The following is a 72,089-nucleotide window of genomic DNA, read 5'->3' as shown; positions in this document are numbered from 1 at the left end:
TTCGCAACACTAAAAAGCCACTCTCGATAGGAAAGGTACGCAAAAGAGGCTAGGGCTACAAGTTAGGAGCAAGTTATACCACTTGATGATGGTGGCCGACGATCATGAACTTGCTATGGTGGAGGTGTCAAATGAACCGCTTGAATCCTCGGGGTGCCGTCGTCGTTGTCGATGTTGCGGAAGCTTTGTGGTAGCTGAAATGGCACTCAAACCGAAGTCCAAACACAAGGGGGTTAGTACCAAAACGAAAAACGAAGGTTGCTGTCAAAATTTCGGCCAGGCGGAACTTCCGGTCCTGAGGGGCGGAACTTCCGGTCCGGGGGCGGAACTTCCGGTCCTTCCGGGCGGAACTTCCGGTCGCAATCAGATCTGCGGGCAGTTCGCCGATTTGGGCGGAAATCCGGGCCGAAATCCTTCGAATTCGAGGAAAATTTGGCACCAAAAGCTGTGGGAAGGTGGGGGAATTGCAGATCAACACCAAAGGCAAGTTTCCCTAAAAAATAGCCCCAAATTGGCCTTGGATCGATCTCTCGATTTGTTGAGTTATTTGTGGTTTTGATCCAATAGAAACTTGCCTTTGGTGTTGATCTGCAATTCCCCCACCTTCCCACAGCTTCTAGTGCCAAATTTTCCTCGAATTCGAAGGATTTCGGCCCGGATTTCCGCCCAAATCGACGAACAGCCCGCAGATCTGATTGCGACCGGAAGTTCCGCCCGAAGGACCGGAAGTTCCGCCGGGACCGGAAGTTCCGCCTCAGGACCGGAAGTTCCGCCTGGCCGAAATTTTGACAGCAACCTTCGTTTTTCGTTTTGGTACTCACCACCTTGTGTTTGGACTTCGGTTTGAGTGCCATTTCAGCTACCACAAAGCTTCCGCAACATCGACAACGACGACGGCACCCCGAGGATCCAAACGGTTCACTTGACACCTCCACCATAGCAAGTTCAAGATCGTCGGCCACCATCATCAAGTGGTATAACTTGCTCCCAACTTGTAACCCTAGCCTCTTTTGCGTACCTTTCCTATCGAGAGTGGTTTTCTAGTGTTGCGAAGCATTGCGCAAGCGTCCCGACGGTGAGGGTGTGCGTGTGTTGAGCAAAGCTTTGAAGCAAGCTCGTGTGAAAAGATAAGCAAAAGAAGTGTGACATACTTACATAGATAGTAGTATCCTTACATAGTGAGAAAAAGAAAAAGAAAAATACAAAAAGAAAAAGAAAAAGTGTGTGAGTGACACCTATACACAAAAGAGTCCAAAGCTTTTAAGCAAAAGAGAGAAAAGAGAAGAGAGGCGTCTTGCGCAAATCTTGTTGCTTCTCAATTTTGCAACCAAGCCACGGTCTCTCTTGTGTTGGCGTGACACCGAGCTAGTAGTCTTCGTTAGGACCATTTTGTTCTTGCTCATTTTCCAAGTCGCGCTAACCCCATTTTGTCCCACGCGTGTGTTCCTCATTGTGTATGCCTTTTGTGATCACCGCCTTTGACTTGTGACTTTTGGATCTTACCCACTTTTGACAATAGACTTTTCGTTTGGTTCTTCCATTTGGCTTTCCACATCCATACCTAACACCATATAGAGTTTTGTTTTGTGTGTGTGCATACATATCGGTTTCCCTCCGCTTTGAGACACCTTTTCGATTTTGGTTTGCAAGTTTTGACATTCTTGGTAGTCTTTCCTAACCACCCACCACATAGTTCTTGTTTTAGTTGTAACCATGTCTAGTGGAGAAGGGAACCAACTACCGATGACGCGGCACCAACATTGGATAGCTACTCAAGCCGTCCACGCCAAGCTAAATCAATTTGAAGCCATGCTCAAGGATACCAATGTCCGCTATGAAGAAAGAGCTCAAGTGCAAAGGAATGACCTCAACAATCAAGTGCAAGACCTCAATGAGAAGATTGAAACTCAAGGCAATGAGTTGAAGGCCACACTTGCCATACAAGGTCAAGAGACAAGGGAAATGAAGACGGCGTTGGACAATATACTCCACACACTCAACCGTCAAGAAGAAAGAAGACACCACTCAAGGTCTTCACGCTCTCATAGCTCAAGGTCAAGAGCTCCTACACCATCTCGCCATGATTCTAATGAAGACCCACGCCACCATAATGTGGATGTTCAAGTGCTTCACCAACAAGCTCAAGAAGCGGAACAAGCTCGCCTTCGACTTGTCCATGAACGTCAACGCCTTGAAGAAGAGCGCCTTCACCAAGAGGACCTCAATGCTCAATTCCAACAAGAGCAAGAACGCCTTCGCCATGATCAAGAGCTAGTTCGAGCAAGGGAACAAGAGCGCCTCCGCAATGAACAACAAGCACTTGAAGAACAAGAGCGACAATAACAAGCACAAGAAGCTCAAGCTAGAAGACAATGCCTTATTGAAGAGGAACAAAGGCAAGCGCACCAAGAGCGCCAAATCATCAATGTTGTTCGTCCTCAACGCCCTCAAGGTCAAGAAAATCGCCGCCATCATGATGATCGCCCTCATGCTAGAAGACCTCCTCCAAGGGCAAGAGATGAAGAATCAAGTCATCACCAAGCATCAAGTGAAGAAAGTGTGATGCCTCGACGACGCCACAACAATGATGATCAAGATGAAGGTCATGGAAGACCACCTCCTCGTCAACAACATAGCAACAACAATAGAGATGCTCAAGGTCCACAACATCCACCTCAACAACGTCAAGATATTGGTGAAGAAAGACCACCTCCTAGACGCAATGACCGCAATGAAGAGGAAATCTTTGGGAAGCTCAAGTTCACCATGCCCAAATTCCACGGAGAAGAAGACCCCGATGCATACCTCTCTTGGGTTCTCAAGGTTGACAAGATATTCCGCATACACAACTTCTCCGAAGCAAAGAAAGTGGCCATGGCATCACTAGAGTTTGAAGGGTATGCAAATGTTTGGTGGGAAGAAGTGAACAAGAAGCGTGACAAGGAAGATCTAGACCCCATTGCCACATGGGAAGAGATGCAAGAAGTCATGCACAAACGCTTTGTGCCCAACCATCACAAACGCGACCTCTTCAACAAGCTTACCCAACTCAAGCAAAGCTACAAGTCCGTTGAGGAATACTACAAGGAGATGCACATGACAATGATGAGTGCAAATGTGGACGAGCGAGAAGAGCAAACAATGGCAAGATTCTTGAATGGATTGAACATTCCCGTCAAGAGGATAGTGGAATTCTTGCCTTACACCAACATGGTTGAATTGCTTCATCAAGCTACAAGAGCCGAGCGCCAAGTGCGAGAAGACATAGCAAGTGCAAAAACAAAGTCCTTCTTCGCCGCGCAATGCAACAAATACCTCCTCAAGCATCAAGAACACAAGTGCTATTGCTCCCAAGGATCCTCCTAAGCAAATGAAGAGTGCCTTCAAGACAACAAGCTTCAAGCCGGATCAATCAACTATGTCCTCCAAAGCTTCCACGGGATCTAGTAACATCACTTGCTTCAAGTGTGGAGCTCAAGGACATAAATCCTTTGAATGCAAGAACACAAGAGTTATGATAACTCGAGATGATGGAGATGTGGAGTACTTGAGTGAAGGCGAATATGAAGCCTTGGTACAAGCCGCAACCAATCATGAAGATGATGACTTGGAAGACCAAGAGCAAGTCCTATGTGTGCATGATGCAAGCCCGTCCCTTGTGGTGACCAAAGTGTTGACAACCCATGCACTTCCCAATGAAGATCAAAGGTGCAACATCTTCCAAACAAGAGCCGGAATCAATGGCAAGTCAATAAAGGTCATCATCGATGGAGGGAGTTGCCACAATCTTGCAAGCACCGAACTATGCTCCAAGCTCAACCTCACACTCCGGAAACACCCCCATCCTTACCATGTGCAATGGCTAAGTGAAAATGGAAATGTCAAGATACAACACACCGTCTCCATATCCTTCAAGATTGGCGCCTATGAAGACACCGTTGATTGTGATGTAGTGCCCATGACGGTGTGCCACATGCTACTTGGTCGCCCTTGGCAATATGACAAAAGAGCAAGCTATGATGGCTACACAAATGCCTATAGCTTCAAGGTCGGCGACAAGACATACATCCTACGCCCAATGACTCCTAGCCAAGTGATTGCGGACAATGCAAAGGCTTTAGCGAGGGCTAAGGAAGCTACCATCACTAGTGAGATGAGTGGTGAGAGAGTGACCCACCAAAAGGAAAGTGAGCGCCACAAGCCATATATGAGTGAGATGAAGAGTGTCCTCATAGCTACCAAGAGTGAGATGAGAGAATTGCACCACAACCCATCCACCATATTGCACTACGTGCTCATTTGCAAGGGGCCATCCTCGGAGACTAACAACTTAACAAATCTTCCTTCGTCTTTGTTGTCTCTTTTGAAGGAGTTCCAAGATGTCTTCCCCGACGAGCTTCCTCATGGACTACCACCGCTTCGAGGGATTGAGCACCGCATCGACCTCATACCCGGCGCTCCTCTACCAAACCGCGCCGCCTACCGCACCAACCCCGAAGACACAAAGGAGATCCAACGACAAATACAAGACCTCCTCGAAAAAGGGTATGTTCGTGAAAGCTTATGCCCTTGTGCGGTTCCCGTGATCCTTGTGCCTAAACCGGATGAGACGCAACGGATGTGTATGGATTGTCGCCCCATCAATGCCATTACCGTCCGTTACCGCCATCCCATTCCGCGTTTAGATGACATGCTTGATGAACTTAGTGGTGCCACGATTTTCTCTAAGATTGATTTGCGTAGTGGTTACCATCAAATCCGCATCGCTATTGGTGATGAATGGAAAACGGCATTCAAGACCAAACTCGGTCTCTATGAATGGCTCGTTATGCCTTTCGGTCTTTCCAATGCTCCATCTACTTTCATGCGCCTCATGAATCACATCTTGCGTCCTCTCATTGGCAAGAGCGTGGTTGTCTACTTCGATGATATTCTTATTTATAGCAAAAACCTCGAGGACCATGTGCAACATGTGAGAGAAGTTTTGTGCATCTTGCGACATGAAAAGCTTTATGCTAACCTCCCTAAATGCACATTTGCTCAAAACAAATTGGTTTTTCTTGGCTTTGTGGTTTCCGCTAATGGTATTGAAGTTGATTCTTCTAAGGTTGAGGCCATCCACAATTGGCCCACTCCTACCAATGTTGCTCAAGTCCGAAGTTTCCATGGACTCGCCGGTTTTTACCGCCGCTTTGTGAAAGGCTTTAGCACCATTGCTTGCCCTTTGAATGAGCTTACCAAAAAGAATGTTCCGTTTGTTTGGGGCAAGGCCCAACAAAATGCTTTTGATAAGTTGAAGAAACGCCTTACCGAGGCACCACTCCTGGTTCTTCCAAACTTTTCCAAAACTTTTGAGATTGAGTGCGATGCAAGTGGACTCGGTATTGGTGGAGTGCTTATGCAAGATGGAAAACCCGTGGCATACTATAGCGAGAAGTTAGATGGCGCACGCCTCAACTATCCTATATATGACAAGGAACTTTACGCTTTGGTTCGTGTTCTTGAAGTTTGGCAACACTATCTTTGGCCAAAAGAGTTTATTATCCACTCCGACCATGAGTCTTTGAAATATTTGAAAAGTCAACACAATTTGAACAAAAGACATGCAAAGTGGGTTGAGTTCATTGAGTCCTTTCCATATGTGATCAAATACAAGAAGGGCAAGGACAATGTTGTGGCGGATGCTCTTTCCCGCAAACTCACCCTCTTACTCACTCGCTTGGATATTAGTGTTTTGGGTCTTGATGAAATCAAAGATTCATATGCTTCTGATGCTTTCTTTGGCCCAATCTTTGCAAAGTGTTCTAGTGAAAAGGGCATCGATGATTTCTATTTGCACCAAGGATTCTTGTTCAAGGGCAACAAACTTTGTATTCCTATGTCTTCGCTTCGCCTCTTGCTCTTACAAGAATCGCATGGTGGTGGTCTTATGGGACACTTTGGAAGAGACAAGACATATGCCATGCTCTCCACTCACTATTATTGGCCAAGAATGGAGCGCGATGTGGAGCGCCTTTGCCGACGATGTACAACATGCTTACAAGCTAAGTCTACCTCCAACCCTTATGGTCTTTACACCCCATTGCCTATTCCATATGCACCATGGACCGATATTAGCATGGCTTTCGTTCTAGGCTTGCCTCGCACTAAGCATGGTCATGACTCTATATTTGTGGTAGTGGATAGATTCTCTAAGATGGCTCATTTCATACCTTGCCATAAGAGCGATGATGCTTCACACATTGCTTCATTGTTTTTCAGGGAAATTGTTCGCCTACATGGAGTACCGCAAAGCATTGTGTCGGATCGAGACGTCAAGTTCATGAGTTATCTTTGGAAGTCGCTCATGGCAAAATTTGGAGTGAAGCTCTTATTCTCATCATCCTCGCACCCGCAAACGGACGGCCAAATGGAAGTGGTCAATAGAAGCCTATCCTCTCTTCTACGCATCCTCGTGAAGAAAAACTTGAAGTCATGGGAAGAGTGTCTTCCACACGCGGAGTTCGCCTACAACCGCGCCAAGCACTCGACAACATCAAGGAGCCCCTTCATGGTCGTCTACGGGTTTGAGCCGCTCACGGCACTCGACATACTACCACTTCCACTTCATGAGCGGACAAACATGGACTTCGACAAGCGCACCGCCGCCGTGAAGAAGCTACATGAAGATACAAGGGCAACAATCGAGCGACAAGTTCTTCGTCAAGCAACACGCCTCAACATGAACAAAAAGGCAAGGATCTTCAATGAAGGAGACCTAGTGTGGTTACATCTTCGCAAGGACCGTTTCCCTCAAGAAAGAAACTCCAAGCTCAAGCCCCGAGGCGATGGTCCCTTCAAGGTTCTCAAGCGAATCAACGACAACGCCTACGTCATCGACATACCAACATCCAAGTACTTGGTGAGCAACACATTCAATGTGTCCGACCTCTCGCCATACTATGAAGATGAAGAGACGTTAGAGTCGAGGACGACTCTTTCCCAAGGGGGGGGGAGATGATGTAGCCCTACCCAAGGTCGATACTACATCAAGACCGACAAGCCCTCCTCGTGGTCCAATGACACGAGCTCGAGCCCAAGCCCTACGCCAAGAGGTGAATTCGCTCCTCTCCATGTATGCTTTTGACACCCCTTTGGATGGCTTGCTACTTCATGCCAATACCCTATGTTCAATCAGGTACATCGACCAAGAAGCGAGCCATGAAGACCAAGCCAAGGGAGAGAGAGCTGGAAATGACGAAGATGGAGCTACAGCTGCCAGGCCGGAACTTCCGCCCTCCAGGACCGGAACTTCCGCCCAGATGCCCTCCAGATTCCCTCCAGATGCCTTCCAGCGCCCAGAAGACAGGATCAGGCCGGAACTTCCGCCCCGAGGGACCGGAACTTCCGCCCACCGGAACTTCCGCCCAAGTTCCGCCCAAGTTCCGAAAGTCGGCGAAAACTCCCCTGGATGTTACTGCGGGACAATGGCGCAATTCCGGAACAAGGCCGGAACTTGGCCGGAACTTCCGCCCCGATCGGAACTTCCGCCCCTCCAGACCGGAACTTCCGCCCCTGGCCGGAACTTCCGCCCAAGTTGACCGGAACTTCCGCCCCATCGAACTTCAGCACGACAGCACTTTCCAGCTTGTAACTTACCCCTTCGCCCCCACCTATAAATAGGCTGGTTGCCTCAGATCTGAGATTAGACTTGATGTGAAATTAAACCTGAGCTTAGCTCACCCTTGTGGGAACCCTACCTAGATCTATGATCTTGTACCCACCCGGGCTCCTATCGACTTGTCAAGATCTCTTTGGTGACTTCTACCGTTTGTTTGATCTTTTGCTTGCACTCCTACCTATTTGGTCTTTTGCTTGCACTTCTATCAACCTTCCGGTCTTTTCACCCTTCTAGATCTTGCGAGTTTCGATTTGTCGATCTCTTTGCGGGACTTCTACCGGAAGGTCTTTTCTCGCAACCTCTATCGAGTAGGTGTATCGGGCCTACGAGGGAAAACCGGTTTGTGTGCGTGTGTGTGTTGTATCCCCACGATTCTCCCTCGCGTTCTTCGTGTTCATCGCGTTCATCCACCTACCCCCACGAATTCCACCCAAATCCGTGAAGATCGGGCACATCCTTGGACTTAGTCCACATCAGATAGTGTTGCCAAACTTCAAGAACACGAACCAAAGCGTAGAGCTCCTTGTCATATATTGGATAGTTGAGGCGTGCGCCATCTAACTTCTCACTATAATATGCCACGGGTTTGCCCTCTTGCATAAGAACACCACCAATACCAAGCCCACTTGCATCACACTCAATCTCAAAAGTTTTGGCAAAATTTGGAAGAACAAGAAGGGGAGCTTCGGTAAGGCGTTTCTTTAACTCATCAAAAGCATTTTGTTGGGCCTTGCCCCAAACAAACGGAACATTCTTCTTGGTAAGCTCATTCAAAGGGCAAGCAATGGTGCTAAAATCTTTCACAAAGCGGCGATAGAAACCGGCAAGTCCATGGAAACTTCGGACTTGACCAACATTTGTAGGAGTAGGCCAATTATGGATGGCCTCCACCTTGGAAGAATCAACTTCAATCCCATTAGCGGAAACCACAAAGCCAAGGAAAACCAATTTGTTTTGAGCAAAGGTGCACTTGGGGAGGTTAGCATAAAGCTTTTCATGACGCAAGATGCACAAGACCTCTCTCACATGTTGCACATGGTCCTCGAGGTTTTTGCTATAAATGAGAATATCATCGAAATAGACAACCACACTCTTGCCAATGAGAGGACGCAAGATGTGATTCATGAGGCGCATGCAAGTAGATGGAGCATTGGAAAGACCGAAAGGCATAACGAGCCATTCATAGAGACCGAGTTTGGTCTTGAATGTCGTTTTCCATTCATCACCAATGGCCATGCGGATTTGGTGGTAGCCACTGCGCAAATCGACTTTAGAGAAAATCGTGGCACCGCTTAACTCATCAAGCATGTCATCTAAACGCGGAATGGGATGGCGGTAACGGACGGTAATGGCATTGATGGGGCGACAATCCATACACATCCGTTGCGTCTCATCCGGTTTAGGCACAAGAATCACGGGAACCGCACAAGGGCTAAGGCTTTCGCGGACATACCCTTTGGCGAGAAGATCTTGAATTTGGCGTTGGATCTCCTTTGTCTCTTCGGGGTTGGTGCGGTAGGCGGCACGGTTTGGAAGCGGAGCGCCGGGTATGAGGTCGATGCGGTGTTCTATGCCTCGAAGTGGTGGTAGTCCATGAGGGAGCTCGTCAGGGAAGACGTCTTGAAACTCCTTCAAAAGAGACAACAAAGACAAAGGAATGTTGGTTAAGTCGTTAGTCGCCGATGATGGTCCTTTGCATATGAGCACATAGTGCAATATGGTGGATGGGTTCTCTTGGAGCTCTCTCCACTCACTCTTGGTGGCTAGAAGGACACTCTTTGACTCACTCATATATGGCTTGTGGCGCTCACTATCTTTGTGGTGGGTCGCTCCCTCTCCTCTCATCTCACTATGGTGGGTGCGGAGTTGAGCCCTCGCTAAAGCCTTCGCATTATCCGCGATGATTTGGCTAGGAGTCATCGGGCGCAACTCGAACTTCTTGTCGTTGACCTTGAAGGTGTATGTGTTGGAGAGTCCATCATGTATAGCCTTCTTGTCAAATTGCCAAGGACGGCCAAGTAACATGTGGCACACCGTCATGGGTACCACGTCACACTCAATAGTATCCTCATAAGGTCCAATCTTGAAAGTGACGGTGACGGTATGTTGTTTCTTGACGTTGCCCTTGTCACTCAACCATTGGATATGGTAAGGGTGAGGATGCTTGCGGAGAGTGAGGTTGAGCTTCTCACACAACTCGGTGCTTGCAAGGTTATGGCAACTTCCACCGTCGATGATGACCTTGATCGATTTGCCACCAATTCCGGCACGGGTTTGGAAGATGTTGCACCGTTGGTCTTCCATAGCTTGCGGTTGAGTTGTTAGCACCCTTGTGACCACAAGTGAGGGACTTGGGTCATGCCCACATAAGAGAGGATCTTCTCCACTTTCTTGCTCATAAGCTTCTTCACTTTCCACGGCGGCTTGCACAAGGGCCTCGTATTCATCCTCATCTAGTGTCTCAATGTCACCATTCTCCATAGTGATCATGACCTTGGTGTTCTTGCACTCAAACGATTTGTGACCTTGGGTGCCACACTTGAAGCAAGTGACACTAGAGGGTCCCGTGGATGCCTTAGAGGAGGCGGTAGAGGAGACCGTTTGCTTCATGCGACTTTGGATAGTCGGTTTCTTGGATGGTGTAGAGGACTCGGCGGGCTTGACACTTGTAGTAGGAGGAGTTGATGTAGCAAGCTTGGAGGTGAAGTAAGTCTTGGACTTGGAGTACTTGTGATGAGGTCTAAGACCCAATTTGTGGCCCAATCTTGCGAAATCGACCCGAAATCAAAAGGGGAAAAGTGGAGGAACGAAGAACGAGACGAACACGATGAACACACACGCACACAAACCCGATACAATCGATTTACACTCCCATGGCTCGACAAACCACGCCGGTAGAATCACACTAGGAGAGACCAAGAGGTTGAATCCCGGTGTGAGAGATCGGTGTTGTAGACGAACACTTGTGCGGGAGAGAGAGTGGTTAAACTAGAATCTCACACACAACTATTAATCTCAACAAGAGTAGCCTTGATGAAACACAGGAGATAATCCCCAAGATGAGCTAAGCTCTAAGAATTATCCAAGTCTATGTCTAACCCTAGCAAATGAGGAGTACGGGGATACAAATAGCTCAGATCTGAGTCAAGGGTAATTTGGGCAAAGGCTAAATAAGTTACAACTGCTAGATAGCGAATGGACGGTTCAGATTTGAAGACATTCGCGCACGGGCGGTACCACGGGCGGAGGTACCGGTCGAGGTACCGGAAAAACGTCCATTTCGAAGCAAACTATCCAGGGTACTTGGACCTCTGAGCGGTACCCCGGCCGGTACCTTGGCCGGAGGTACCGGCCTCCTCTTCTTTCCCGCAGGTCGGCCAGGAGGTGGCGCCCAACCCCCGCCGGTAGTACCGGCCAGGAGGGGCCGGTACTACCGGTCTCCCCATGTGGCGCGCGGCCAGGCTTGGCTTTGGCCACCGGCCGGCCAGGGTGGAGGCGCCGGCCACCTCAGGCCTGGAGGTACCGGCCTCCCATGGCCTGGAGGCTCCACCCTCCTTCTCTTCTTCTTTTTCTTGTCCATTCTTCTTTCTTCTTTCTTCTTCCTTCTTTCTTTCTTCTTCTTCTAGTCCATAGGCTTTAGCTTCTTCTCCCTTGATGAATGGTGCCTCCTCTCCCTCGTATCCTTGGTGATCCTTGTACCTAATAACACATCGAGTGTCGGCATGAGGTAGCATTCCGTCCAACGGTGTATCAAGGTTAAGAGTAGCGAGGATAGAGTTCACCTTATCGTGTAGCGCTTTAACTCGGGCCCGTGTCATCGGTCCACTTGGGGGGCTTGTTGGTCTTGGTGTAGCGACGTCGGTGACCGGGGCTACATCATCTCCCCCCCCTTGGGAAAGAGTCGTCCTCGACTCTTGCACCTCCTCATCTCCATGATAGGGTGACAAGTCCGAGACGTTGAACGTGTTGCTCACCAAGTACTTGGATGTCGGTATGTCGATGACGTAAGCGTTGTCGTTGATGCGTTTGAGGACTTTGAAGGGGCCATCTCCTCTTGGCTTGAGCTTGGAGTTGCGCTCATGAGGGAACCGTTCCTTCCGGAGGTGGATCCAAACGAGGTCTCCTTCTTCGAATATCCTTGCCTTCTTCTTGGCGTTGATGCGGTTGGCTTGACGAAGGACATGTTCTTGTATGGTTGCCCTTGTCTCTTCATGTAGTTTCTTGACGGCGGCGGTGCGCTTGTCGAAGTCCATGTTGATGCGCTCGTGGAGGGGAAGCGGAAGTATGTCGAGTGCCGTGTAAGGTTCGAAGCCATAGACGACCATGAAGGGGCTCCTTGACGTAGTCTTGTGCTTGGCGCGGTTGTAGGCGAACTCCGCGTGGGGAAGGCACTCCTCCCATGACTTCAAGTTCTTCTTCACGAGGATGCGTAGGAGGGTGGAGAGGCTTCGATTGACCACTTCCGTTTGGCCGTCCGTTTGCGGGTGCGATGATGATGAGAACAAGAGCTTGACTCCAAACTTCTCCATGAGCGACTTCCAAAGATAACTCATGAACTTGACGTCTCGATCCGACACAATGCTTTGTGGTACTCCATGTAGGCGAACGATTTCCCTGAAAAACAATGAAGCAATGTGTGAAGCATCGTCGCTCTTATGGCAAGGTATGAAATGAGCCATCTTAGAGAATCTATCCACTACAACAAATATGGAATCATGACCATGCTTAGTGCGAGGCAAGCCTAGAACGAAATCCATGCTAATATCGGTCCATGGTGCATACGGAATAGGCAATGGCATGTAAAGACCATAAGGGTTGGAGGTAGACTTAGCTTGTAAGCATGTTGTGCACCGACGGCAAAGGCGCTCCACATCTCGCTTCATCTTTGGCCAATAGTAGTGGGTTGAGAGCATGGCATATGTCTTGTCACGGCCAAAGTGGCCCATAAGACCTCCTCCATGAGACTCTTGCAAAAGCAATTTTCGAAGCGAAGACTCGGGAATGCAAATCTTGTTAGCTTTGAACAAATAGCCATCATGCAAATAGAAATCATCCACTCCTCGCTCAACGGAGCACTTCTCAAAAATGGGAGCAAAGAAAGAATCGGAAGGATAGAGTTCTTTGATCTCTTCAAGTCCCAAAACATGAAAATCCAAACGAGTTAGCAAAAGGGTGTTTTTGCGGGAAAGAGCATCCGCCACAACATTGTCCTTGCCCTTCTTGTATTTGATCACATATGGGAAGGACTCAATGAACTCGACCCATTTTGCATGTCGTTTGTTCAAATTGTGTTGGCTTTTCAAATATTTCAAGGACTCATGGTCGGAATGAATGATAAACTCTTTTGGCCAAAGATAGTGTTGCCAAACTTCAAGAACACGAACCAAAGCGTAGAGCTCCTTGTCATATATAGGATAGTTGAGGCGTGCGCCATCCAACTTCTCACTATAGTATGCCACGGGTTTGCCCTCTTGCATAAGAACACCGCCAATACCAAGCCCACTTGCATCACACTCAATCTCAAAAGTTTTGGCAAAATTTGGAAGAACAAGAAGTGGAGCTTCGGTAAGACGTTTCTTCAACTCATCAAAAGCATTTTGTTGGGCCTTGCCCCAAACAAACGGAACATTCTTTTTGGTAAGCTCATTCAAAGGGCAAGCAATGGTGCTAAAATCTTTCACAAAGCGGCGGTAAAACCCGGCAAGTCCATGGAAGCTTCGGACTTGACCAACATTTGTAGGGGTAGGCCAATTGTGGATGGCCTCCACCTTGGAAGAATCAACTTCAATCCCATTAGCGGAAACCACGAAACCAAGAAAAACCAATTTGTTTTGAGCAAAGGTGCATTTGGGGAGGTTAGCATAAAGCTTTTCATTGTGCAAGATGCACAAGACCTCTCTCACATGTTGCACATGGTCCTCGAGGTTTTTGCTATAAATAAGAATATCATCGAAGTAGACAACCACGCTCTTGCCAATGAGAGGACGCAAGATGTGATTCATGAGGCGCATGAAAGTAGATGGTGCATTGGAAAGACCGAAAGGCATAACGAGCCATTCATAGAGACCAAGTTTGGTCTTGAATGCCGTTTTCCATTCATCACCAATGGCCATGCGGATTTGATGGTAACCACTACGCAAATCGACTTTAGAGAAAATCGTGGCACCACTAAGTTCATCAAGCATGTCATCTAAACGCGGAATGGGATGGCGGTAACGGACGGTAATGGCATTGATGGGGCGACAATCCATACACATCCGTTGCGTCTCATCCGGTTTAGGCACAAGGATCACGGGAACCGCACAAGGGCTAAGGCTTTCTCGGACGTACCCTTTGGCGAGGAGATCTTGAATTTGGCGGTTGATCTCCTTGGTCTCTTCGGGGTTGGTGCGGTATGCGGCACGATTTGGGAGCGGAGCGCCGGGTATGAGGTCGATGCGGTGTTCTATGCCGCGGAGTGGTGGTAGTCCATGAGGGAGCTCGTCGGGGAAGACATCTTCAAATTCCTGCAAAATAGACAACAAAGACGGAGGAATGTTGGTTAAGTCGTTAGCCGCCGACGATGGTCCCTTGCATATGAGCACATAGTGCAATATGGTGGATGGGTTCTCTTGGAGCTCTCTCCACTCACTCTTGGTGGCTAGAAGGACACTCTTGGACTCACTCATATATGGCTTGTGGCGCTCACTATCTTTGTGGTGGGTCGCTCCCTCTCCTCTCATCTCACTATGGGTGCGGAGTTGTGCCCTCGCTAAAGCCTTCGCATTATCCGCGATGATTTGGCTAGGAGTCATCGGGCGCAACTCGAACTTCTTGTCGTTGACCTTGAAGGTGTATGTGTTGGAGAGTCCGTCATGTATAGCCTTCTTGTCATATTGCCAAGGGCGGCCAAGCAACATGTGGCACACCGTCATGGGTACCACGTCACACTCGATGGTGTCCTCATAAGGGCCGATCTTGAAGTTGACGGTGACGGTATGTTGTATCTTGACGTTGCCCTTGTCACTCAACCATTGGATATGGTAGGGGTGAGGATGCTTGCGGAGAGTAAGGTGGAGCTTCTCACACAACTCGGTGCTTGCAAGGTTATGGCAACTTCCACCATCTATGATGACCTTGATCGACTTGCCACCAATTCCGGCACGCGTTTGGAAGATGTTACATCTTTGCTCTTCCATAGCATGAGGTTGTGTGGTGAGCACCCTTGTGACCACAAGTGAGGGACTTGGGTCATGCTCACATAAGAGAGGATCTTCTTCACATTCTTGCTCATAAGTTTCTTCGCTTTCCACGGCGGCTTGCACAAGGGCTTCATATTCATCTTCATCAAGAGTCTCGATGTCACCATTCTCCATAGTGATCATGACCTTGGTGTTCTTGCACTCAAACGATTTGTGACCTTGGGTGCCACACTTGAAGCAAGTGACACTAGAGGGTCCCGTGGATGCCTTAGAGGAGGCGGTGGAGGAGACCGTTTGCTTCATGCGACTTTGGATAGTCGGTCTCTTGGATGGTGTAGAGGATGCGTCGGCCTTGGCACTTGTAGCTTGAGGAGTTGATGTAGTAGGAGGAGTCGATGTTGCGAACTTGGAGGTGAAGTAGGTCTTGGCCTTGGAGTACTTGATATCCTCAATCACTTGGCGCTCGGCCTTCGATGCTTGGTGCACTAACTCAACCATGTTGGAGTAGGGTTGGAACTCGACGATCCTCTTGATGGGGTAAGAGAGGCCATTGAAGAAACGAGCAATGGTTTGCTCTTCGGACTCTTGGATGTTTGCTCGCATCATAGTGAGCTCCATCTCCTTGTAGAATTCCTCAACGGTCTTGGTGCCTTGCTTCAACTTTTGGAGCTTGTTGAAGAGGTCGGTCATGTAGTGTGCGGGAACAAAGCGAGCATGCATCGCCTTCTTCATATCTTCCCAAGTGTCAATGGGAGGTTCACCCTTCTCTTCTCGGAGAGTGAGGACTTGCTCCCACCAAGTGTTGGCGTAGTCTTCAAACTCGAGTGATGCCATAGCCACTTTCTTGGCACCGGAGTAGTTGTGGATGCGGAAGATCTTGTCCACCTTGAGTGCCCATGAGAGGTAAGCTTTGGCGTCGTCTTCACCTTTGAACTTGGGCATGTTGAACTTGAGCTTGCCATACATGTTCTCTTCATCCTCCAAGTTTCTTCGGCGCGGACGGATGCCTTCATCTCTTGCGGCTTGAGGTGGGAAAGGAGGTCTTCCCCGGCCAACCATAGCATTGGGTTGGCGTTGAAAATGGACGCTAGCTTCACTTGGTTCACGGCGATGGTGTTGTTGAAGATCTTGTCGAGGTTGTTGACGAGGCTCATAGTTGGCTCTTTCATCTTGATCATGTTGTGGGTCTCCTCTTCCACGTTGGTCATGGCGAGGATGGCGTCGGAGATCTTGCCGAGGTTGAACTTGAGGACCTTGGTCTTGGGGTTGGTCGTCACGCCCATGGTGGGCATGGCGATCCGCTTGGTGACGATCTTGTTGTAGGACTTGGTCTTGTGGAGGACGCTCATGTGGACGAGCATGGCGATGTATTTCTCCGCGCCTAGAGTTGGAGCGAGAGTCTTCATGACGAGCATGTGGGCGATGAGGTCGATGATGGTCTTCATGCCTTGAAGAAGAGCTTGAGGACGAAAGGCCACCATGAGAGTAGTAATCTTGCGGCGAGCTTGATGATGATGAAGTAGAGCGGTGTCGGCGATGACGACCCAAGTTGGTGATGGCGCGCTCGAGGCTATCCATGCGCCGCTCCATGTTAGCATCATTGGCCGCCATTTGGCCATTCAAGTTGTCCGTAGCTTCACGAAGGAGAGCCAAGTCTTGGTTCACGGCGGAGAAGTTGTGAGCCACTTCATCGTATTGCTCATCGATGCGCGTCTCGAAGAGGGCTAGTTGCTCCTTGAACTCTTGGCGTTGTGTCCATAGGTTGTGTTGAGTAGCCAACCTCTCGGTGTTGCGGAGTACTTCACCATCCCGTGATTCATCTCCGTTCCTATCCATGATGGCAAGACAAGAACTATGTTGTGTATGTTAGTGGAAGGAGACTACCTCACAATCTTACCGTTGTGTGATAGTATCGAGGTGATCAATCAAACCGAGAGCGAAACCAATTGTATCGGGCACACACGCAAAGACACACGCAAAAGCTAGCAAATATGGTGGTAGGTGAGTATGGTGGAAAGCCAAGAGACGAAATCCGAAATCAAGTTTGTTGTTAAGAGTGGGTAAAATCCAAATATCGAATGTCAAAGCGATGATCACTAAAACACGGAAAAAGATGTGGAACACACACACGAGATGAAAGGGGTTAGTGCGACCAAGGAATGAGCGGAAAGATGTAAGAAACCCTTAACAAGGGTGCTCGGTGTCACACTAACACAAGGAGAGACAAAGCTTTGGTTGCAACGGAGAGACAACAAGATTTACACGCGGCCTCTCTTCTCTTTTCTCTCTTTTGCTTAAAAGCTTTCCTCCTTTGTATTTGGTGGCACTTGACACTCTTTTGTATTTTGTGGCACTTGCACTCTTTTGCTCTTTTGTGTTTTGGCGGCTTTTGTCTCACACTATGTTAGCTTAGCTTCGCCTTTGCTACTTTGCCACACGAGTTTTGCTTAAAAGCTTGACTCCACACTACACACACACCTCACAATGGGGCCACGTGCAATGTCTCGCAACACTAGTCAAGCAATGCTCGGGAGGTTAGATCGCAAAAGGGAAAAGGATTTGCAAGTTATACCTAGATGGGGCGTAGGCGGTGATGAACACTCAACTTGCAATATGGTGGTTGGATCAAGAGTACGTTTGCAAGCTCGGGGTGCCGAGAGTGTCGTCGCTTGCTTCGGAGCTGCGGGTTAGTGTTACACAAAAGGCACTCAAACCGAACAAGCAAACACAAGGTAGGCGAGAAAAAGTTGGGTCAAACTAGCTTGGCGGTGGTGGTAGTGGTATGCCGGTGGTCTTGCGGTGGTGGTGGTGGTGGCGGTGGTGGTGGCGGTGCCGCGGCGGTGTTTACCGGTGATTTGGGGGGACGAGCGGTGGTGGCGGCTGGGTGGTGGGCGGTAGTGGTGGGCGGTAGTGGCGGCCGGTAGTGGCGGCCGGTAGTGGAGGCTGGAGCCTTGGCCGGAGGTACCGGCCAGGTTTGGCTGGAGGTACCGGCCAGGTGTTCTTCCCCCACGCGAGCTTGCTTGTTCTTCCCACTTTTCTCTCTCCTGTTCTTAGGAAAACCAACTAGAATGACCCAAATTGAAGAAAAACGATGGGATTTGTGGATAGAAAGTGGGGGAAGTGATAGATCAACACTAAAAACACCGAATCAATGGACCAAAACCACTCAAAACTCAACAAAATCGCAGATCGGTCAAAAGGCAAATTAGGGCTATTTTTTGGGGATTTTTTGGGAAATTTTTTAGGGACGAAATTGGGTGGGTGGGGGGTCAAATTCGCGGTAACCTTGAGCTGCTGATACCATATGATGAGGTCTAAGACCCAATTTGTGGCCCAATCTTGCGAAATCGACCCGAAATCAAAAGGGGAAAAGTGGAGGAACGAAGAACGAGACGAACACGATGAACACACACGCACACAAACCCGATACAATCGATTTACACTCCCATGGCTCGACAAACCACGCCGGTAGAATCACACTAGGAGAGACCAAGAGGTTGAATCCCGGTGTGAGAGATCGGTGTTGTAGACGAACACTTGTGCGGGAGAGAGAGTGGTTAAACTAGAATCTCACACACAACTATTAATCTCAACAAGAGTAGCCTTGATGAAACACAGGAGATAATCCCCAAGATGAGCTAAGCTCTAAGAATTATCCAAGTCTATGTCTAACCCTAGCAAATGAGGAGTACGGGGATACAAATAGCTCAGATCTGAGTCAAGGGTAATTTGGGCAAAGGCTAAATAAGTTACAACTGCTAGATAGCGAATGGACGGTTCAGATTTGAAGACATTCGCGCACGGGCGGTACCACGGGCGGAGGTACCGGTCGAGGTACCGGAAAAACGTCCATTTCGAAGCAAACTATCCAGGGTACTTGGACCTCTGAGCGGTACCCCGGCCGGTACCTTGGCCGGAGGTACCGGCCTCCTCTTCTTTCCCGCAGGTCGGCCAGGAGGTGGCGCCCAACCCCCGCCGGTAGTACCGGCCAGGAGGGGCCGGTACTACCGGTCTCCCCATGTGGCGCGCGGCCAGGCTTGGCTTTGGCCACCGGCCGGCCAGGGTGGAGGCTCCGGCCACCTCAGGCCTGGAGGTACCGGCCTCCCATGGCCTGGAGGCTCCACCCTCCTTCTCTTCTTCTTTTTCTTGTCCATTCTTCTTTCTTCTTTCTTCTTCCTTCTTTCTTTCTTCTTCTTCTAGTCCATAGGCTTTAGCTTCTTCTCCCTTGATGAATGGTGCCTCCTCTCCCTCGTATCCTTGGTGATCCTTGTACCTAATAACACATAGAGTGTCGGCATGAGGTAGCATTCCGTCCAACGGTGTATCAAGGTCAAGAGTAGCGAGGATAGAGTTCACCTTATCGTGTAGCGCTTTAACTCGGGCCCATGTCATCGGTCCACTTGGGGGGCTTGTTGGTCTTGGTGTAGCGACGTCGGTGACCGGGGCTACATCAACTTGATGTCCTCAATCACTTGGCGCTCGGCCTTCGATGTTTGGTGGACCAACTCAACCATGTTGGAGTATGGTTGGAACTCCACAATCCTCTTGATTGGGTAATTGAGGCCATTGAAGAAACGAGCAATGGTTTGGTCTTCGGACTCTTGGATGTTGGCTCGCATCATAGTGAGCTCCATCTCCTTGAAGAACTCCTCAACGGTCTTGGTGCCTTGCTTCAACTTTTGGAGCTTGTTGAAGAGGTCGGTCATGTAGTGAGTTGGGACAAAGCGAGCATGCATCTCTTTCTTCATCTCTTCCCAAGTGTCAATTGGTGGTTCACCCTTCTCTTCCCTAAGAGTGAGGACTTGCTCCCACCAAGTGTTGGCGTAATCTTCAAACTCAAGCGATGCCATAGCCACTTTCTTGGCACCGGAGTAGTTGTGGATGCGGAATATCTTATCAACCTTGAGTGCCCATGAGAGGTAGGCCTCGGCATCTTCTTCACCCTTGAACTTTGGCATGGTGAACTTGAGTCTTCCAAACATGTTTTCTTCATCCTCGAAGTTTCTTCGACAAGGAGGGGCGCCTTCATCTCTTGCGGCTTGAGGAGGGATAGGAGGTCTTCTACGGCCAACCATAGCATTGGGTTGGCGTTGAAGATGAACACTTGCTTCACTTGGTTCACGGTGAGGATGTGGTTGAAGATCTTGTCGCGGGTGTTGATGATGCTCAATGTTGGGTCTCTCATCTTGATCATGGTGTGGCTCTCCTCGGCCACGTTGGTCATGGCGAGGGTGGCGACGGAGATCTCGCCGAGGTGGGACTTGAGGACCTTGGTCTTGAGGATGGTCATGGCGATCCGCTTGGTGATGATCTTGTTGTAGGACTTGGTCTTGTGGAGGACGCTCATGAGGACGAGCATGGCGATGGATTTCTCCGCGCCTAGAGTTGGAGCGAGAATCTTCATGACGAGCTTGTGGGCGATGAGGTCGATGATGGTCTTCATGCCTTGAGGAAGAGCTTGAGGACGAAAGGCCACCATGAGAGTAGTAATCTTGTGGCGAGCTTGATGATGATGAAGTAGAGCGGTGTCGGCGATGACGACCCAAGTTGGTGATGGCGCGCTCGAGGCTATCTGATGAGGACTAAGTCCTTGGATGTGCCCGATCTTCACGGATTTGGATGGGATTCGTGGGGGTGGTGGATGAACACGAAGAACACGGGTAGGTTTCGGGGTGGATCGAAGATACAATCGCAACACACACACACAACAGGTTGTTCTTCGTTGGCCCGATACACCAACCCAATGGAATTGCAAGAAAAAGACCCACAAGGAGTAGAATCCCTCACAAAAGATTGGCAATAGCAATGGATAGAGTTCCAAAGAGGAAAAGAGTGCAAATAGATAGAATTGCAAAAGCAAAAGATCCACAAACACCAGAATTCCTAGAATGGAAGAGATCCATCACCTAGAAGAGTAGATAGCTTCATAGATTGGTAGATCTAGAAGGGTTTCCCACATGGGTAAGAGCAAAGCTCAAGTTTCTCCTTAGTTCATCTCTAACCCTAATTCGTGGCTGGGGGTGCCCTATATATAGAGCCCAGATCTGAGGAGGGGTAACTTAGTCATTTATGAAAAGTACACAGCCACAGGATTTAAATGGATGGTCCAGATGTAGTGGACGTCGAGGAGGCCGGCAGTGTCGGTGCTTCAGGGGCGGCAGTGCCGGTGTTCCCGGGGCGGTAGTGCCGGGGTGCTTCGGTCGGCAGTGCCGGGCTGATCCGGCCGGCAGTGCCGGGGTGCTTTGGGCGGCAGTGCCGGCCTGATGGTGGCGGCAGTGCCGGCCCTGGGCAACCTTCTCCATTTGATGGCGATCCTTCTTCTTCTTCAGTTCCTTGGTGAGCTTGGTACCTGATGACACATAGAGCACTTGCATGAAGTAGCAAGCCATCCAATGGGGTATCGAGATCAAGGGTAGTGAGGATTGAGTTCACCTTATCATGTAGCGCTTTGACTCGAGCCCGTGTCATTGGTCCACTTGGGGGACTTGTTGGTCTTGGTGTAGCGTCGTCGGTGAGCGGGGCTACATCATCTCCCCCCCTTGGGAAAGAGTCGTCCTCGACTCTAACGTCTCTTCATCATGGTATGGCGAGAGGTCGGACACATTGAATGTGTTGCTCACCAAGTACTTGGATGTTGGTATGTCGATGACGTAGGCGTTGTCGTTGATTCGCTTGAGGACCTTGAAGGGACCATCGCCTCGGGGCTTGAGCTTGGAGTTTCTTTCTTGAGGGAAACGGTCCTTGCGAAGATGTATCCACACTAGGTCCCCTTCATTGAAGATCCGTGCCTTTTTGTTCATGTTGAGGCGTGTTGCTTGACGAAGAACTTGTTGCTCGATTGTTGCCCTTGTATCTTCATGTAGCTTCTTCATGTATTGTGCTCGCTTGTCGATGTCCATGTTTACTTGCTCATGTAGCGGTAGAGGAAGGAGGTCAATCGCCATAGGGGGCTCAAAGCCATAGACAACCATGAACGGGCTTCTCATTGTAGTAGTGTGCTTGGCGCGGTTGTAGGCAAACTCCGCATGCGGGATGCAATCTTCCCATGACTTCAAATTCTTCTTGACAAGGACTCGTAGTAGTGTTGAGAGGCTTCGATTCACCACTTCGGTTTGCCCATCGGTTTGTGGGTGTGAGGATGAGGAGAACAAAAGCTTGACGTTGAACTTGGCCATTAGTGTCTTCCAAAGGTAACTCATGAACTTGACATCTCGATCCGACACAATGCTTCTTGGTACACCGTGGAGTCTCACAATTTCCCTAAAAATCAAGGAAGCAATGTGTGAAGCATCATCCGTTCGGGAGCATGGTATGAAATGTGCCATTTTAGAGAATCGATCAACCACTACGAAAATGGAATCATGACCATATTTGGTTCTAGGCAATCCTAACACAAAATCCATACTAATGTCGGACCAAGGAGCATGAGGAATAGGCAATGGTGTATAAAGACCATAGGGGTTGGAAGTTGACTTAGCTTGTAAGCATGTTGTACACCGTCGGCAAAGGCGCTCCACATCGCGCTTCATTCTTGGCCAATAATAGTGAGTGGAGAGCATGGCATATGTCTTGGCTCGACCAAAGTGTCCCATAAGACCACCACCATGCGATTCTTGTAAGAGCAAAAGGCGAAGCGAAGACATGGGAATGCAAAGTTTGTTGCCCTTGAACAAGAATCCTTGGTGCAAATAGAAATCATCGATGCCATTCTCACTAGAACACTTTGCAAAGATTGGGCCAAAGAAAGCATCGGAAGCATATAAATCTTTGATTTCATCAAGACCCAAAACACTAATATCCAAACGAGTGAGTAAGAGGGTGAGTTTGCGGGAAAGAGCATCCGCCACAACATTGTCCTTGCCCTTCTTGTATTTGATTACATATGGAAAGGACTCAATGAACTCAACCCACTTTGCATGTCTTTTGTTCAAATTGTGTTGACTCTTCAAATATTTTAAGGACTCATGGTCGGAGTGGATAATAAACTCTTTTGGCCAAAGATAGTGTTGCCAAACTTCAAGAACACGAACCAAAGCATAAAGTTCCTTGTCATATATAGGATAGTTGAGGCGTGCGCCATCTAACTTCTCGCTATAGTATGCCACGGGTTTTCCATCTTGCATAAGCACTCCACCAATACCGAGTCCACTCGCATCACATTCAAGCTCAAAAGTTTTGGAAAAGTTCGGAAGAACAAGAAGTGGAGCTTCGGTAAGGCGTTTCTTCAACTCATCAAAAGCATTTTGTTGGGCCTTGCCCCAAACAAATGGAACATTCTTCTTGGTAAGCTCATTCAAAGGGCAAGCAATGGTGCTAAAATCTTTCACAAAGCGGCGGTAAAACCCGGCAAGTCCATGGAAACTTCGGACTTGACCAACATTTGTAGGGGTAGGCCAATTGTGGATGGCCTCCACCTTGGAAGAATCAACTTCAATCCCATTAGCGGAAACCACAAAGCCAAGGAAAACCAATTTGTTTTGAGCAAAGGTGCACTTGGGGAGGTTAGCATAAAGCTTTTCATGACGCAAGATGCACAAGACTTCTCTCACATGTTGCACATGGTCCTCGAGGTTTTTGCTATAAATGAGAATATCATCGAAATAGACAACCACACTCTTGCCAATGAGAGGACGCAAGATGTGATTCATGAGTCGCATGAAAGTAGATGGAGCATTTGAAAGACCAAATGGCATGACAAGCCATTCATAGAGACCAAGTTTGGTCTTGAATGCCGTCTTCCATTCATCACCTATTGCCATGCGGATTTGATGGTAGCCACTACTCAAATCAATCTTAGAGAAAATCGTGGCACTGCTCAATTCATCAAGCATGTCATCTAAATGCGGAATCGGATGGCGGTATCGAACGGTAATGGCATTGATGGGGCGACAATCCATACACATTCGTTGCGTCTCATCCGGTTTAGGCACAAGAATCACGGGAACCGCACAAGGGCTTAAGATTTCACGAACATACCCTTTTTCGAGGAGGTCTTGTATTTGACGTTGGATCTCCTTTGTGTCTTCGGGGTTGGTGCGGTAGGCGGCGCGGTTTGGTAGTGGGGCGCCGGGTATGAGGTCGATGCGGTGCTCAATCCCTCGAAGCGGTGGTAGTCCATGAGGAAGCTCGTCGGGGAAGACATCTTGGAATTCCTTCAAAAGAGACAACAAAGACGAAGGAAGTGTTGTTAAGTTGTTAGTCTCCGAGGATGGCCCCTTGCAAATGAGCACGTAGTGCAATATGGTGGATGGGTTGTGGTGCAATTCTCTCATCTCACTTTTGGTAGCTATGAGGACACTCTTCATCTCACTCATATATGGCTTGTGGCGCTCACTTTCTTTGTGGTGGGTCACTCTCTCACCACTCATCTCACTAGTGATTATAGCTTCCTTAGCCCTCGCTAAAGCCTTTGCATTGTCCGCAATTACTTGGCTAGGAGTCATTGGGCGTAGGATGAACGTCTTGTCGCCGACCTTGAAGCTATAGGCATTTGTGTAGCCATCATGGCTTGCTCTTTTGTCATATTGCCAAGGGCAACCAAGTAGCACGTGGCACACCGTCATGGGTACGACATCACACTCAACGGTGTCTTCATAGGCGCCAATCTTGAAGGATACGGAGACGGTGTGTTGTATCTTGACATTTCCATTGTCACTTAGCCATTGCACATGGTAAGGGTGGGGGTGCTTCCGGAGTGTGAGGTTGAGCTTGGAGCATAGTTCGGTGCTTGCAAGATTGTGGCAACTCCCTCCATCGATGATAACCTTTATTGACTTGCCATTGATTCTGGCTCTTGTTTGGAAGATGTTGCACCTTTGATCTTCATTGGGAAGTGCATGGGTTGTCAACACTTTGGTCACCACAAGGGACGGGCTTGCATCATGCACACATAGGACTTGCTCTTGGTCTTCCAAGTCATCATCTTCATGATTGGTTGCGGCTTGTACCAAGGCTTCATATTCTCCTTCACTCAAGTACTCCACATCTCCATCATCTCGAGTTATCATAACTCTTGTGTTCTTGCATTCAAAGGATTTATGTCCTTGAGCTCCACACTTGAAGCAAGTTGATGAGGTCTAAGACCCCGTGTGTGGCCCGATCTCGCGGATTGACTTCGAAACCAAGAGGGGAGATGGGAAAACGCGAGGAACACGAAGAACACGACGAACACGAGGAACTCCGAGACTCACGCACGCACACCAACCCGATACACCCGATACTTACCCCCGTGGCTCGATGGACCACGCCAATAGAATCACCCGGAAGAGGCACGCGGCAGAATTCCCGGTGAGAGATTGGTGTTGGAGAAAAGGGGATTGGTGAGGGAGAGAGAGTAGCTTGTACTAGAATCTCACTCAACAATATCCAAATCAACAACAAGGATGGCCTTGATTACAGAGGGATGATACCCAAGGGAGACTAAGCTCAAATTTAGGTTTGAGTTCAAAACAAGTCTAAAGAGCTAAAGGGGTGCTTGGGGTGCTTATATAGTCTTACAAGGCGTCACAGGCCGAAAAGGTAAGTTCGGGCCGAAAATATAACTTAAGTCGCGCAGGCTGGTCAGGAGGCCGGTCGGGCCAACTGTGACCGGGCGCCCGGTCGAGGCCGGTCGAGCCGGGCTGTGACCGGGCAGGCCGGTTTCGCACCGGGCTCGGGACCGGGCGGTGACCGGACGAGGCTCCAAGTCCCCTGGATGGTGCCCGGATGTCACGAGCGCTAATCCCGGTTTCTGACCGGGCGGCCCGGTCAGGAGGCCGGTCAGACCGGGCTGTGGACCGGGTGATCCGGTCGTGGAGCCGGTCGACCGGGTTACGGACCGGCCGTCCGTCTTCTCTTCCTTGCGCTCTTCGGGCGACTTCCTGTCCAGCTCCATGTCCATCTTCGTGTCCATCTTCTTGTCCAGCTGCTCCTCTCCTCCCTTTGACCATGGTGTATCCTCCTCTTGGTGACCTTGATGCTCCTTGTACCTAATGACACATAACACGTCGGCATGAGGTAGCAATCCATCCAAAGGTGTACCAAGATCAAGGGTGGTGAGGAGCGAGTTCACCTCATCATGTAGCGCTTTGACTCGGGCTCGTGTCATTCGGTCCACTTGGGGGACTTGTTGGTCTTGGTGTGGAGGTGACCGAAGGCCACCCCGCATCATCTCCCCCTTGGGAAAGAGTCGTCCTCGACTCTTGTCCCTCTTCATCTTCATGATATGGCGACAAGTCCGCAACGTTGAAGGTGTTGCTCACCAAGTACTTGGAGGTGGGAATGTCGATGACGTAAGCGTTGTTGTTGATGCGTTTGAGAACCTTGAAGGGGCCATCTCCTCTTGGCTTGAGCTTGGAGTTGCGCTCACGAGGGAACCGGTCTTTCCGGAGGTGGATCCAAACGAGGTCTCCTTCTTGAAATATCCTTTCCTTCTTCTTGGCGTTGAGGCGGGTAGCTTGACGAAGCACATGTTCTTGTATGGTTGCCCTTGTCTCTTCATGTAGTTTCTTCACGTCGGCGGCGCGCTTGGCGAAGTCCATGTTCGTCCGCTCATGAAGGGGAAGTGGTAGTATATCGAGTGCCGTGAGCGGCTCAAACCCGTAGACGACCATGAAGGGACTCCTTGATGTAGTCGAGTGCTTGGCGCGGTTGTAGGCGAACTCCGCGTGTGGTATGCATTCCTCCCATGACTTCAAGTTTTTCTTCACGAGGATGCGTAGGAGGGTGGAGAGGCTTCGATTGACCACTTCCGTTTGGCCGTCCGTTTGCGGGTGCGATGATGATGAGAATAAGAACTTCACTCCAAACTTTGCCATGAGCGTCTTCCAAAGATAACTCATGAACTTGACGTCTCGATCCGACACAATGCTTTGTGGTACTCCATGTAGGCGAACGATTTCCCTGAAAAACAATGAAGCAATGTGTGAAGCATCGTCGCTCTTATGGCAAGGTATGAAATGAGCCATCTTAGAGAATCTATCCACTACCACAAATATAGAGTCATGACCATGCTTAGTGCGAGGCAAGCCTAAAACGAAATCCATGCTAATATCGGTCCATGGCGCATATGGAATAGGCAAAGGGGTATAAAGACCATAGGGATTGGAGGTAGACTTAGCTTGTAAGCATGTGGTGCACCGGCGGCAAAGGCGTTCGACGTCGCGGTACATTCTTGGCCAATAGTAGTGGGTTGAGAGCATGGCATATGTCTTCTCTCGACCAAAGTGACCCATAAGACCTCCTCCATGTGACTCTTGCAAAAGCAATTTTCGAAGCGAAGACTCGGGAATGCAAATCTTGTTAGCTTTGAACAAATAGCCATCATGCAAATAGAAATCATCCATTCCTCGCTCAACGGAGCACTTCTCAAAAATGGGAGCAAAGAAAGAATCGGAAGGATAGAGTTCTTTGATCTCTTCAAGTCCCAAAACATGAAAATCCAAACGAGTTAGCAAAAGGGTGTTTTGCGGGAAAGAGCATCCGCCACAACATTGTCCTTGCCCTTCTTGTATTTGATCACATATGGGAAGGACTCAATGAACTCGACCCATTTTGCATGTCGTTTGTTCAAGTTGTGTTGGCTTTTCAAATATTTCAAGGACTCATGGTCGGAATGAATGATAAACTCTTTTGGCCAAAGATAGTGTTGCCAAACTTCAAGAACACGAACCAAAGCGTAGAGCTCCTTGTCATATATAGGATAGTTGAGGCGTGCGCCATCTAACTTCTCGCTATAGTATGCCACGGGTTTGCCCTCTTGCATAAGAACACCACCGATACCAAGCCCACTTGCATCACACTCAATCTCAAAAGTTTTGGCAAAATTTGGAAGAACAAGAAGTGGAGCTTCGGTAAGGCGTTTCTTCAACTCATCAAAAGCATTTTGTTGGGCCTTGCCCCAAACAAATGGAACATTCTTTTTGGTAAGCTCATTCAAAGGGCAAGCAATGGTGCTAAAGTCTTTGACAAAGCGGCGGTAAAACCCGGCAAGTCCATGGAAGCTTCGGACTTGGCCAACATTTGTAGGGGTAGGCCAATTATGGATGGCCTCCACCTTGGAAGAATCAACTTCAATCCCATTAGCGGAAACCACAAAACCAAGAAAAACCAATTTGTTTTGAGCAAATGTGCATTTGGGGAGGTTAGCATAAAGCTTTTCATGGCGCAAGATGCACAAGACTTCTCTCACATGTTGCACATGGTCCTCGAGGTTTTTGCTATAAATAAGAATATCATCGAAGTAGACAACCACGCTCTTGCCAATGAGAGGACGCAAGATGTGATTCATGAGGCGCATGAAAGTAGAAGGAGCATTGGAAAGACCGAAAGGCATAACGAGCCATTCATAGAGACCAAGTTTGGTCTTGAATGCCGTTTTCCATTCGTCACCCATAGCCATGCGGATTTGATGGTAACCACTACGCAAATCGATTTTAGAGAAAATCGTGGCACCACTAAGTTCATCAAGCATATCATCTAAACGCGGAATGGGATGGCGGTAACGGACGGTAATGGCATTGATGGGGCGACAATCCATACACATCCGTTGCGTCTCATCCGGTTTAGGCACAAGGATCACGGGAACCGCACAAGGGCTAAGGCTTTCTCGGACGTACCCTTTGGCGAGGAGATCTTGAATTTGGCGGTTGATCTCCTTTGTCTCTTCGGGGTTGGTGCGGTAGGCGGCACGGTTTGGGAGCGGAGCGCCGGGTATTAGGTCGATGCGGTGTTCTATGCCGCGGAGTGGTGGTAGTCCATGAGGGAGCTCGTCGGGGAAGACGTCTTGAAATTCCTGCAAAAGAGACAACAAAGACGGAGGAATGTTGGTTAAGTCGTTAGTTGCCGACGAGGGTCCCTTGCATATGAGCACGTAGTGCAATATGGTGGATGGGTTCTCTTGTAGCTCTCTCCACTCACTCTTGGTGGCTAGAAGGACACTCTTGGACTCACTCATATATGGCTTGTGGCGCTCACTATCTTTGTGGTGGGTCGCTCCCTCTCCTCTCATCTCACTATGGTGGGTGCGGAGTTGTGCCCTCGCTAAAGCCTTCGCATTATCCGCGATGATTTGGCTAGGAGTCATCGGGCGCAACTCGAACTTCTTGTCGTTGACCTTGAAGGTGTATGTGTTGGAGAGTCCATCATGTATAGCCTTCTTGTCATATTGCCAAGGGCGGCCAAGCAACATGTGGCACACCGTCATGGGTACCACGTCACACTCGATGGTGTCCTCATCAGGGCCGATCTTGAAGTTGACGGTGACGGTATGTTGTATCTTGACGTTGCCCTTGTCACTCAACCATTGTATATGGTAAGGGTGAGGATGCTTGCGGAGAGTGAGGTGGAGCTTCTCACACAACTCGGTGCTCGCAAGGTTGTGGCAACTTCCACCATCGATGATGACCTTGATAGACTTGCCACCAATTCCGGCACGGGTTTGGAAGATGTTGCACCGTTGTTCTTCCATATCATGAGGTTGTGTGGTTAGCACCCTTGTGACCACAAGTGAGGGACTTGGGTCATGCTCACATAAGAGAGGATCTTCTCCACTATCTTGCTCATAAGCTTCTTCACTTTCCACGGCGGCTTGCACAAGGGCTTCATATTCATCCTCATCAAGAGTCTCGATGTCACCATTCTCCATAGTGATCATGACCTTGGTGTTCTTGCACTCAAACGATTTGTGACCTTGGGTGCCACACTTGAAGCAAGTGACACTAGAGGGTCCCGTGGATGCCTTAGAGGAGGCGGTAGAGGAGACCGTTTGCTTCATTCGACTTTGGATAGTCGGCTTCTTGGAAGGTGTAGAGGATGCGTCGGCCTTGGCACTTGTAGCATAAGGAGTTGATGTAGTAGGAGGAGTCGATGTAGCGAGCTTGGAGGAGAAATAGGACTTGGCCTTGGAGTACTTGATGTCCTCAATCACTTGGCGCTCGGCCTTCGATGCTTGGTGGACTAACTCAACCATGTTGGAGTAGGGTTGGAACTCGACAATCCTCTTGATAGGATAAGTAAGGCCATTGAAGAAACGAGCAATTGTTTGTTCCTCGGACTCTTGGATGTTGGCTCGCATCATAGTGAGCTCCATCTCCTTGTAGAACTCCTCAACGGTTTTGGTGCCTTGCTTCAACTTTTGGAGCTTGTTGAAGAGGTCTTTCATGTAGTGCTTTGGGACAAAGCGAGCATGCATCTCCTTTTTCATATCTTCCCAAGTGTCAATAGGAGGTTCACCCTTTTCTTCGCGAAGAGTGAGGACTTGTTCCCACCAAGTGTTGGCGTAGTCTTCAAACTCGAGTGATGCCATAGCCACTTTCTTGGCACCGGAGTAGTTGTGGATGCGGAAGATCTTGTCCACCTTGAGTGCCCATGAGAGGTATGCTTGAGCGTCGTCTTCACCTTTGAACTTGGGCATGTTGAACTTGAGCTTGCCATACATGTTCTCTTCATCCTCCAAGTTTCTTCTACGAGGAGGGGCGCCGTCAACTCTTGCGGCTAGAGGTGGAATAGGAGGTCTTCTATGGCCAACCATAGCATTGGGTTGGTGGTGGAGTTGAACACTTGCTTCACTTGGTTCACGGTGAGGATGTGGTTGAAGATCTTGTCGCGGTTGAGGACGATGCTCAATGTTGGGTCTCTCATCTTGATCATGGTGAGGCTCTCCTCGTCCACGTTGGTCATGGCGAGGGTGGCGACGAAGATCTCGCCGAGGTGGATCTTGAGGATCTTGGTCTTGGGGATGGCCATCACGCCCATGGTGAGCATGGCGATCCACTTGGTGACGATCTTGTTGAAGGTCTTGAGCTTGTGGAGGACGCTCATGTGGACGAGCATGGCGATGTATTTCTCCACGCCTAGAGTTGGAGCGGGAGTCTTCATGACGAGCATGTGAGCGATGAGGTCGATGATGGTCTTCACGCCTTGAAGAAGAGCTTGGGGACGAAAGGCCACCATGAGAGTAATGGTCTTCATGCCTTGAGGAAGAGCTTGATGAAGAGGAAGTAGAGCGGTGTCGACGATGGCGACCCAAGTTGGTGATGGCGCGCTCGAGGCTATCCATGCGCCGCTCCATGTTGGCATCATTGGCCGCCATTTGGCCATTCAAGTTGTCCGTAGCTTCACGAAGAAGGGCCAAGTCGTGGTTCACGGTGGAGAAGTTGTGAGCCACTTCATCGTATTGCTCATCGATGCGCGTCTCGAAGAGAGAGAGTTGCTCCTTGAACTCTTGTCGTTGCGTCCATAGGTTGTGTTGAGTAGCCAACCTCTCGGTGTTGCGAAGGATCTCTTCATCCCTATTGGTATCTCCGTTCCTATCCATGATGCAAAGACAAGAACTATGTTGTGTATGTTAGTGGAAGGAGACTACCTCGTACCCTTACCAAGGTAAGATAGTATTGAGGTAATCCACCAAACCGAAAGCAAGATCAAGTGTATCGGGAACACACGCAAAACCACACGCAAAAGCTAGCAAATATGGTGTTAGGCGAGTGTTGTGGAAAGCCAAAAGACAAATCCAAGATCGAGTATGTTGTCAAAAGTGGGTGAGGTCCAAAAATCCAAATGTCAATGTGAAGATCACTATAAACACGGAAAAAGTTGTGGAACACACACACGAGATAAACGGGGTTAGTGCAACCAAAAGGGAGCGGAAAAGTGTATGTATAAGTGCTCGGTGTCACACTAACACAAGGAGAGCCAAAGCTTTGGTTGCAAAGGAAGAGACAACAAGATTCACACGTGGCCTCTCTTCTCCTATCTCTCTTTGCTTAAAAGCTTTTTCTCTTTTGTATATGGCGGCACTTGCACTCGTTTGTATCTTTGGTGGCACGTGGACACTTTGTATGTATGGGCGTATGGATGTATGGATGTATGGAGCTACTCGCACTCTTTTTGTGTTTTTGGGGCTTTTTGACGCACTATGTTAGTGTTAGCCTCGCTTTTGCTATCTTGCCACACGAGTGTTTGCTTGGGTGCCTTACTCAACGCGACACACACACCTCACAATGCGGGGCCACGTGCAATGTCTCGCAACACTAAACAAGCAATGCTCGATGGGATAGATCGCAAAAGGAAGAGGGGTTACAAGGTGACCTGCAAGTTATACCTGCGATGATGGTGGTGGTGGTGGTGGTGGAGATCGCCGGAAGACGAGGTCGAAGGAGTGGCGCTGCGTCGCCCGGTCGGAGGCCCGGTTGGACCGGGTTCTGGACCGGCTTGCCCGGTTCGCCGCCCGGTTGACCGGGTGCTGGGCCGGCTCGGCCGGTCGTGGGCCCGGTTGACCGGCTGCTCAACCGGATTTCGCGGGATGAAGCTTTCTCTCTCCTGTTCTTCACGAAAACCAAGCCAAATCGACCAAATCGAGGGGAAACGATGGAATTGGAGGCTAAAAGTTGGGGAAATAGTAGATCAAGCACAACAACACCAGATCCACGGACCAAAACCACTCAAAACGCAACCAAATCACAGATCGGTCAAGAGGCAATTTAGGGCTATTTTTGGGGATTTTTGGAAAATTTTCTAGGGACGAAATCGGGTGGGTGGGAGGTCAAATCCGCGGTAACCAAGAGCTGCTGATACCATATGATGAGGTCTAAGACCCCGTGTGTGGCCCGATCTCGCGGATTGACTTCGAAACCAAGAGGAGATGGGAAAACGCGAGGAACACGAAGAACACGACGAACACGAGGAACTCCGAGACTCACGCACGCACACCAACCCGATACACCCGATACTTACCCCCGTGGCTCGATGGACCACGCCAATAGAATCACCCGGAAGAGGCACGCGGCAGAATTCCCGGTGAGAGATTGGTGTTGGAGAAAAGGGGATTGGTGAGGGAGAGAGAGTAGCTTGTACTAGAATCTCACTCAACAATATCCAAATCAACAACAAGGATGGCCTTGATTACAGAGGGATGATACCCAAGGGAGACTAAGCTCAAATTTAGGTTTGAGTTCAAAACAAGTCTAAAGAGCTAAAGGGGTGCTTGGGGTGCTTATATAGTCTTACAAGGCGTCACAGGCCGAAAAGGTAAGTTCGGGCCGAATAGATAACTTCAGTCACGCAGGCTGGTCAGAGGCCGGTCGAGCCGGAACTGTGACCGGCGCGCCGGTCAGGGGCCGGTCGGACCGGCTCGTGACCGGGCAGGCCGGTTTCAGACCGGGCCTGGGACCGGGCGGTGACCGGACGAGGCTCCAAGTCCCCTGGATGGTGCCGGATGTCACGAGCGCGAATCCCGGTTTCCGACCAGGCGGCCCGGTCAGAGGCCGGTCAGACCGGGCATGGACCGGGTGATCCGGTCAGGGAGCCGGTCTGACCGGGTTCTGGACCGGCCGTCCGTCTTCTCTTCCTTGCGCTCTTCGGGCGACTTCCTGTCCAGCTCCATGTCCATCTTCGTGTCCATCTTCTTGTCCAGCTGCTCCTCTCCTCCCTTTGACCATGGCGTATCCTCCTCTTGGTGACCTTGATGCTCCTTGTACCTAATGACACATAACACGTCGGCATGAGGTAGCAATCCATCCAAAGGTGTACCAAGATCAAGGGTGGTGAGGAGCGAGTTCACCTCATCATGTAGCGCTTTGACTCGGGCTCGTGTCATCGGTCCACTTGGGGGACTTGTTGGTCTTGGTGTGGAGGTGACCGAAGGCCACCCCGCATCACAAGTGATGTTACTAGATCCCGTGGAAGCTTTGGAGGACATAGTTGGTTGATCCGGCTTGAAGCTTGTTGTCTTGAAGGCACTCTTCGTTTGCTTAGGAGGATCCTTGGGAGCAATAGCACTTGTGTTCTTGATGCTTGAGGAGGTGGTTGTTGCATTTCTTGCGGCGAAGAAGGATTTTGTTTTTGCACTTGCTAAGTCTTCTCGCACTTGGCGCTCGGCTCTTGTTGCTTGATGAAGCAATTCAACCATGTTGGTGTAAGGCAAGAACTCCACTATCCTCTTGATGGGAATGTTCAATCCATTCAAGAATCTTGCCATTGTTTGCTCTTCTCGCTCATCCACATTGGCACTCATCATGGTCATGTGCATCTCCTTGTAGTATTCCTCAACGGATTTGAAGCTTTGCTTGAGTTGAGTAAGCTTGTTGAAGAGGTCGCGTTTATGGTGGTTGGGCACAAAGCGCTTGTGCATGACTTCTTGCATCTCTTCCCATGTGTCAATGGGGTCTAGATCTTCCTTGTCACGCTTCTTGTTCACTTCTTCCCACCAAACATTTGCATATCCTTCAAACTCAAGTGATGCCATGGCCACTTTCTTTGCTTCGGAGAAGTTGTGGATGTGGAAAATCTTGTCAACCTTGAGAACCCAAGAGAGGTATGCATCGGGGTCTTCTTCTCCGTGGAATTTGGGCATGGTGAATTTGAGCTTCCCAAAGATTTCCTCTTCATTGCGGTCATTGCGCCTAGGATGTGGTCTTGCATCATCTTCATCCTCATTATGGTTGCGAGGTTGTTGAGGTTGTTGAGGTGGATCCTCATTTCCATGGCGGCGGTTTGGAAGAGGAGGACGCCTTCCATGAGGTTGCCGGGGGTGTGGTATGACACTAGCTTCACTTGAGGCGTCTTCTTCATTTTGGTTTCTTGCTTCACCTTGGTGAGCATGAAGTGCTTGATGAGCTCGATAATTGAGAGGGTTGTGTCTTCTATTGTCCCTATTGTTCCTTCTTGTGCCATCATCTTGCGGAGCATCAATATTGATGATTTGGCGTTCTTGGTTCACTTCTTGGTCGACATCATGAGGTGGGTTCCTTTGAGCATTGGCCACTTGAGATGGGCGCGGTTGCCCTTGTTGTTGACGTGCCTCTTGCTCATGGCGAAGACGTTCTTGCTCACGTGCATGAAGGAGAGCTTGATCATGACGAAGACGTTGTTGTTCCTCTACGAATTGAGCTTGGCGATGTGCTTGTTGTAGTCTCTCTTGTTCAAGTTGAGCACGTGCTTGCTCCACATCTCGAGCTTGTTGTTGAAGTACTTGAGCATCCACATTATGGTGGTGTGGGTCTTCATTAGAAACATGGTAAGACGAGGATGAAGCTCGGTGTCTTGAACTATGAGAGCGCGAAGACCTTGAGTGTTGGCTTCGGTTGTTGGCGATGTTGGCAATAGCTTGCTCAAGGCGTGCCATCCTTTCTTCTTGCCTTCTCATGCTCGCCATGTTTTGCTGACCTTGAGTAGCAAGTGTGGCCCTCATATCATGGGCTTGAGCATCGAGCTTGTCATGGATGTCTTGCACTTGGACATTGAGGTCCCGTCTTTGCACTTGAGTTCGTTCTTCATAGCGTGCAACGGTCTCATCGATCCTTGCCGTGAGGTCATGGATACTCTTGTTGACGGCTTGAGTAGCTATCCAATGTTGGTGCCGTGTCATCTGTAGTTGGTTCCCCTCTCCACTAGACATGGTTACAACTAAAACAAGAACTATGTTGTGGGGTTAGAGGAAAGCTCACAAGTAAGTCAAAGACTCACAACAAAATTGGAAAGGTGTATCAAGGTGAGGAACAACCGGTTACGCACACAAAAATAAAACTCTATATGGTGTTAGGTACGGATGTGGAAAGCCAAATGGAAGAACCAAACGAAAAGTCTATTGTGAAAAGTGGGTAAGATCCAAAAGTCACAAGTCAAAGGCGGTGATCACAAAAGGCATACACAATGAGGAACACAAGCATGGGACAAAATGGGGTTAGCGCGACTTGGAAAATGAGCACGAACAAAATGGTCCTAACAAAGACTACTAGCTCGGTGTCACGCTAACACAAGAGAGACCGTGGCTTGGTTGCAAGATTGAGAAGCAACAAGATTTGCGCAAGACGCCTCTCTTCTCTTTTCTCTCTTTTGCTTAAAAGCTTTGTACTCTTTTGTGTATAGGTGTCACTCACACACTTTTTCTTTTTCTTTTTGTATTTTTCTTTCTTTTTCTCACTACGTGCTCATATGCAAGGGACCATCGTCGGCGACTAATGACTTAACCAACATTCCTCCGTCTTTGTTGTCTCTTTTGCAGGAGTTTCAAGACGTCTTCCCCGATGAGCTCCCTCATGGACTACCACCACTTCGAGGCATCGAACACCGCATCGACCTCATACCCGGCGCTCCGCTTCCAAACCGTGCCGCCTACCGCACCAACCCCGAAGAGACAAAGGAGATCCAACGCCAAATTCAAGATCTCCTCGCCAAAGGGTATGTCCGCGAAAGCCTTAGCCCTTGTGCGGTTCCCGTGATTCTTGTGCCTAAACCGGATGAGACGCAACGGATGTGTATGGATTGTCGCCCCATCAATGCCATTACCGTCCGTTACCGCCATCCCATTCCGCGTTTAGATGACATGCTTGATGAGTTAAGCGGTGCCACGATTTTCTCTAAAGTCGATTTGCGTAGTGGTTACCATCTAATCCGCATGGCTATCGGTGATGAATGGAAAACGGCATTCAAGACCAAACTCGGTCTTTATGAATGGCTCGTTATGCCTTTCGGTCTTTCCAATGCTCCATCTACTTTCATGCGCCTCATGAATCACATCTTGCGTCCTCTCATTGGCAAGAGTGTGGTTGTCTATTTCGATGATATTCTCATTTATAGCAAAAACCTCGAGGACCATGTGCAACATGTGAGAGAGGTCTTATGCATCTTGCGTCTTGAAAAGCTTTATGCCAACCTCCCTAAGTGCACCTTTGCTCAAAACAAATTGGTTTTCCTTGGCTTTGTGGTTTCCGCTAATGGTATTGAAGTTGATTCTTCCAAGGTGGAGGCCATCCACAATTGGCCTACTCCTACAAATGTTGGTCAAGTCCGAAGTTTTCATGGACTTGCCGGTTTCTACCGCCGCTTTGAGAAAGATTTTAGCACCATTGCTTGCCCTTTGAATGAGCTTACCAAGAAGAATGTTCCGTTTGTTTGGGGCAAGGCCCAACAAAATGCTTTTGATGAGTTGAAGAAACGCCTTACCGAAGCTCCCCTTCTTGTTCTTCCAAATTTTGCAAAAACTTTTGAGATTGAGTGTGATGCAAGTGGGCTTGGTATTGGTGGTGTTCTTATGCAAGAGGGCAAACCCGTGGCATACTATAGTGAGAAGTTAGATGGCGCACGCCTCAACTATCCTATATATGACAAGGAGCTCTACGCTTTGGTTCGTGTTCTTGAAGTTTGGCAACACTATCTTTGGCCAAAAGAGTTTATCATTCATTCCGACCATGAGTCCTTGAAATATTTGAAAAGCCAACACAACTTGAACAAACGACATGCAAAATGGGTCGAGTTCATTGAGTCCTTCCCATATGTGATCAAATACAAGAAGGGCAAGGACAATGTTGTGGTGGATGCTCTTTCCCGCAAAAACACCCTTTTGCTAACTCGTTTGGATTTTCATGTTTTGGGACTTGAAGAGATCAAAGAACTCTATCCTTCCGACTCTTTCTTTGCTCCAATTTTCGAGAAGTGCTCCGTTGAACGAGGAGTGGATGATTTCTATTTGCATGATGGCTACTTGTTCAAAGCTAACAAGATTTGCATTCCCGAGTCCTCGCTTCGAAAATTGCTTTTGCAAGAGTCACATGGAGGTGGTCTTATGGGACACTTTGGTCGAGAGAAGACATATGCCATGCTCTCAACCCACTACTATTGGCCAAGAATGTACCGCGACGTCGAACGCCTTTGCCGCCGGTGCACCACATGCTTACAAGCTAAGTCTACCTCCAACCCTTATGGTCTTTACACTCCATTGCCTATTCCATATGCACCATGGACCGATATTAGCATGGATTTTGTTCTAGGCTTGCCTCGCACTAAGCATGGTCATGATTCCATATTTGTGGTAGTGGATAGATTCTCTAAGATGGCTCATTTCATACCTTGCCATAAGAGCGACGATGCTTCACACATTGCTTCATTGTTTTTCAGAGAAATTGTTCGCCTACATGGAGTACCGCAAAGCATTGTGTCGGATCGAGACGTCAAGTTCATGAGTTATCTTTGGAAGTCGCTCATGGCAAAGTTTGGAGTGAAGCTCTTATTCTCATCATCCTCGCACCCGCAAACGGACGGCCAAACGGAAGTGGTCAATCGAAGCCTCTCCACCCTCCTACGCATCCTCGTGAAGAAGAACTTGAAGTCATGGGAGGAGTGCCTTCCACACGCGGAGTTCGCCTACAACCGCGCCAAGCACTCGACAACATCAAGGAGTCCCTTCATGGTCGTCTACGGGTTTGAGCCGCTCACGGCACTCGACATACTCCCGCTCCCCCTTCATGAGCGGATCAACATGGATTTCGACAAGCGCACCGCCGCCGTGAAGAAACTTCATGAAGAAACAAGAGCTACCATTCAAGAACATGTGCTTCGTCAAGCTACCCGCCTCAACGCCAAGAAGAAGGAACGCATATTTCAAGAAGGCGACCTCGTTTGGATCCACCTCCGGAAGGAAAGATTCCCTCATGAACGCAACTCGAAGCTCAAGCCAAGAGGAGATGGTCCCTTCAAGGTCCTCAAACGCATGAACAACAACGCTTACGTCATCGACATCCCCACCTCCAAGTACTTGGTGAGCAACACATTCAACGTTGCGGACTTGTCGCCATATCATGAAGATGAGGAGGCACAAGAGTCGAGGACGACTCTTTCCCAAGGGGGGGGGGGAGATGATGCGGGGTGGCCTTCGGTCACCTCCACACCAAGACCAACAAGTCCCCCAAGTGGACCGATGACACGAGCCCGAGTCAAAGCTCTACATGATGAGGTGAACTCGCTCCTCACCACCCTTGATCTTGGTACCCCTTTGGATGGATTGCTACCTCATGCCGACATGCTATGTGTCATTAGGTACAAGGCGCATCAAGACCCCGGAGAGGAGGAGACGCCAAGGTCAAGGGAGGGAGAGAAGCAGCTGGACATGGAGATGATCATGAAGACGAAGCCGACGTCGCTCGAAGCGCTCCAAGGAAGAGACGGACGCTGGCCGGTCCAGGACCCGGTCAGACCGGACCCACAACCGGATGCCCCGGTCACAGGCCCGGTCAACCGGGCGCAAACCGGCGCAGCTCCCTCGTACCGGACGACGACCAGAAACTTTGCAGATTTCCGGTTTGCGCCCGGTCAACCGGACACAGGACCGGACAGCCCGGTCACAGGCCCGGTCAGACCGGACCCAAACCGGATCTGACGGGAATGACCCACCAAACTGCCTTAACTTATCCATTCGCGTACCTGTTCGCCCTTGCTGGCCATGTGTGCCTATATAAGTAGCTTGCACCCCTCCTTTACCCCTTAGACTTGTTTTGAACTCAAACCTACCTTTGAGCTTAGTCTCCCTTGGGTATCATCCCTCTGTAATCAAGGCACCTTGGTTGTTGACTTTGATCTTGTTGAGTGAGATTCTAGTACAAGTTACTCTCTCTCCCTCATCAAGCTCTTCCTCTCCAACCCCAATCTCTCTCCGAGAATTCTGCCGCGTGCCTCTTCCTCGGAGATTCTATTGGCGTGGTCCCTCGAGCCACGGAGGTAAGCATCGGGTGTATCGGGTTGGTGTGCGTGCGTGAGTCTCGGTGTTCGTCGTGTTCTTCGTGTTCCTCATGTTCTCCCTCCTCTCCCCTTGGTTTTCGAAGTCAATCCGCGAGATCGGGCCACACACGGGGTCTTAGACCTCATCAGCCGGCCTGGATGTGGCGGCAGTGCCGGCCTGGGCGGCAGTGCCGGCCTGATAGGGGCGGCAGTGCCGGTCCCTGACGAACAGCTCAAGCCGTTCTTCGCGAAAAGCGGGCCAAATCCGACCAAAACGTCAAAAATCGATGGAATTGAGGTCTAGAAAGTGGGGAAAACGTAGATCAACCAGAGGGGCACGAAATCCATGGATCAAAACCACTAAAAACGCAACCAAATCACAGATCGGTCAAGAGGCAATTTGGGGCTATTTTTTGGAAAATTTTCTAGAAACGAAATCGGGTGGGTGGAGGGTCAAATCCGCGGTAACCAAGAGCTGCTGATACCATATGATGAGGTCTAAGACCCCGGGAGTGGCCCGATCTCGCAGCTTGACCCCGAAATCCAAGGGAAGAGGTGGGAGAGCGCGAAGAACACGAAGAACACGACGAACACGAGGAACTCCGAGACTCACGCATGCACACCAACCCGATACACCCGATGTTTACCTCCGTGGCTCGATGGACCACGCCAATAGAATCTCCGAGGAAGAGGCGTGCGGCAGAATTCCCGGAGAGAGATTGGGGTTCGAGAAGAAGAGCTTGATGAGAGAGAGAGAGTAACTTGTACTAGAATCTCACTCAACAAGATCCAAATCAACAACCAAGGTGCCTTGATTACAGAGGGATGATACCCAAGGGAGACTAAGCTCAAAGGTAGGTTTGAGTTCAAAACAAGTCTAACCCTAATCCGGAGGAAGGGGTGAGGTACTTATAGGTCCAGATTCGTACAGGGGTAAAATCGGCACGACATAAATTATCCTGATCCATAGATGCGAAATCAATGGTTGAGATGAAGTCAACAGGGGCGGGGCCGGCAGTGCCGGTGAGGTTTGGGCAGCGATGCCATTGGACTGGGCCTACAGGCGGTTCTGGCTCTCAGCCTTCTTCGCGTCTTCGGCTGGTGGGTCCGGCGATCTGCGTCCGGGAGCGCGATCTTGAGGTGAGCAGGCCGTCGGTGCGAGCGTTGGAGGCAGCGATGCCGGGAGTGTGCAGCAGCGATCAGTGCCGGTGCTGAACGCCCGATCTTGCCGGCCCTGGGGGGGCGTCCTTCGGCGGCCACTCTTCTTCTCCTTCTTCCTTGTCCATCTTCGGGTCTGCTGCGACGTCCTTCTCTCGAGGTTCATATCTGATAACACAAAGCATATCGGCCTGATGTAGCAGTCCATCCAATGGGGTATCGAGATCAAGGGTAGTGAGGAGTGAGTTCACCTTATCATGTAGCGCTTTGACTCGGGCTCGCGTCATCGGTCCACTTGGGGGACATGTTGGTCTTGGTGTAGCGTCGTCGGTGAGCGGGGCTACATCAGTCTTGGTGCCTTGCTTCAACTTTTGGATCTTGTTGAAGAGGTCGGTCATGTAGTGTGTTGGGACAAAGTGAGCGTGCATCTCTTCCTTCATCTCTTCCCAAGTGTCAATGGGTGGTTCACCCTTTTCTTCTCTTAGAGTGAGGACTTGCTCCCACCAAGTGTTGGCATAATCCTCAAACTCAAGAGACGCCATAGCCACCTTCTTGGCACCGGAGTAGTTGTGGATGCGGAATATCTTGTCAACCTTGAGTGCCCATGAGAGATAAGCCTCGGCATCCTCTTCACCCTTGAACTTCGGCATGGTGAACTTGGGCCTTCCAAACATGTTCTCTTCATCCTCCAAGTTTCTTCGGCGAGGACGGATGCCTTCATCTCTTGCGGCTTGAGGTGGGATAGGAGGTCTTCCACGGCCAACCATAGCATTGGTGATACGGGCATGGAGGCCTATGATCGCAATGTGACACATGCTGGGAGAGCAAATACATATTCTTTTATGCATGGTGGCAAACAGAGGACGTTGAAGCCTATGGGTGATGATCATATCAAGTCCGATGTGGAGTTAGTGGTGCGTAAGGAGAAGTTGCACAAGCCTAATGTGCAGCAAAAGGTGTATGATGTTTCGAGCATTGATGTTGGTGATGTTTTAGCCATGCCTGTAGATGACAAGCCAGTTCTTGTTGGTGACAAGACGGATGAAGCTACACTTGTTGTTGATGTGGATGTTGCAGCATGTGCTACAGTTCCAGTTTGTGTTGATGATAGTATACAGACTGATGATGTTTGTGCTGATGGTGTGTCAGTACATATGGCGCAGATGCGCGTGGGAGGAGTGGGAGGCGAGCGCGTCAGTGGAGATGGTGGGCAGCGGCACTACCGTGCTAGGAGTACTGTCCAGTTTTCCGCGACACCGCGGATGCATCGAGGCAAGGATGGATGTGTGAGACATCTATGTGGCCCAGGAATTACACATCTTGTGCAGGGTCATGTGCAGCGACACAAGGGTCCATCAAAACCTCGCAAGAAGAAGGAGTTGGCGCCGAAGTCCAAGCTCATGTGGAGAAGAAAGGAGGCGCCAAGTGCTGTATCAAGTCGAGAAGGCCGCGAGGGAGGATGTGGTGTGGAAGGCAAGCAAGACTTGAAGACGGCGAGGACGTGTCATGTTCATATCACGTCACCTTTTCCAGAAGACCCTCACGCGTTGGGGACAACGCTTCTTGAAGGGGGGAGGATGATACGGGCATGGAGGCCTATGTGGAACCCAGATTCAGGACTCCACCAGCTTATTTATCCTAGTTTATGTAATGGTCATATGTGGGCCAATTAGGAATTTTTAATAAATCGAGTCAGTCTTGGTTTGGGCCTGTCCAACCAAGTTAGGGAGGCCCATAGTGGGGCGCACCAGCCCAGCAAGGGCTGGCCGGCCACCCTTCTCCCTCATATAAGGAGGTGGGGCGGCTAGGGTTTAGGGGAGAACAAGTTTAGTCTAAAGTTTAGGTTTTTCCTAGTTGCGTGTGTTCACGTGTATCATCCCTCCAGGGGTACGGCGCTGCCGTTTATCTATATTATCCGCTGCGAAGGTTCTTGTGTTCATCAAGGATTGTCTAGCTCAGGTTTGAGGCGTATCGATTCATCGATCCGTTGCTTGCTGGATTCGTTCCCTCTTCTCCAGGCTGCGTTCATCGCGTTGTTGGGAGGATTTACTACCCCAAGTTCTCGCTGTGAAAGATCGGGCATCAACTAGGAGGATCCACTGGGTTCCTCCCACATCATGTGGTATCAGTTTTCTGGGTTGCTCACGGCGAGGTTTTGTTGATCGATCGCATCTAGATCGGTTTGCATCGGAGAAGGTTGGCTCTAGATCGGAGGAGATTGGCTCTCAGTCAAAGGAGGTTGAGTTGGAGGAAGTTTGGAGCTGTTTGGGCAAGGTTTTGCCATTGTTTCGGGCAGTTTCTGCGGCGAGAATCGCGAATTTTCGAGTTTGGAATCGCGAGGAAGAAGAAGATTTCCGTCAAGACACCGGCACTGCCGGCCTTGACACACCGGCACTGCTGGCCACACCGGCACTGCCGGCCTTGGAACACCGGCACTGCCGGCCTTGCAGATTTTTCTGCCAGTTTCTCTGCCGCGGCAGGATTTCTGCCAGTTTCTCTGCCGCGACAGGAATTCTCTGCCGTGAGCCTGTTTTTGCTGTTTTCTGCTGATTGTTTGTTTGGCGTACAACTATGGTTTCTTCACGTTTTCGTGGCATGGAAGATAGGAAGGAAGATGTCTATCATGATTACCTTAGTATTGTGATGGGTTCACACTTCGATGCATCTACCATCAAGTGGAGGTTGGCTAGCTCTGCGACACCGGCGGAATTTCAGTTTTGGGAATCCCACATTGACGGTGGTTTTGAGCGATGCAAGGCTTTTGATAAGACATTTGGTGGCCAAACTGAATTTGCTATTGCATATCGGCGTGTTGATGATGTTCTGGCTGGTTGGTATCATGATGCTCTGATAGTTGAGGGTATCATTGGTGTACGATCTAGTTGGGCAGATTTCAAGCAATTTCTGCGTGCTAGATTTGTGGTCAAGTCCACAGAGTTGGACAAGGAGGTGGTGTGCTCTAACACTACCGTGGAGGAGGTTGTTCCAGTACAGGCAGTCACTAAGGAGAGGAAAACTGGCTCTGATACCAAGGGTACTACTGTGACTGTTGAGGAGGATGTACCATTGAGCGGGCTAAATATGCAACTCAAGAAGGTACAAGGTGATGCTTGCAAGACAGTTGACAAGGGTCAGCGGTGGAGTTTGTTTCAGACTCAGTGCATTATAAAGGGCAAGGCTTGCAAGTTGATGATTGATGGTGGTAGCTGTACTAATGGCATAAGCAAGGCGATGGTGGCAGCATTGGGGTTGTCTACATGGCGTCTTCCTGAACCTAAACATCTTGAGTGGTTGAATAGCTGTGGTATGCTGAAAATTACTCATAAGGTGCGTGTGCCATTTACAGTTGATGACTATGTTGATGAGATCGATTGCGATGTGTTGCCACTGGAGGTGTGTGGATTGTTACTTGGGCGTCCATGGCAGTATGATCGTAATGTGACACATGCTGGGAGAGCAAATACATATTCTTTTATGCATGGTGGCAAACAGAGGACGTTGAAGCCTATGGGTGATGATCATATCAAGTCCGATGTGGAGTTAGTGGTGCGTAAGGAGAAGTTGCACAAGCCTAATGTGCAGCAAAAGGTGCATGATGTTTCGAGCATTGATGTTGGTGATGTTTCAGCCATGCCTGTAGATGACAAGCCAGTTCTTGTTGGTGACAAGACGGATGAAGCTACACTTGTTGTTGATGTGGATGTTGCAGCATGTGCTACAGTTCCAGTTTGTGTTGATGATAGTATACAGACTGATGATGTTTGTGCTGATGGTGTGTCAGTACATATAGCGCAGATGCGCGTGGGAGGAGGGGGAGGCGAGCGCGTCAGTGGAGATGGTGGGCAGCGGCACTACCGTGCTAGGAGTACTGTCCAGTTTTCCGCGACACCGCGGATGCATCGAGGCAAGGATGGACGTGTGAGACATCTATGTGGCCCAGGAATTACACATCTTGTGCAGGGTCATGTGCAGCGACACAAGGGTCCATCAAAACCTCGCAAGAAGAAGGAGTTGGCGCCGAAGTCCAAGCTCATGTGGAGAAGAAAGGAGGCGCCAAGTGTTGTATCAAGTCGAGAAGGCCGCGAGGGAGGATGTGGTGTGGAAGGCAAGCAAGACTTGAAGACGGCGAGGACGTGTCATGTTCATATCACGTCACCTTTTCCAGAAGACCCTCACGCGTTGGGGACAACGCTTCTTGAAGGGGGGGATGATACGGGCATGGAGGCCTATGTGGAGCCCAGATTCAGGACTCCACCAGCTTATTTATCCTAGTTTATGTAATGGTCATATGTGGGCCAATTAGGGATTTTTAATAAATCGAGTCAGTCTTGGTTTGGGCCTGTCCATCCAAGTTAGGGAGGCCCATCGTGGGGCGCACCAGCCCAGCAAGGGCTGACCGGCCACCCTTCTCGCTCATATAAGGAGGTGGGGCGGCTAGGGTTTAGGGGAGAACAAGTTTAGTCTAAAGTTTAGGTTTTACCTAGTTGCGTGTGTTCACGTGTATCATCCCTCCGGGGGTACGGCGCTGCCGTTTATCTATATTATCCGCTGCAAAGGTTCTTGTGTTCATCAAGGATTGTCTAGCTCAGGTTTGAGGCGTATCGATTCATCGATCCGTTGCTTGCTGGATTCGTTCCCACTTCTCCAGGCTGCGTTCATCGCGTTGTTGGGAGGATTTACTACCCCAAGTTCTCGCTGTGAAAGATCGGGCATCAACTAGGAGGATCCACTGGGTTCCACCCACATCAATTGGGTTGACGTTGAAAGTGGACACTAGCTTCACTTGGCTCACGGTGATGCTGTTGTTAAAGATCTTGTCGAGGTTGTTGACGATGCTCATTGTTGGCCCTTTCATCTTGATCATGTTGTGGCCACTGTTCAAAAAATCGTCCGATTCAACGATTAATCGCCCGATTAATCCCTATTCAGTGGTCATCGATTAGCCGATAAATTCATTTATCGTCTGATTAACTCATTTATCGCCCGATTAATCGTCCGATTTGCCTATTAATCGCTTATCGTCAGCCGACCGAGTTGAACCCGATAAGCGATTTTCTCAACATTACTTGTGGGTCTCCTCTTCCACGTTGGTCATGGCGAGGATGACGTCGGAGATCTCGCCGAGGTTGATCTTGAGGACCTTGGTCTTGGGGTTGGTCGTCACGCCCATGGTGGGCATGGCGATCCGCTTGGTGACGATCTTGTTGGAGGACTTGATCTTGTGGAGGACGTTCATGTGGACGAGCATGGCGATGGATTTCTCCACGCCTAGAGTTGGTGCGAGAGTCTTCATGACGAACATGTGGGCGATGAGGTCGATGATGGTCTTCATGCCTTGAGGAAGAGCTTGAGGACGAAAGGCCACCATGAGAGTAGTAATCTTGTGGCGAGCTTGAGGATGATGAAGTAGAGCGGTGTCAGCGATGACGACCCAAGTTGGTGATGGCGCGCTCGAGGCTATCCATGCGCCGCTCCATGTTTGCATCATTGGCCGCCATTTGGCCATTCAAGTTGTCCGTAGCTTCACGAAGGAGAGCCAAGTCTTGGTTCACGGCAGAGAAGTTGTGTGCCACTTCATCGTATTGCTCATCGATGCGCGTCTCGAAGAGGGTGAGTTTCTCCTTGAACTCTTGGCGTTGTGTCCATAGGTTGTGTTGAGTAGCCAACCTCTCGGTGTTGCGGAGGACTTCTCCATCCCTTGAGTCATCTCCGTTCCTATCCATGATGGAAAGACAAGAACTATGTTGTGTATGTTAGTGGAAGGAGACTACCTCGCACTCTTACCAAGGTAAGATAGTATTGAGGCAATCAACCAAGCCAAAAGTAAGATCAAGTGTATCGGGGACACACGCAAAACCACATGCAAAAGCTAGCAAATATGTTGTTAGGTGAGTGTTGTGGAAAGCCAACAGACAAAATCCAAGATCGAGTATGTTGTTAAAAGTGGGTGAGGTCCAAAAATCCAAATGTCAATGTGAAGATCACTATAAACACGGAAAAGTTGTGGAACACACACACGGGATAAGCGGGGTTAGTGCAACCAAAAGTGAGCGGAGAAGTGTATGTAAAGGTGCTCGGTGTCACACTAACACAAGGAGAGCCAAAGCTTTGGTTGCAAATGAATAGACACCAAGATTCACACGCGGCCTCTCTTCTCTTCTCTCGTTTGCTTAAAAGCTTATGACTCTTTTGTACACGGTGGCACTTGTACTCTTTTGTATCTATGGTGGCACTTGCACACTTTTGTATGTATGGATGTATGGTGCGACGCACTCTTTTTGTGTTTTTGGGGCTTTTTCACGCACTATGTTAGCGTTAGCCTCGCTTTTGCTATCTTGCCACATGAGTGTTTGCTTGTATGCTTTACTCCACACGACACACACACCTCACAATCGGGGCCACGTGCAATGTCTCGCAACACTAAACAAGCAATGCTCGATAGGATAGATCGCAAAAGGAAGAGGGTTACAAGGGAAAACTACAAGTTATACCTGCGATGATGGTGGTGGTGGTGGTAGCCGAAATCGAGCTCGGAGGAGGGCGCGGAGCTGCGTCCGGTCTGGGGCCGATTGGACCGGACTGTGGACCGGATGGTCCGGTTGGCGCCCGGTCGGCCGGGTGCTGGGCCGGCTGGTCCGGTCTGGGGGCCGGTCAACCGGATTTCTCAACCAGATTTCACGGTTTCTCTCTCCTGTTCTTCCCCAAACCAAAACCAAAAGAGCAAATCGACGGGAAACGATGGAATTGGAGGCTAAAAGTTGGGGAAATAGTAGATCAAGCACAACAACACCGAATCCACGGACCAAAACCACTCAAAACACAACCAAATCACAGATCGGTCAAGAGGCAATTTAGGGCTATTTTTGGGGATTTTGTGGAAAATTTTCTAGGAACGAAATCGGGTGGGTGGAGGGTCAAAATCGCGGTAACCAAGAGCTGGTGATACCATATGATGAGATCTGAGATCTAGGGATTGGCCCGATCTCGCGATTTGACCCCGAAAACCAAGGGAAGAGGTGGGAGAACGCGAGGAACACGAAGAACACGAAGAACGCCGGTACTCACGCACGCACACCAACCCGATACACCCAATACTTACCCCCGTGGCTCGATGGACCACGCCAATAGAATCACCCGTGATGTAGCCCCGCTCACCGACGACGCTACACCAAGACCAACAAGTCCCCCAAGTGGACCAATGACGCGAGCTCGAGTCAAAGCTCTACATGATGAGGTGAACTCGCTCCTCACCACCCTTGATCTTAGCACCCCTTTGGATGGAATACTACCTCATGCCGATGTGCTATGTGTCATTAGGTACAAGGCACATCAAGACCCCGGAGAGGAGGACAAGCCATGGTCAAGGGAAGGAGAGGAGCAGCGGGACATGGAGATGATCACGAAGCTGGACACGACGTCGCTCGAAGCGCTCAAAGGAAGGGAAGAACGCTGGCCGGTCCAGGACCCGGTCAGACCGGCCCCACAACCGGACCATCCGGTCCCAGGCCCGGTCAACCGGGCGCCCAACCGGATTCCCCTGCATCGTACCGGAAGGCAACCGGAAACTTCGCAAGATTCCGGTTGGCGCCCGGTCGACCGGACCCAGGACCGGACCACCCGGTCACAGGCCCGGTCTGACCGGATTCAAAACCGGATTTGACGGGAATGACTCACCAAACTACCTAAGTTATCCATTCACGTACCTTTTCGCCTTGCTGGCCATGTATGCCTATATAAGTAGCCTGGACCCCTCCTTTACCCCTCAGACTTGCATTAGGCTTAAACACAACTTTGAGCTTAGTCTCCCTAGGGTTACCATCCCTCTGTAATCAAGGCATCCTGGTTGTTGATTTGGATATTGCTGAGTGAGATTCTAGTACAAGATACTCTCTCTCCCTCATCAATCTCTTCTTCTCCAACCCCAATCTCTCACCGGGAATTCTGCCGCGTGCCTCTTCCGGGTGATTCTATTGGCGTGGTCCATCGAGCCACGGGGGTAAGTATCGGGTGTATCGGGTTGGTGTGCGTGCGTGAGTACCGGCGTTCTTCGTGTTCTTCGTGTTCCTCGCGTTCTCCCACCTCTTCCCTTGGTTTTCGGGGTCAAATCACGAGATCGGGCCACTCCCGGGATCTTAGATCTCATCATATGGTATCAGCAGCTCTTGGGTACCGCGATTTTGACCCTCCACCCACCCGATTTCGTTTCTATAAAATTATCCACAAAATCCCCAAAATAGCCCCAAAGTGCCACTTGACCGATATGTGATTTGGTTGCGTTTTGAGTGGTTTTGGTCCGTGGATTCGGTGTTGTTGTGCTTGATCTACTATTTCCCCAACTTTTAGCCTCCAATTCCATCGTTTCCCGTCGATTTGCTCTTTTGGTTTTGGTTTGGGGAAGAACATGAGAGAGAAACATGAAACCTGGTTGAGAAACCCGGTCAACCGGACCCCAGACCGGACCAGCCGGCCCAGCACCCGGCCGACCGGGCGCCAACCAGATCATCCGGTCCTCAGTCCGGTCCAACCGGATCCAGACCGGGCGCAGCTCCGCACCCTCCTCCGAGCTCGATTTCGGCAACCACCACCACCACCACCATCATCGCAGGTATAACTTGCAGTTTTCCCTTGTAACCCTCTTCCTTTTGCGATCTATCCCTTCGAGCATTGCTTATTTAGTGTTGCAAGACATTGCACGTGGCCCCGATTGTGAGGTGTGTGTGTCGTGTGGAGTAAAGCATACAAGCAAACACTCGTGTGGCAAGATAGCAAAAGCGAGGCTAACGCTAACATAGTGCGTGAAAAAGCCCCAAAAACACAAAAAGAGTGCAAGTCGCACCATACATCCATACATACAAAAGTGTGAAAGTGCCACCATAGATACAAAAGAGTGCAAGTGCCACCGTGTACAAAAGAGTCATAAGCTTTTAAGCAAACGAGAGAAGAGAAGAGAGGCCGCGTGTGAATCTTGTTGTCTCTTCATTTGCAACCAAAGCTTTGGCTCTCCTTGTGTTAGTGTGACACCGAGCACCTTTACATACACTTTTCCGCTCACTTTTGGTTGCACTAACCCCGCTTATCCCGTGTGTGTGTTCCACAACTTTTCCGTGTTCATAGTGATCTTCACATTGACATTTGGATTTTTGGACCTCACCCACTTTTAACAACATACTCGATCTTGGATTTGTCTTTTGGCTCTACACAACACTCACCTAACACCATATTTGCTAGCTTTTGCGTGTGGTTTTGCGTGTGTTCCCGATACACTTGATCTTGCTTTTGGCTTGGTTGATTGCCTCAATACTATATTACCTTGGTAAGAGTGCGAGGTAGTCTCCTTCCACTAACATACACAACATAGTTCTTGTCTTGCCATCATGGATAGTGATAAGGGCTAAGCCCCGGGATGTGCCCGATCTTCACGGATTTGGGTGGATCTCGTGGGGGAGGTGGATGAACACGATGAACACGATGAACGCGGAGGGGGGAATCGTGGGGATACAACACACACACGCACACAAACCGGTTTTCCCTCGTTGGCCCGATACACCAACTCGATAGAGGTTGCGAGAAAAGACTTTCCGGTAGAAGTCCCGCAAAGAGATCGACAAATCAAAACACGCGAGATCTAGAAGGGTGATGATGCAGCCCGACCTTCGGTCTTCACCGCATCATGTGCTTCATCGCCAAGACGGCACGCTAAGGTGAATCTTCTCCTTTACGCGTGCCTCGAATCGCCAATGTTGAACAATATACTTCTTCATACTCCGTCACACCTTGATGATAGGAACTCGACGACAAGTACGGAGGGAAGGGAGGATGCCATGGAGACCCGAGGACGCAAGGCCGATGTCACGGAAGCATGGAAGAGAAGGAAGAAGAAGCGCTGGACGCTCCAGGCCGGAACTTCCGCCCAACATCGCCGGAACTTCCGCCCAGACGCTGTCAAGACTGAAGATGCTCGCACAGCAGAGCTGTGGCCGGAACTTCCGCCCCTGATGGCCGGAACTTCCGCCCTGGACCGGAACTTCCGCCCTGGACGGCCGGAACTTCCGCCCCATCGAACCTCAGTCAGATCTCAGCCCACTTTGGCTTGTAACTTACCCCTTCATCCCCTTGCCTATAAATAGACACCTACCCCCACCTTCATGAGGGAGAGATGATGTTTAGATGAATTGGCTTATGCCTCTATTATCCCTTAGTGGATTTGGGAAACCCCCACCTTAGGTTAATTCCTATTGTACCACCCGGGCTCCGATCGAATCCTATTGTATCTCTTTGGTGACTTCTACCAATCTTGATCTTTTGCTTGCACTTCTACCTATTTGGTCTTTTGCTTGCACTTCTATTGAGTTTGGTCTTTTCACCCTTCTAGATTCATAGGATCTTCGATTCGTCGATCTTTTTGCGGGACTTCTACCGAAAGGTCTTTTCCTTGCAACTTCTATCGAGTTGGTGGTTCGGGCCAACGAGAACAAACCGATTGTGTTGTGTGCGTGTGTTTGTATCGTGTTCTTCGCGTTCATCCACTTCCCCGCGAATCCCCCTCCGCAATCACACTCACCCGGGTCAAACCGTGAAGATTGGGCACACCCTCGGGCTTAGCCCGCATCATATGGTATCTGAGCAAAGGTTGCCACGGATTTGACCCTCCGATTCCACCAATTTCGCCCAAAATTTTCCCCAAAAATTTTTCCCCAAAAAATAGCTCGAATTTGGATCTCTGGATTTGTTGAGTTGTTTGTGGTTTTGGTCCACAGATCTGTTGTCTTTGGTGTTGATCTATCATTCCTCCAATTTTCACCGGCCAATTCCACCTATTACTCCCGAAATCCGTCGATTTTTGCCCCATTTTGCGCCCCGAGTTCGTGCTGTTCATCGTCCCAGATTCAGATCCAGAAATTTCTGTATTTCCGGTCTTGCTCTCAAGGTATTTGAAGTATGCGTTGCACTCGGCTTTATCGTTGGGTGTCATTTGGGCTTCTCGAGCATCTAGCTCGGCGAAGTATGCTCTCATCTCGGCTTGCTCTTGTGGGGTCATCATATATATCTCTCACTAGGTAAGGTGTATATGTATGGTGGAAGGAAAACTACACAAGTATCCCACCTTTCAAGAAAGTATCGGAAAAATGGTTCAAGTCAAGAGCAAAGCCAAAATGTATCGGGGTTACTCACACACACACACTCAAAGCACACGCAAAAGGCTAAGAAACACTATATGTGGTGGGTAAGGGGTGGATAGCAAACGAAAAAGATCAACGGAAAAGTCTATTGTCAAATGTGGGTAAGATCCAAAGTCAAATGTCAAAAGTGGTGATCTATGTCAAGGAAACACGGAAACACACACAAGAAGAACAATGGGGTTAGCGCGACCAAGGAAGTGAGCAAGTGACAAAGATGGTCCTAACGAAGACTATATGCTCGGTGTCACGCCAACACAAGAGAGACCGTAGCTTGGTTGCACAAGATAGAAGCAACAAGATTTGCACAAGGGCCACTCTTCTCTTATCTCTCTTAGTGCTCACAAGCTTTGCACTTCTCGGTATCGGTGGACACACACTCTTTTCTATTTTTTTCTTTTCTTTTCTCTTTTTTTTTCTATGCTTAGAAGCTTTCTTTTTCTCTATGTATATGTCACACTTTTCTTCTTTTGTGTATCTTTCACACCGAGCTTGCTTCGGAGCTTCGCTCAACACAACGAACACACACACCCTCTCACGGTCGTGACACTTGTGCAATGCTTCGCAACGCTCGGAAAGCTACTCTCAATGGGATAGGTACGCAAAGGAAGAAAGGGCTACAAGGGGTAGGGGAGGCAAGTTATACCTATTGACGTTAGGCGGTGTCAAGCACACGAACTTGCGATGATGAAGTGGTGGTGTCGATGATGATGTCGAGGTTGCGCCGGAATCCGGGGTGCCAACGGTGTCGTCGCGGTGTTGGTGTAGGCGCGGAAGTGGAATAGACGACCGATGCACTCCAAATCGGAAACCAAGCAAATTAAGTCAATGCCCGAAAAGTTGGGTCAAAACGAGCGGTCAAAAGTTGGGTTCCAAAAATCGTCAAAAATTAGAGATGGGCTATGTAGAGTATTTGGGGGATGCTGTTAAAATTTGGAGTCAAACGGGCTCCGAAAAGTTGTCAAAATTTGGGGCAAAAAGATGAGTTAAAATTGGACTGAAACTGCACAGAAATATGGCTGGGCGGTAGTACCGGCGGAGGTACCGGTCAAGGTACCGGTTAATAACGTGTACTATACCGGGGAGTTAGAATGCGGAGCGGTAGTGTGAGCGGTAGCTCCAGCGGAGGCTCCGGCCAGGAAAAGAAAAAAAAATCGTGGAGAAGAATTGCTGATGCGCGAGCGTGATGGTGCTGCGTTTGGGGCGCTGGTTCTGCAGGCGAGCGGGATGGAGCGATGCTGATGGTGGGGCGAGCATGCGCGGGCAGGGGCTGGGCGCACGGCGGCCTGGAGCTTGGCCAGCGGCGGCGTTTGCTGCGCGCGCGGGAGCAGCGATGTGGGGCTCTGTTACTGCTGGGCTGTAGCGAGGCAAGGATGCGGGCGGGATTGATGCGGCTCGTGGCTGCGGCGTGCGGAGGTGGGCCTGGGGCCAAGCGGTGAGCGAGGCGAGAGGCGCGGCTAATTCCGGCGGCGCTGACCAGCGCGGACAGAGGCGGGCGCTCGATTGCGTGGCAGCGAGGTGTGAGGGCGGCGCTGTTGGCTTGGCAGGGGCGAGCGGAAGGCGATGGCTGGCGGCTGGTGGGCCAGGCGGCGGTCAACGCGCGGGGCGGGGCTCGATCTGTTCCTCCTCCCGAAGAACAGCAACGAAGAACAACTCGAAAAAGAGGCCGCAAATCCTCGGATTTCTTGCGATTTGGGACGAATTAGAAGCCGAAAATTGGGGGAAGTGTAGATCAACCACTAAGAACACAGATCTGTGGACCAAAACCACAACAAACGCAACAAATCCGGAGATCAAATTTCGAGCTATTTTTTGGGGCAATTTTTGGACAAAATTTTTTGGGCGAAATTGGAGAGATTCGAGGGTCAAATTCGTGGCAACCTTTGCTCTGATACCATATGATGCGGCCTAAGGCCACGTGGGTTGCCCGATCTCACGAATTGACCGAGGGAAAGGCGGGGGAGAGGAAGAACACGAAGAACACGGCGATGAACACGATGAACACACGCAAACACACACCAACCCGATACAATTCCGGTTTACTCCCGATAGCCCGAACCACTATCCCGATAGAATCTCTCAAGGGAGAGACACGCGGTAGAATCCCCGAGGGGAAGATCGGTATACGATCGGTGGAATCACACGAGTGAGAGACCGGTGGTAGAATCACAAGTGTGAGAGACTAATCATATAAGGAGTGCCTTGTACAATAGATTTGGATAATCTAAGGAGGGGGTTTCCCTAATCCCAAAGGGATGGTGGAGGCATGAGCCTAGGTTCTCTCAAGTTCATTCCTAACCTAATGAAGGGGGAGGTGGGAGCCTATATATAGGGAGCCACTAAGGAGGGGTAGTTTAGGCATACAAGGGGGGTACATGGGACTTGGCCCGAATTGACTTGGACACATAGGGGGGGCGGATTGTCCGGCCTTAGTGGGGCGGATAATCCGAGCAGTCGTGCTTCATGCGCCGTCTCTTCTTGGCGACCTCGGGCGCTCTTCTTCCTTCTTCTCTTCCATGCCTCCGTGACCTCGGCCTTGAGTGTGGTTCTTGTCGTTGAAGCACATGATGAAGCGAAGACCGTAGGTCGGGCTACATCATCTCCCCCCCCCCCCACATTCAAGCGTTGGTGTCATCTACCTCCTCTACACATTCACGAAGACTCATCGTCGAGGTCGACTCTTTTTCAAGTGGGGGGAGATGATGTAGCCCGACCTACGGTCTTCGCTTCATCATGTGCGTCAACGTCAAGAACCACACTCAAGGCCGAGGTTACGGAGGCATGGAAGAGGAGACGGAAGAAGGAGATACGTCCAGGAAGGCCGGCAGTACCGTCCCAGAATGGTCGTCACTGCCACCCTGCTCGACGCCGGAGGAAGACGGCACTGTCGCCATGCCTACGCCGACACCGCCGTCCCCACTATGAAGCCCATGAGCTGAACCATCCCACTATGCTATTTGTATGCCTAAACTACCCCTCCTCTAGTGGTTCCCTATATATAGGCTCCCACCTCCCCCTTCATGAGGTTAGGTCATAACTTGAGTGAAACTTGGCTTATGCCTCCACCATCCCTTTGGGATTAGGGAAACCCCCTCCTTAGATTACCATAATCTATTGTACAAGGCACTCCTTATATGATTAGTCTCTCACACTTGTGATTCTACCACCGGTCTCTCACTCGTGTGATTCCACCGATCGTATACCGATCTTCCTCTCGGGGATTCTACCGCGTGTCTTTCTCTTGAGGGATTCTATCGGGATAGTGGTTCGGGCTATCGGGAGTAAACCGAATTGTATCGGGTTGGTGTGCGTCGCGTGTGTTCATCGTGTTCTTCGCCGTGTTCTTCGTGTTCTTCCTCTCCCCCGCCTTTCCCTCGGTCAATTCGTGAGATCGGGCAACCCACGTGGCCTTAGGCCGCATCAGACCGTTGAGGAGTTCTTCAAGGAGATGGAGCTCACTATGATGCGAGCCAACATCCAAGAATCCGAGAGCCAAACCATTGCTCGTTTCTTCAATGGCCTCAACTACCCCATCAAGAGGATTGTGGAGTTTCAACCATACTCCAACATGGTTGAGTTGGTCCACCAAGCATCGAAGGCCGAGCGCCAAGTGATTGAGGACATCAAGTACTCCAAGGCCAAGACATACTTCTTGATGTAGCCCCGCTCACCGACGTCGCTACACCAAGACCAACAAGTCCCCCAAGTGGACCGATGACACGAGCCCGAGTGAAAGCTCTACATGATGAGGTGAACTCGCTCCTCACCACCCTTGATCTTGGTACCCATTTGGATGGAATGCTACCTCATGCCGATGTGCTATGTGTCAATAGGTACAAGGCGCATCAAGACCACGGAGAGGAGGACAAGCCAAGGTCAAGGGAAGGAGAGAAGCAGCTGAACATGGAGATGATCATGAAGCCGAAGCCGACATCGCTCGAAGCGCTCCAAGGAAGAGACGGACGCTGGCCGGTCCAGGACCCGGTCTGACCGGACCCACAACCGGACGCCCCGGTCACAGGCCCGGTCAACCGGGCGCAAACCGGCGCAGCTCCCTCGTACGGACGAAGACCGAAAACTTCGCAGATTCCCGGTTTGCGCCCGGTCAACCGGACCCACGACCGGACAGCCCGGTCACAGGCCCGGTCAGACCGAACCCAAACCGGATCTGACGGGAATGGCCCACCAAACTGCCTTAACTTATCCATTCGCGTACCTGTTCACCCTTGCTGGCCATGTATGCCTATATAAGTAGCCTTGACCCCTTCCTTACCCCTTAGACTTGTTTTGAACTCAAACCTATCTTTGAGCTTAGTCTCCCTTGGGTATCATCCCTCTGTAATCAAGGCACCTTGGTTGTTGACTTTGATCTTGTTGAGTGAGATTCTAGTACTAGTTACTCTCTCTCCCTCACCAAGCTCTTCCTCTCCAACCCCAATCTCTCTCCGGGAATTCTGCCACGTGCCTCTTCCTCGGAGATTCTATTGGCGTGGTCCATCGAGCCACGGAGGTAAGCATCGGGTGTATCGGGTTGGTGTGCGTGCGTGAGTCTCGGAGTTCCTCGTGTTCGTCGTGTTCTTCGTGTTCCTCGCGTTCTTCCGTCTTCCCCCTTGGTTTCGAAGTCAATCCGCGAGATCGGGCCACACACGGGGTCTTAGACCTCATCATATGGTATCAGCAGCCTTTGGTTTCCGCGGATTTGACCCCCCACCCATCCAATTTCGTCTCTAAAAAAATTTCCCCAAAAATAGCCCTAATTTGCCTCTTGACCGAACTGCGATTTGGTTGTGTATTGAGTGGTTTTGGTCCATGGATTTGGTGTTGGAGTGCTTGATCTACTATCTCCCCAACGTTTAGCCCCCAATTCCATTATTTTTTTTTGTTTTGGTCGATTTGGCTTGATTTCGCTCAAGAACAGGAGAGAGAAAAACTGTGCCCCGCGAAATCCGGTCGACCGGGCGCCAACCGGGCCAGTGACCGGACAGCCTGGCGCCAGGGCCGGTCAACCGGGCGCCAGACCGAGCGCCAGACCGGGCGCCAACCGGGCGCCAACCGGGCGCCAACCGGGCCAGAACCCGGTCAACCGGGCTGTAGACCGGGCAGGCCGGTCCAGGGCCTGGTCAACCGGGCGCCAACCGGGCGCCACCACTACCACCACCTCCGCCAACCACCGCCGCCCTCTCCGCCGCCGGCAAGCACCGCCACCCTCCCCAAACCACCGGGAAACATCACCGCGGCCCCATAACCTCCGTCGCAACCGCAAGGGCATCGACACCACCACCACCGGCTTACCACCGTCACCACCGCCAAGCTACTTTGACCGTTTTCTTCCGCTAACTTGTGTTTGCTTGTTCCGGTTTGAGTGCCTTGTTTGTACAACTAATCCGCAGCTACGAAGCAAGCGACGACATCCTCGGCACCCCGGACTTGCAACCGTACTCTTGACACCACCACCTTCATCGCAAGTTGTGTGTTCATCACCGCCTAACATCTTAGGTATAACTTGCATTCCCCTTGTAACCCCTCTTCTTTTGCGATCTATCCTATCGAGCATTGCTTATTGAGTGTTGCGAGACATTGCACGTGGCCCCGATTGTGAGGTGTGTGTGTAGTGTGGAGTCAAGCTTCTAAGCAAAACTCGTGTGGCAAGATAGCAAGAGCGAGCTAACGCTAACATAGTGCGAGAAAAAGCCGCCAAAACACAAAAAGAGCAAAAGAGTGCAAGTGCCATCATACATACAAAAGTGTACAAAGTGCCACCATAGATACAAAAGAGTGCAAGTGCCACCATATACAAAAGAGAAAAAGCTTTTAAGCAAAAGAGAGAAAAGAGAAGAGAGGCCGCGTGTAAATCTTGTTGTCTCTCCGTTGCAACCAAAGCTTTGATCTCTTCTTGTGTTAGTGTGACACCGAGCACCCTTGCTTAAGGGCTTCATACACTTTTCCGCTCATTCCTTGGTCGCACTAACCCCGTTCATCTCGTGTGTGCGTTCCACATCTTTTCCGTGTTTATAGTGATCATCGCTTTGACATTTGAATTTTTGGATTTCACCCACTCTTGACAACATACTCGATCTTGGATTTGTCTTTTGGCTTTCCACAACACTCACCTAACACCATATTTGCTAGCTTTTGCGTGTGGTTTTGCGTGTGTCCCCGATACACTTGATCTTACTTTTGGCTTGGTTGATTACCTCAATACTATCTTACCTTGGTAAGAGTGCGAGGTAGTGTTCTTCCACTAACATACACCATATAGATATTGTCATGCTAACATGTATAGCGACGAAGAAGATACGGAGGAGTACACGGAGCACTTCGAGGAGGATACCTCTTCAAGCACCGCGGATGTGGAGGAACATGTGGAGCTCGACACCAGCTATGGCTCCACGAGCATCACCGACATGACCGACACCGAGGAGCTCTACATCGACAATGGCTCCTCAAGCATGGATGACATGGTGGAGCACCACCTTGAGGACGACATCGACGAGCTCTACATCGACAATGGCTCACCACTCATGGACGACATGGTGGAGCAACGCCACGAGTACGACATCGACGACATGGTGGAGCAACACCACGAGTACGACATCGACACCATGGCGGAGCCTCACCTACGCTCCACGATGAGCAAAGACGATGCTCCCACGTACACCTACTTGGCCAATGGAGGTACATATGAAGATAGAGGACCTCCACGATGGCACCATCATATGGATCATCAAGAGCATCCCCATCATGAGCGTCATCGACACACTTCTTCGAGCTCCACAAGGCGCCACCATGAGAGTGCTTATGTACAAGAGCGTCGACTTCAAGTACACCATAGGGAGCATCAAGAGCGTCCCCATCATGAGCGTCATCGACACTCTTCTCCAAGCTCCACAAGGCGCCGCAAGCAACATGCCAAGTCGCATGAGCCATCATCTCGGTATGGCAAGGACCGTCATCGACATACGTCACCACATGAGCTTCGCCGCCACAAGCCACTTCATGATCGCCATCGACCAACATCTTCCACGAGTCTTCGATGACACCACTCAAGCCATGGTGATGATGCACGAAGACGAGAGCCTCGACATGAAGGCGACAAACACCATGATAGGGTGCCTACCACTCCAAGGATGGCAAGTGCACATCGAGCATACCTTCCTCATAAGGCGACTTCCACCTCTTGTGCCACCACCACAAGGGCCTCTACCTCGTCACGTGCCTATGGACTCCGATGCTACAAGTGCAAGCAACAAGGCCACCCTCCACGGGAATGTCCCAATCTCCTATGTGAGGTGTGCAAGGCCAAGGGTCACGTGGCATGGCAACGCACAACGCCAAGTGCCAAGACGCTCTACTTCGACAAGCTACAAGCACAAGTCCCCAAGATGCCTATTGCGCCAACACTTCAAGATGAAGATCGCCAAGGTGAACTCAAGGGTGAAGTTGAGCCGAGCCTAGCTCTCATCAACACCATGGCGCCACCGATAGAGGATGACTTGGGAGGCGATGGAGTTGAGATGGTTGAGCATGGGAAATTCCCTTCAACCAAGGAGGCGCATGGAGATGAGAAAGTCGAGCCTACTCCTATATGCTTGATTGATGAGTTGGTACCAATCCCATGTGAGCATGAGAGCCACCTAGCCCACTTGAGTGAGAGTGATAGTGAGTTGAGTGACTCCCACCCCATATGTGAGTTTGAGTTCTTCCATTTGGAGGACATGAGCGATACACAAAGTGAGTTGCGAGAGGTAGATGATAGGTCCATGGAGGACATCGCTTTTGCTAACACATTAACCTCTCCCTCGTTAGTGTCTTCTTATGTTGCACTAGGTTCCACGGAGGATGAGTTCCCGCTCATGGAGACGATGTACATGGTGCATGAAGATGATGATATCTCACCATGCTTGCTCCAAGATGGACATGTCGACCACATGGATCCTCCTACTTCCACAACACCTAAAATGAGTCGGCCTACAAAGGTAACAACATAGGTGTTGATGATGCCATGATCCCACTAGTGGACATGATGACTTATGAGTGCATGCATGATCTTGATGATACATTTGCTACGTCACATGCTACTTTCACTTTCCCATGTGATGCTTTGCTTGATAACATTGTTGATCATGTGAAATTGCTTGCTTGTGATACCATGACCATGCCATGCTACGAGAGTTTCACGTTTTCCCCGCTTGTTTGCCATGATAATGATTATGATAATACTTGTGTTGTGCCACCCTTGATGAACACTTGCTCTTTACATAGGGTTGTCGACAACAATGATAACATGTTGAACATGCTTTGCCCAAAATGTTTGCACCATTCCATGATCCTTGCATCCAAGATTGTGAACAATTGCTCTTTCTTATGCTTGGTATGCAAGAATGCTTATTTCATTGTCCACGAGATGGCCCCCATAGCCTACTCACTTTTTGATGATCATGAGTTACCACATGCCATGAATGCACCTTCTTACCATATGCACCATCGCCATGCATTTCATACTATCTTGATTGACACTAATGGTGATGTGCACAAGACGTGGAACATCATGATGGATGATGTGTTCCTCTACCATGCACACACGCTTTTTGTTCTCTCTATTGTGTGTATAGGAACCCGAATGACACCTTCCACCGCTACGGAGCATGAGCTCATGAAACGCGCAATTGAGAGCTACCCCAACACGGACGAGATACATGATCCAACCCATGGGATTCACGCCAAAGGGTATGTTCCCAAACGCCTTCTCCCTCGTGTGTTTCCGGCTTGTCTTGTCGAGCTTCCGGTTTGGACCAATGCCTCGTCTCCTATTTTGCCTCTTATGCAACATATCTTGACACATCTTGTTGGCACAATGGTTGTTGTATGTCTTGATGTTATCATCATACACTCCAAGAATCTCAAGGACCATGTCATACATGTGAGAGACACCTTATGCATCTTGTGCCACATGTCACTCATAAAGTTGCTCTTCTTTGGATTTCTTATTTCACCTTTGGCAATTGAAATGGATTCTTCGACACTTGAGGATACCCATACTTGGCTCATGCCAACCATACTTTCCCAAGCTAGAAGTTTCCATCTCTTTGCCATTGCACATAACAATTTTGCCCAAATTTTTGCCACCGATACTTGCCTTTTGATTGTTCCATTTGTGTGGGACAATGCTACACATCACATTGTTGACACTTTACAAACCAAACTTTTACATGCACAAACTTTTGCCCCACCAAATTTTGGATACATCGACACTCTTTTGGTTTCCATTTTTGCCAAATGCCTCTTGGAGAAACGACTTGATGCTTCGTATTTGATTGAGAGCCTCTTGTTCGCCGATCACAAAATTGGCATCCACAAGCTTTCCATTTGCAAGTTGTTTTTCCCCAAGCTCTTCTTCGACCGCGACTTTATCCCGCTACTACAACATGGGACAATCGTCATGGACTACACCGTCGGTGAGGAGGAACAAGAGTCGAGGGCGACTCTTTCCCAAGGGGGGGGAGATGATGTAGCCCCGCTCACCGACGTCGCTACACCAAGACCAACAAGTCCCCCAAGTGGACCGATGACACGAGCCCGAGTGAAAGCTCTACATGATGAGGTGAACTCGCTCCTCACCACCCTTGATGTTGGTACCCATTTGGATGGAATGCTACCTCATGCCGATGTGCTATGTGTCAATAGGTACAAGGCGCATCAAGACCACGGAGAGGAGGACAAGCCAAGGTCAAGGGAAGGAGAGAAGCAGCTGAACATGGAGATGATCATGAAGCCGAAGCCGACGTCGCTCGAAGCGCTCCAAGGAAGAGACGGACGCTGGCCGGTCCAGGACCCAGTCCGACCGGACCCACAACCGGACGCCCCGGTCACAGGCCCGGTCAACCGGGCGCAAACCGGCGCAGCTCCCTCGTACCGGACGAAGACCGGAAACTTCGCAGATTCCCGATTTGCGCCCGGTCAAACGGACCCACGACCGGACAACCCGGTCACAGGCTCGGTCAGACCGGACCCAAACCGGATCTGACTGGAACGGCCCACCAAACTGCCTTAACTTATCCATTCGCGTACCTGTTCGCCCTTGCTGGCCATGTATGCCTATATAAGTAGCCTTGACCCCTTCCTTACCCCTTAGACTTGTTTTGAACTCAAACCTACCTTTGAGCTTAGTCTCCCTTGGGTATCATCCCTCTGTAATCAAGGCACCTTGGTTGTTGACTTTGATCTTGTTGAGTGAGATTCTAGTACTAGTTACTCTCTCTCCCTCACCAAGCTCTTCCTCTCCAACCCTAATCTCTCTCCGGGAATTCTGCCACGTGCCTCTTCCTCGGAGATTCTATTGGCGTGGTCCATCGAGCCACGGAGGTAAGCATCGGGTGTATCGGGTTGGTGTGCGTGTGTGAGTCTCGGAGTTCCTCGTGTTCGTCGTGTTCTTCGTGTTCCTCGCGTTCTTCCGTCTTCCCCCTTGGTTTCGAAGTCAATCCGCGAGATCGGGCCACACACGGGGTCTTAGACCTCATCACTTCTCCTCCAAGCTCGCTACATCAACTTCTCCTACTACAAGTGTCAAGCCCGACGTGTCCTCTACACCATCCAAGAAACCGACTATCCAAAGTCGCATGAAGCAAACGGTGTCCTCCACCGCCTCCTCTAGGGCATCTACGGGACCCTCTAATGTCACTTGCTTCAATTGTGGCACCCAAGGCCACAAATCGTTTGAGTGCAAGAACACCAAGGTCATGATCACTATGGAGAATGGTGATATCGAGACGCTAAGTGAAGATGAATATGAAGCCCTTGTGCAAGCCGCGTTGCAAATGAAGAAGCTTATGAGGAAGAAAGTGGAGAAGACCCTCTCTTATGTGAGCATGACCCAAGTCCCTCACTTGTGGTCACAAGGGTGCTAACAACTCAACCTCAAGCTATGGAAGACCAACGGTGCAACATCTTCCAAACCCGTGCCGGTATTGGTGGCAAATCGATCAAGGTCATCATCGATGGTGGAAGTTGCCATAACCTTGCAAGCACCGAGTTGTGTGAGAAGCTCAACCTCACTCTCCGCAAGCATCCTCACCCTTACCATATCCAATGGTTGAGTGACAAGGGCAACATCAAGATACAACATACCGTCACCGTCACCTTCAAGATTGGATCTTATGAGGATACTATTGAGTGTGACGTGGTACCCATGACGGTGTGCCACATGTTGCTTGGCCGCCCTTGGCAATTTGACAAGAAGGCTATACATGATGGACTCTCCAATACATACACCTTCAAGGTCAAGGACAAGAAGTTCGAGTTACGCCCGATGACTCCTAGCGAAATCATCGCGGATAATGCGAAGGATTTAGCGAGGGCACAACTCCGCACCCACCATAGTGAGATGACAGGAGAGGGAGCGACCCACCACAAAGATAGTGAGCGCCACAAGCCATATATGAGTGAGACCAAGAGTGTCCTACTAGCCACCAAGAGTGACTGGAGAGAGGTCCAAGAGACCCCAACCACCATATTGCACTACGTGCTCATATGCATGGGACCATCATCGGCGACTAACGACTTAACCAACATTCCTTCGTCTTTGTTGTCTCTTTTGAAGGAGTTTCAAGACGTCTTCCCCGACGAGCTCCCTCATGGACTACCACCACTTCGAGGCATAGAACACCGCATCGACCTCATACCCGGCGCTCCGCTTCCAAACCGTGCCGCCTACCGCACCAACCCCGAAGACACAAAGGAGATACAACGCCAAATACAAGATCTCCTCGCCAAAGGGGAAATTGTTCACCTACACGGAATACCGACAAGCATTGTGTCGGATCGAGACGTCAAGTTCATGAGCTATCTATGGAGGTCGCTCATGGCAAAGTTTGGAGTGAAGCTTTTGTTCTCATCATCTTCGCACACGCAAACGGACGGCCAAACGGAAGTGGTCAATCGAAGCCTCTCTACTCTCCTACGCATCCTAGTGAAGAAGAACTTGAAGTCATGGGAGGAGTGCCTTCCTCACGCGGAGTTCGCCTACAATCGAGCTAAGCACAAGACAACATCAAGGAGCCCCTTCATGGTCGTCTGCGGCTTCGAACCTTCCACGACACTCGACATACTTCCACTTCCCCTTCATGAGAGGACGAACATGGACTTCGACAAACGCACCGCCGCCATGAAGAAACTACATGAAGAAACAAGAGCGACCATGCAAGAACATGTGCTTCGTCAAGCCAACCGCCTCAACGCCAAGAAGAAGGAAAGAATATTTCAAGAAGGAGACCTCGTTTGGATCCACCTCCGGAAGGAAAGGTTCCCTCATGAGCGCGACTCCAAGCTAAAGCCAAGAGGAGATGGCCCCTTCAAGGTCCTCAAGCGCATCAACAACAACGCTTACGTCATCGACATCCCGACCTCCAAGTACTTGGTGAGCAACACGTTCAACGTCTCGGACTTGTCACCCTATCATGGAGATGAGGAGGCGCACGAGTCGAGGACGACTCTTTCCCAAGGGGGGGAGATGATGTATCCCCGCTCACCGACGACGCTACACCAAGACCAACAAGTCCCCCAAGTGGACCAATGACGCGAGCTCGAGTCAAAGCTCTACATGATGAGGTGAACTCGCTCCTCACCACCCTTGATCTTAGCACCCCTTTGGATGGAATACTACCTCATGCCGATGTGCTATGTGTCATTAGGTACAAGGCGCATCAAGACCCCGGAGAGGAGGACACGCCATGGTCAAGGGAAGGAGAGGAGCAGCGGGACATGGAGATGATCACGAAGCTGGACACGACGTCGCTCGAAGCGCTCAAAGGAAGGGAAGAACGCTGGCCGGTCCAGGACCCGGTCAGACCGGCCCCACAACCGGACCATCCGGTCCCAGGCCCGGTCAACCGGGCGCCCAACCGGATTCCCCTGCATCGTACGGGAAGGCAACCGGAAACTTCGCAAGATTCCGGTTGGCGCCCGGTCGACCGGACCCAGGACCGGACCACCCGGTCACAGGCCCGGTCTGACCGGATTCCAAACCGGATTTGACGGGAATGACTCACCAAACTGCCTAAGTTATCCATTCGTGTACCTTTTCGCCTTGCTGGCCATGTATGCCTATATAAGTAGCCAGGACCCCTCCTTTACCCCTTAGACTTGCATTAGGCTTAAACACAACTTTGAGCTTAGTCTCCCTAGGGTTACCATCCCTCTGTAATCAAGGCATCCTGGTTGTTGATTTGGATATTGCTGAGTGAGATTCTAGTACAAGCTACTCTCTCTCCCTCATCAATCTCCTCTTCTCCAACCCCAATCTCTCACCGGGAATTCTGCCGCGTGCCTCTTCCGGGTGATTCTATTGGCGTGGTCCATCGAGCCATGGGGGTAAGTATCTGGTGTATCGGGTTGGTGTGCGTGCGTGAGTACCGGCGTTCTTCGTGTTCTTCGTGTTCCTCGCGTTCTCCCACCTCTTCTGATGAGGTCTGAGACCCGTGTGTGGCCCGATCTCGCGGATTGACTTCGAAACCAAGGGGGAAGATGGGAAAAACGCGAGGAACACGAAGAACACGGCGATGAACACGAGGAACTCCGAGACTCACGCACACACACACCCCGATACACCCGATGCTTACCTCCGTGGCTCGATGGACCACGCCAATAGAATCACCGGAAGAGGCACGCGGCAGAATTCCCGGTGAGAGATTGGGATTGGAGAAGAAGAGCTTGGTGAGGGAGAGAGAGTATCTTGTACTAGAATCTCACTCAACAAGTTCCAAATCAACAACCAAGATGCCTTGATTACAGAGGGATGATACCCAAGGGAGACTAAGCTCAAATTTAGGTTTGAGTTCAAAACAAGTCTAAAGAGCTAATGAGGGGTTCCAGCTACTTATATAGTCATACACGGCCAGCAAGGGCGAACAGGTACGCGAATGGATAAGTTAAGGCAGTTTGGTGGGGCATTCTCGTCAGGTCCGGTTTGGGGCCGGTCGGACCGGGCCTGGGACCGGGCTGTCCGGTTTGGGGCCGGTCTGACCGGGCTGTGGCCGGCACGTCCGGTCATGGAGTCCGGTCGACCGGGCGCAAACCGAAAGCTGCGGGTTTCCGGTCTGGTCCGATCGTCGTCAAGAGGGAGCTGGCCCGGTTTGCGCCCGGTCGACCGGGCCTATGACCGGGCGTCCGGTTGTAGGTCCGGTCGACCGGGTCTGGACCGGCCAGCGTCCGTCTCTTCCTTGGAGCGCTTCGTGCGACGTCGGCTTCGGCTTCATGATCATCTCCATGTCCGATTGCTTCTCTCCTTCCCTTGACCTTGGCGTCTCCTCCTCTCCGTGGTCTTGACGCGCCTTGTACCTAATGACACATAGCACGTCGGCATGAGGTAGCAATCCATCCAAAGGGGTACCAAGATCAAGGGTGGTGAGGAGCGAGTTCACCTCATCATGAAGAGCTTTGACTCGGGCTCGTGTCATCGGTCCACTTGGGGGACTTGTTGGTCTTGGTGTAGCAACGTCGGTGACCGGGGCTACATCATCACCCCCTTGGGAAAGAGTCGTCCTCGACTCTTGCACCTCCTCATCTCCATGATAGGGTGACAAGTCCGAGACGTTGAACGTGTTGCTCACCAAGTACTTGGATGTTGGTATGTCGATGACGTAAGCGTTGTCGTTGATGCGCTTGAGGACCTTGAAGGGGCCATCTCCTCTTGGCTTGAGCTTGGAGTTGCGCTCATGAGGGAACCTTTCCTTTCGGAGGTGGATCCAAACGAGGTCTCCTTCTTCGAATATCCTTGCCTTCTTCTTGGCGTTGAGGCGGTTGGCTTGACGAAGAACATGTTCTTGTATGGTTGCCCTTGTCTCTTCATGTATTTTCTTGATGGCGGTGGCGCGCTTGTCGAAGTCCATGTTGATGCGCTCGTGGAGAGGAAGCGGAAGTATGTCGAGTGCCGTGTAAGGTTCGAAGCCGTAGACGACCATGAAGGGGCTCCTTGATGTAGTCTTGTGCTTGGCGCGGTTGTAGGCGAACTCGGCGTGAGGAAGGCACTCCTCCCATGACCTCAAGTTTTTCTTCACGAGGACCCGTAGGAGGGTGGAGAGGCTTCGATTGACCACTTCCGTTTGGCCGTCCGTTTGCGGGTGCGATGATGATGAGAACAAGAGCTTGACTCCAAACTTCGCCATGATTGACTTCCAAAGATAGCTCATGAACTTGACGTCTCGATCCGACACAATGCTTTGCGGTACTCCATGTAGGCGAACGATTTCCTGAAAAACAATGAAGCAATGTGTGAAGCATCGTCGCTCTTATGGCAAGGTATGAAATGAGCCATCTTAGAGAATCTATCCACTACAACAAATATGGAATCATGACCATGCTTAGTGCGAGGCAAGCCTAGAACAGAAATCCATGCTAATATCTGTCCATGGTGCAAAAGGAATAGGCAATGGCATGTAGAGACCATAAGGGTTGGAGGTAGACTTAGCTTGTAAGCATGTTGTGCACCGACGGCAAGGCGTTCCACATCTCGCTTCATCTTTGGCCAATAGTAGTGGGTTGAGAGCATGGCATATGTCTTGTCACGGCCAAAGTGGCCCATAAGACCTCCTCCATGAGACTCTTGCAAAAGCAATTTTCGAAGCGAAGACGCGGGAATGCAAATCTTGTTGGCTTTAAACAAATAGCCATCATGCAAATAGAAATCATCCACTCCTCGCTCAACGGAGCACTTCTCAAAAATGGGAGCAAAGAAAGAATCGGAAGGATAGAGTTCTTTGATCTCTTCAAGTCCCAAAACATGAAAATCCAAACGAGTTAACAAAAGGGTGTTTTTGCGGGAAAGAGCATCCGCCACAACATTGTCCTTGCCCTTCTTGTATTTGATCACATATGGGAAGGACTCAATGAACTCGACCCATTTTGCATGTCGTTTGTTCAAGTTGTGTTGGCTTTTCAAATATTTCAAGGACTCATGGTCGGAATGAATGATAAACTCTTTTGGCCAAAGGTAATGTTGCCAAACTTCAAGAACACGAACCAAAGCGTAGAGCTCCTTGTCATATATAGGATAGTTGAGGCGTGCGCCATCTAACTTCTCACTATAGTATGCCACGGGTTTGCCCTCTTGCATAAGAACACCGCCAATACCAAGCCCACTTGCATCACACTCAATCTCAAAAGTTTTGTCAAAATTTGGAAGAACAAGAAGTGGAGCTTCGGTAAGACGTTTCTTCAACTCATCAAAAGCATTTTGTTGGGCCTTGCCCCAAACAAACGGAACATTCTTCTTGGTAAGCTCATTCAAAGGGCAAGCGATGGTGCTAAAATCTTTCACAAAGCGGCGATAAAACCCGGCAAGTCCATGGAAGCTTCGGACTTGGCCAACATTTGTAGGGGTAGGCCAATTATGGATGGCCTCCACCTTGGAAGAATCAACTTCAATCCCATTAGCGGAAACCACAAAACCAAGAAAAACCAATTTGTTTTGAGCAAATGTGCATTTGGGAAGGTTAGCATAAAGCTTTTCATGGCGCAAGATGCACAAGACTTCTCTCACATGTTGCACATGGTCCTCGAGGTTTTTGCTATAAATAAGAATATCATCGAAGTAGACAACCACGCTCTTGCCAATGAGAGGACGCAAGATGTGATTCATGAGGCGCATGAAAGTAGATGGTGCATTGGAAAGACCAAAAGGCATAACGAGCCATTCATAGAGACCAAGTTTGGTCTTGAATGCCGTTTTCCATTCGTCACCAATAGCCATGCGGATTTGATGGTAACCACTACGCAAATCGACTTTAGAGAAAATCGTGGCACCACTAAGTTCATCAAGCATGTCATCTAAACGCGGAATGGGATGGCGGTAACGGACGGTAATGGCATTGATGGGGCGACAATCCATACACATCCGTTGCGTCTCATCCGGTTTAGGCACGAGGATCACGGGAACCGCACAAGGGCTAAGGCTTTCACGGACATACCCTTTGGCGAGGAGATCTTGAATTTGACGGTTGATCTCCTTGGTCTCTTCGGGGTTGGTGCGGTAGGCGGCACGGTTTGGGAGCGGAGCGCCGGGTATTAGGTCGATGCGGTGTTCTATGCCGCGGAGTGGTGGTAGTCCATGAGGGAGCTCGTCGGGAAGACGTCTTGAAATTCCTGCAAAAGAGACAACAAAGACGGAGGAATGTTGGTTAAGTCGTTAGTTGCCGACGAGGGTCCCTTGCATATGAGCACGTAGTGCAATATGGTGGATGGGTTCTCTTGTAGCTCTCTCCACTCACTCTTGGTGGCTAGAAGGACACTCTTGGACTCACTCATATATGGCTTGTGGTGCTCACTATCTTTGTGGTGGGTCGCTCCCTCTCCTCTCATCTCACTATGGTGGGTGCGGAGTTGTGCCCTCGCTAAAGCCTTCGCATTATCCGCGATGATTTGGCTAGGAGTCATCGGGCGCAATTCGAACTTCTTGTCGTTGACCTTGAAGGTGTATGTGTTGGAGAGTCCATCATGTATAGCCTTCTTGTCATATTGCCAAGGGCGGCCAAGCAACATGTGGCACACCGTCATGGGTACCACGTCACACTCGATGGTGTCCTCATAAGGGCCGATCTTGAAGTTGACGGTGACGGTATGTTGTATCTTGACGTTGCCCTTGTCACTCAACCATTGGATATGGTAAGGGTGAGGATGCTTGCGGAGAGTGAGGTGGAGCTTCTCACACAACTCGGTGCTCGCAAGGTTGTGGCAACTTCCACCATCGATGATGACCTTGATAGACTTGCCACCAATTCCGGCACGGGTTTGGAAGATGTTGCACCGTTGTTCTTCCATATCATGAGGTTGTGTGGTTAGCACCCTTGTGACCACAAGTGAGGGACTTGGGTCATGCTCACATAAGAGAGGATCTTCTCCACTTTCTTGTTCATAGGCTTCTTCACTTGCCACGGCGGCTTGCACAAGGGCTTCATATTCATCTTCATCAAGAGTCTCGATGTCACCATTCTCCATAGTGATCATGACCTTGGTGTTCTTGCACTCAAACGATTTGTGACCTTGGGTGCCACACTTGAAGCAAGTGACACTAGAGGGTCCCGTGGATGCCTTAGAGGAGGCGGTGGAGGAGACCGTTTGCTTCATGCGACTTTGGATAGTCGTCTTCTTGGACGGTGTAGAGGATGCGTCGGCCTTGGCACTTGTAGCATAAGGAGTTGATGTAGTAGGAGGAGTCGATGTAGCGAGCTTGGAGGAGAAATAGGACTTGGCCTTGGAGTACTTGATGTCCTCAATCACTTGGCGCTCGGCCTTCGATGCTTGGTGGACTAGCTCAACCATGTTGGAGTAAGGTTGGAACTCGACAATCCTCTTGATGGGATAAGTAAGGCCATTGAAGAAGCGAGCAATTGTTTGTTCTTCGGACTCTTGGATGTTGGCTCGCATCATAGTGAGCTCCATCTCCTTGTAGAACTCCTCAACGGTTTTGGTGCCTTGCTTCAAGTTTTGGAGCTTGTTGAAGAGGTCTTTCATGTAGTGCTTTGGGACAAAGCGAGCATGCATCTCCTTTTTCATATCTTCCCAAGTGTCAATTGGAGGTTCACCCTTCTCTTCTCGGAGAGTGAGGACTTGCTCCCACCAAGTGTTGGCGTAGTCTTCAAACTCGAGTGATGCCATAGCCACTTTCTTGGCACCGGAGTAGCTGTGGATGCGGAAGATCTTGTCCACCTTGAGTGCCCATGAGAGGTATGCTTGGCGTCGTCTTCACCTTTGAACTTGGGCATGTTGAACTTGAGCTTGCCATACATGTTCTCTTCATCCTCCAAGTTTCTTCTACGAGGAGGCGCCGTCAACTCTTGCGGCTAGAGGTGGAATAGGAGGTCTTCTATGGCCAACCATAGCATTGGGTTGGTGGTGGAGTTGAACACTTGCTTCACTTGGTTCACGGTGAGGATGTGGTTGAAGATCTTGTCGCGGTTGAGGACGATGCTCAATGTTGGGTCTCTCATCTTGATCATGGTGAGGCTCTCCTCGGCCACGTTGGTCATGGTGAGGGTGGCGACGAAGATCTCGCCGAGGTGGATCTTGAGGATCTTGGTCTTGGGGATGGCCATCACGCCCATGGTGAGCATGGCGATCCGCTTGGTGACGATCTTGTTGAAGGCCTTGAGCTTGTGGAGGACGCTCATGCGGACGAGCATGGCGATGTATTTCTCCACGCCTAGAGTTGGAGCGGGAGTCTTCATGACGAGCATGTGAGCGATGAGGTCGATGATGGTCTTCACGCCTTGAGGAGGAGCTTGGGGACGAAAGGCCACCATGAGAGTAATGGTCTTCATGCCTTGAGGAAGAGCTTGATGAAGAGGAAGTAGAGCGGTGTCGACGATGACGACCCAAGTTGGTGATGGCGCGCTCGAGGCTATCCATGCGCCGCTCCATGTTGGCATCATTGGCCGCCATTTGGCCATTCAAGTTGTCCGTAGCTTCACGAAGAAGGGCCAAGTCGTGGTTCACGGTGGAGAAGTTGTGAGCCACTTCATTGTATTGCTCATCGATGCGCGTCTCGAAGAGGGAGAGTTGCTCCTTGAACTCTTGTCGTTGCGTCCATAGGTTGTGTTGAGTAGCCAACCTCTCGGTGTTGCGAAGGATCTCTTCATCCCTATTGGTATCTCCGGTCCTATCCATGATGCAAAGACAAGAACTATGTTGTGTATGTTAGTGGAAGGAGACTACCTCGTACCCTTACCAAGGTAAGATAGTATTGAGGCAATCCACCAAACCGAAAGCAAGATCAAGTGTATCGGGGACACACGCAAAACCACACGCAAAAGCTAGCAAATATGGTGTTAGGCGAGTGTTGTGGAAAGCCAAAAGACAAATCCAAGATCAAGTATGTTGTTAAAAGTGGGTGAGGTTCAAAAATCCAAATGTCAATGTGAAGATCACTATAAACACGGAAAAAGATGTGGAACACACACACGAGATAAGCGGGGTTAGTGCAACCAAAAGTGAGCGGAAAAGTGTATGTATAAGTGCTCGGTGTCACACTAACACAAGGAGAGCCAAAGCTTTGGTTGCAAAGGAAGAGACAACAAGATTCACACGTGGCCTCTCTTCTCCTATCTCTCTTTGCTTAAAAGCTTTTTCTCTTTTGTATATGGCGGCACTTGCACTCGTTTGTATCTTTGGTGGCACGTGGACACTGTTGTGTATATGGGCGTATGGATGTATGGATGTATGGATGTATGGTGCTACTCGCACTTTTTTTTTTTTGTGTTTTTGGGGCTTTTTGACGCACTATGCTAGCGTTAGCCTCGCTTTTGCTATCTTGCCACACGAGTGTTTGCTTGGGTGCCTTACTCAACGCGACACACACACCTCACAATGCGGGGCCACGTGCAATGTCTCGCAACACTAGACAAGCAATGCTCGATGGGATAGATCGCAAAAGGAAGAGGGGTTACAAGGTGACCTGCA

The sequence above is a fragment of the Lolium perenne genome, chromosome 2 (genome assembly GCF_019359855.2).
Source record: "Lolium perenne isolate Kyuss_39 chromosome 2, Kyuss_2.0, whole genome shotgun sequence".
Lineage (NCBI taxonomy): Eukaryota > Viridiplantae > Streptophyta > Magnoliopsida > Poales > Poaceae > Lolium > Lolium perenne.
This window is presented reverse-complemented; position numbering follows the sequence as displayed.